The following is a 61,333-nucleotide window of genomic DNA, read 5'->3' as shown; positions in this document are numbered from 1 at the left end:
TTTGTGTTATATGGCACTGTGGGGGCATTTGTGTTATATGGCACTGTGGGGGCATTTGTGTTATATGGCACTGTGGGGGCATATGTGTTATATGGCACTGTGGGGGCATATGTGTTATATGGCACTGTGGGGGCATATGTGTTATATGGCACTGTGGGGGCATATGTGTTATATGGCACTGTGGGGGCATATGTGTTATATGGCACTGTGGGGGCATATGTGTTATATGGCACTGTGGGGGCATATGTGTTATATGGCACTGTGGGGGCATATGTGTTATATGGCACTGTGGGGGCATATGTGTTATATGGCACTGTGGGGGCATATGTGTTATATGGCACTGTGGGGGCATATGTGTTATATGGCACTGTGAGGGCATATGTGTTATATGGCACTGTGGGGGCATATGTGTTATCTGGCACTGTGGGGGCATTTGTGTTATCTGGCACTGTGGGGGCATTTGTGTTATATGGCACTGTGGGGGCATTTGTGTTATATGGCACTGTGGGGGCATATGTGTTATATGGCACTGTGGGGGCATATGTGTTATATGGCACTGTGGGGGCATATGTGTTATATGGCACTGTGGGGGCATATGTGTTATATGGCACTGTGGGGGCATATGTGTTATATGGCACTGTGGGGGCATATGTGTTATATGGCACTGTGGGGGCATATGTGTTATATGGCACTGTGGGGGCATATGTGTTATATGGCACTGTGGGGGCATATATGTTATATGGCACTGTGGGGGCATATATGTTATATGGCACTGTGGGGGCATATGTCTCATCTGGCACCCTGTGTCAGAATGTGGATTTCAGCTTATTTTCTGTGTCAAAATGTGAATTTCGGCTTATTCTCTGTGTCAGAAAGTGAATTTCGGCTTATTCTCTGTGTCAGAAAGTGAATTTCGGCTTATTCTCTGTGTCAGAAAGTGAATTTCGGCTTATTCTCTGTGTCAGAAAGTGAATTTCGGCTTATTCTCTGTGTCAGAATGTGAATTTGTACTCATTCCCTTTGTCACATTGTGAATTTTGGCTTATTCTCTGTGTCAGAATGTGAATTTCGGCTTATTCTCTGTGTCAGAAAGTGAATTTCGGCTTAATCTCTGTGTCAGAAAGTGAATTTCGGCTTATTCTCTGTGTCAGAATGTGAATTTGTACTCATTCCCTTTGTCACATTGTGAATTTTGGCTTATTCTCTGTGTCAGAATGTGAATTTCGGCTTATTCTCTGTGTCAGAATGTGAATTTCGGCTTATTCTCTGTGTCAGAATGTGAGAAACAATGTCAAACATCTCACTAACTTCATTTCCAAGTAAATTCAATCTGTTAACTATGTTTTCTATGTTTTTTTGGGATGATCAGGTATCGTTACTGTTATTTTATTTTATGTGCGGCCCAAACCAAATTTTCATCTTCTGATGTGGCCCAGGGAAGGAGAAAGGTTGGACACCCCTGCTCTAAAGCAACATGAAAAATGCAGAGTTAGAAATAGATCTTTAACAAAAACAGATAGTACTATGTGGGCTAGGGTACATTTTGTTTGGTTAATAACAAATTAGTCAGCACAGTTCAAATCAAGAGCTTTATTTAACCCTTGCGGGTTAAGGGTGTCTAGTTTGAAAATCCACAATGTTTCAGCCAAGCACAGCTTTCTAAAACGGTCGCCACCTCTCTTGGTGTTGGAGATATGTTCAATTGCCATGATGGTGAGCATGTGGGTCATCTCCATGGCATTGAGAGAAGTGGCGTGGAACACTGTGGTTTCAGAACTTTGTCAGGATGTTATTGCGGTGTTCTCTGAATCTGGTTTTAACACTTCGTATGGTTCTCCCAACATACTGTAGTTTGCAGGGACACTCGAGAACATAGACACAATAAGTTGTGTCACAGTTCATAAATTGTTTGAAAGGAAAAGAGTGTTTGGTATGAAAAGATGTAACTGTATGTTCCTTGTTAACCACCACTTATCGGTGTCTGATGGTGGCACTCCGAGTCCTCTGCAGCTGACCTTCTCCTGGCTGCGTCAGTAGTCTCTGTAGTGCAGAGATCTCTGAGTACCTGCACAGATACTTGGAGTGATGGGATTTTCCATTAGCAGCGTCCTGCTTAATTAGCGGATGGGGGTCTGCTGCAGCCCGTTATCCCCTCTTGGTAGCCGGGGTCTCTACGGAGGTAGAGATGGACACTTGCGGGTGCTGGTGGTGAGTAACAGGATCTCCTACTAGCTGTGTCTTGCTGGAAGAGCTGGTGGGATGTCTAGAGGTGCAATGCAAACACTGATGTGTGCTAGTAGTTGGTTGTAATGTGGTCTGATGCGTTTCTGGGTTCCACACACTTAATAGCTGATATAGCAATGAGTGCAGCTTCCACACACGATTTCTATATCCCATATTTCATGGACTTGGGACTGCACCATGGTGTAAATTTTATTATTTGCCTCGAAACCTGATATCACACTTCAGAGACTTTTTGATTTTTATTCTATATTATGGAATCTGAGGTTGGAGACTGCATGGTACAAATCGCTTCTTTGACAAAGCTATATCAAAGATATTATTTACTGACACATCCAATTACCATTTGATGTTGAAAGCCTTGCGGATGTATATGCTGATTTGCCAAAATTGAGAAAAAGGTTGGTCGAACTTGAGCTTCACGGTCTAATTTTGTCTCAGTATCATAAAGTCAATTAATCCTAAGGGGATTCTGGATTCACAATCAACCAACTGTTGGGCACAGTGACCCTGACAATTGTAGACAATGGTGTAAGATTTCAATGCAGCCTGGACCTTATGGTCTTAGTGGTCCAACAAGTGAATACAGAGATATCTGCTTTACAGAATGAAATAAAAAAATGTGAATCTGAAGGATTGGATGTTTCGAAGTCAGATGAGGGTGGTGATTGGTTGAACAAATTGACCGAAGTTGTTGATAACTTTAAAACTTAACTATTTTCATTAAAGAAATCCAAATATAGAAAAGTCAGAGAGGACAACAAAGAGTTAAGATTTTTATGTGATTTCTATGTGTTTCTTTTTCAAGCACCTTGTATATGATTCAATTGTGTACAGAACAAAAGCCATGTGTTCATGTTATATTGTGTACGTTACATTCAATAAACTATATTTAAAAAAAAAGGAAGAGTGTATCCGTGGCTTAATAAACAAAAGGTCAACCTTGGAGGCCAAGACAGGGTTCAAGGAGGAGATTTGATAGAAGGTTTACTGACGTCGAATCTCACACCTCACAGAGCGACTCTGACCAGTCAAGCAGCACAAGGAGACCTTTTACTCACGAGCGCGTGCACACACGCAGCAGGAACAAAATATCAGAAAACCGTTTAGGAGAGGGGGACGCAGATACAAGAAGGTAGGAAGGCAGGCCACAGCGACCCAATCGGAAATAGTGATTTTCAATTTATCCACATATTCATCTAAGGCTGATGAAATGGCTGTCTTGTCTAAAGATCTCACATTTGTGCAAACACAGACACAAAAACCTATTGACTTCGAAATTGAGCTCTATAAATTTCATAGACAGTTAAATATAATGGATTATTATATCAGAAAGGGTGAACTATACCACCACCTGTATTCAGACCTAAGAGCACTTTCGACCCACCTCTATTAATATTTTGGGGGTTATTCTGGTTTGTATATGAGAACGCCCAGCATTTCGTGGGCTTCTCAAGCTAATGAGGGCATGACACAGATGCGGGAGGCTGGCAGCTGACATCACTAGATGTCAGCTGCCTGCCCATTTCCTTCCCAGCATGCACGCATATGTTAGTGAATTGAGAGTCACTTTTATATGCATGCACCTTCCACATCTTTCGATGGTCGGCGACCCTTGCCCTGCAAATGGATGTTATCGTGTACATTCACAAGCCCATGCGAGCAAGTCGCCCGCAAGGCGCCAGCCAACCATTCGCAAGACGGTGTTTGGTGGACTCCCAAGGCTGCAAGGTCGCAGACTTGTGAATCAACCAGAATAACCCCCATTATGTAGAGTCATCAAACATGAGTTATTGCCTAAACTTAATGAAAAAAAAAATATTTTTTCTAATATGACTGTTACGATCCTAGGCACGGCGATTCCCCAGATACGCCAATCTGCGAATCCCTGCCAAGTGACATGGTTACTGGAGACCCAAGCGGGTGCCTGTTTCAACGTATAGACTGCCACCAACCACAGTACCTGTTCTGGACTTAGTCCATGGCAGCTTTGGTTCTGCCAACACACAAATTTATTAATTACACGGTAGCACTCTGGCAAATTCTTCAGAGGCTTGAGCTGGATATACAACATATACCAAAACTAAATTAAGATTCTTTCATTTAAGTTAAAACACTACAAAGCTTATTGCAAGAAAAAGGTTACAAGATATTTTGATACAAGTTAAAAGTCACAGGTTAAAACTATTTCAAAGAAAATAAAAATAGGGACGTAAAAACCTACCGATTCATTTAGGCTTAACAGGAGACAATAGGATGGAGTGGAATCTCCCCTGGTACTGGCAGGGCCATCTTAACAACATTATGGGCCCCCGGGCAAAGCAGTGCAGTGGGGCCCCTCAGTGGCAGCATTGTGGGAGGTGAGACCAGGTGACAAAATATAATTTGGGCCCCTGTCCTCCATCCCAAACCCAAAAGTTCACAATATGCATGCATATTCAGCATATAATACATTGTATATGAATCAGTGTGGGCACAGTCTTATGCTGGGTACACACCAGAACGATTTGGCCCTAAATTCCCCCAATTTCGATATTATCTCAACCGTTTGATATGTTTAAGATCAGGTCCGATGCGCGTCCCCGATGGACGTTTTGCAGATCCTACCTGTTGTAGTCAGGATTTGAAAATGATCCCTTCAACTGGGTACAGATCGGAATCATATCGGAATAGGATTGGATGCAGATCATGAGCTCCAGCACATCGTGCGACCATCAAATGGTCATCTCACGATCTCCTCACGATCATGATCGTTCTGGTGTATACTCTACATTACTCACATTACGCCACATGTGGTCCCCCACGCAGTAGTAATCTCAATTACAAAGTGAAATGACTGATTAAACTTTCAATGCAATATTTCTACTAATCACATCACAACAAAGAAAGCCATGGCATGGCTGGTAAGATGCACTTAAATGCCACGTCCTACTCCTGACCTGCAGATGCTGCATACAGAGAGAGTGGGAGCAGCATGGTGGGAATCAGTGGAACAAAAGCGCCACCACAGGCCAAGCCATGACAGGAGAGAGCTGCACCGTGGGGGTGCCAGGTCTCTGCATATTTCATGTAGATAGCATGGAATCTACAAAATGGCGTTCCTAAAATGGTTGCCGCCTTCTAGGAGACAAATGCTAGCGGTCCTTCTAAACCACTAGTGTGTGTCAGGGGAAGCAATACAGCAATACATGGAAATGCACTAGTGCGCTTTGTGTAACTCCGTTGCAACGAGTATGTAACCCCGTGGAAATGAGCAAGAAACCCCTCACAACAGGCAAGAAACCCCAAATGTGACGGTTCCGCGACAATCAGGACAGTTGGGAGGTATGATAAATGTTCTGGCCATGGGCTTAGTAGTGTGTGAATCATTATGCTGATTTCCAGGTGTTGCATGACTATACTCAGCGAATGGCTAGCAGTTACACTTCTGCACTATATGGTCATTGATGCAAACACTGCTGGTTGACAGACATTGTGTGCTACTTTCTAATGGTTGACAGCTTCTATAAAGCCCAGCAAATATACACACGTGGGATACGATAAATGCACATGTGTATATTTGCTGGGCTTTTTACACATGTGCGATACAATGAATGCATGCGCACAGTATAACCGTTGTTGGATAAACTATCATGTTTTGAAAGTAGCCATCGCATCAGTGAAAATGATGTCAAAAGCTGTGGCACCATTCAATGCCTTTTATAGGTCCCAATACCTAATCCAAGACAATTCCAATGAACTGAAAATGCAGGTACAGGTCGAGTATCCAGTATCCGAATATCCCTTATCCAAATTATTCCGAAAACCAGACATTCCAGAAAGTGAAAAACATTTTTTTTTTTTTGCTAAAAACTCACTGGGGACATTTGTAACAGCATCACTGGGGACATGATATGTAACTGGCACTATATATGTGCAAGACAATGATTGCTTGGCATTCAAATTCAGTGCTGAGATAGTACACACATTTTGTTTCACGTTTTGAAACCTTGTTTTTTGAACAAATAAAATATATTTGTGTGTATTTTATGTGGTAATAAACTATATTTGTGTGTATATTATGTGTTTATACAGCATAAATGCAAGATACTTCAAAATACATCATTGAAATATTAAAATATTCCGAAATACGGAATAATCCGTTATCCAAAATTCTCCTGGTCCCGAGCATTTTGGATAAAGGATACTCAACCTGTATTTTCATTTCCTGTAATGCAATTAGTTAACGCATCTGCTGAGCTCTCAGCATTGGCACTCGTGCTCCATTGTTAGGTCACAGACCATGTCCAAGTCACCCCTGCCCTATGTTCCAGAATACAACCTGGAATGACTCAGGTGTTTACATAGTATGAAATAAGCTTTGGAGAGAGATAAAGTGGAGCGCAATAAACTAGCCAGGGGCGAAACTACTGGCGGTGCAGACGGGCCCATGCCAGTTCATGAAGCCCTCTGCACCACTGTCGCTGTTTCTGTCCCTTTTGTTTTCTTTTTCACTTAAAGTTCGGTAGCCAGCATCAGTGCAGGTGCCTGCGGGGTGTGTGTGTTGGGCGGGATGCGGACAGTGGGGAATTGATGTTGCATAGAGGCGGTGGGGTGTGTGTGTGTGTGTGTGAGAAAGATCGGATCTCTACTGTGGACTGATTCTGCAGTCTGACGCTGCAGAATCAGTCCGGCTCTGACGGCTGCCTACTGAGCTCAGCTGTGCAATTGTGCAGCCTGCGGCGGGGGTGGCTGGCGCACAGAAAGGAGACCAAAGCCAGCCACCGGGGCCGCAGCTAACCTCGTCCGCCCAGCTCCCCATTGTGTTGGTAAATCAGTGGCCATTGGTTACCAGAAGGGGACCAACATGACAAAAATAAAGGAGGTCATGTGGGATGGGGAGGGGGGGGGGAAGGGGGGGGGGGAGAATGCAGAAATTTTAATTAGAGCTGAGGGGCTGTTAATATTAATAAAATTACAGGGTGGGGGCTGTTAATAATACTACAGGGAGGGGGCCAGGACCTGATACACAAGTAGGCTGATTGTGGCCCTGTGTGGTGTGTGTTCAGCTCCTTGGCTGCTGGGGGGCTCAGACCAGCACCGGTGGACATTTTAAATATGGCACCTGCCCACCAGCCTATCAGAGTTCATCGACCGGCAGCCTCAGTTAGTGATTGACTGCCGGACCGCGAGCTCCAGTTGGTTCACTAGCCTGCACCATATATGAAATGTCTGTCGGTGATGGTATGAGTCACTCAGCAAGCATAGAAGCTGAGCGCACACCACACAAGGCAGCGGTGGTGAGCTCTCTCCTCCCCTCTTATATGGCACTAATATGGGAATTATGTAAGGGGCACTAATATGGGCATTGTTTAAGGGGCACTACTGGGTGAATTATGTGTAAGGAACATTACTGGGGCCATAAGATGTAATGGGCATTATGGTGTGTCATAATGTGTAATGGGCAATACAGTGTGTAGCAATGTGTAATGAGCATTACAGTGTGCAGTAATGGGCATTACGGTGTTCATTGCAACAATATGTAATTACAGTGTGCGGCATAATGTGTAATGGGCGCTACAGGGTGCAGCATAATGTGTATTGGGTACTGCAGTGTGACAACGTGTAATTGGCATTAGTGTACAGTCTGACACTTTGTAATGGGCATTGGGGTGTGCATAATCCTGGCACAGTATGCCTAAACGGCTCTCTCAGATCGCTATCCCTGGTCGGACCTGGAATTTTGATCCCATGTCCGACCCTTTTACAGGGCAACCCTGGTTTAACCCTTCTTAAAACCTGGGTTGAAATGCCAGGTTGGTCGACCTGGTTTTTCAGTTCAGTGCTTTCACATAGCACCTTGACCCGGCAATAACCCGGGTTATAAATGCAATCTTTAAGGGGTATGAGGGGCTCTGCCAGGCGCAATGTGTACAAGTGGCACTACTATGTGGTGTAATGTGAATAACGGAAACTACTGCTGTGACACTATGCGAAGCATATTTGTTCCACCTCTGCATATTTGTTCCAACCTGCACCTATATGACATTTATCAAACCCAGTCCGTAACATGGCAGTCAGTAGCTGATTAGCTGTTACTTTAGCTCTTTCTCGCATTTTCCAAAGCTTAGTACATAGATAAACCATTATTTCAAGCTAAAGATGAGCAAAGCTAGTGGTCACGTGCCAGGTATGAGACCGAGGCTTGGAACGCACTCTGACTCCGGAGGCGGTCACATCACATGACGTGAGTTGAAGCTGCCGCTTGCGGTTGAGAGAGTATTGGATTGGAAGAGTCGGGTGGCAGGTGGCTAAAGGGGAGACGGCGGAGCGTTGTCGGGTGTGACGTGACCTACTTGTTATGGAGGATCACAGGAAATGTGTGGTAGTGACCGGTAAGTGAGACTGGCAGGTGGGCACTTCCCTATATTGGCATGTGGAGGAAGCACCCTACAACACTGCAGCTGCCGGCACTCCTAGCTCTCCTTTGTGCTTCATGCTGTACTCTCAGAATTTGTTATGCACTATCCGTGCACCGCGCCACTTGTTGATGCATAGGCGAGAGCCGCCACTTGTTGATGCATAGGGCGAGAGCTGAGCTGCGTGTGTTACACGCTGAGATGGCGTTTACACTGCTCGTGTCCTGCAGATGAATAATTCCGCTATGTATGTACAGCGTGTATATCTCCCGGTGACCAGTATCCTCGGCGCAGTCATCAGGTTTCCTGTGACATGCAGGTGGTTTGGAACCGCTCACAATGATGAATTTCTGTGACAGCTGAGCTAGCAGTGAGTCAGTTCATGCGGGGCTCTTTAGGTGTCTAACTTTGAGTACTTAAATCCACAAAAGTAGGATATTAACACATTGATTTTGTCAACACCCTCCTTTTTTATTTTTTTAATGGTCCCTTTTACATGGGTGCACATATAAGGAAGCCCTCTTGTCTTGGCAATCCACATAATAGACAGAACCTTCAATTAATTTTTAATTCTCGCACAAGTCCTTGTAAAAAGTTTAACATTAGTGGAATTTACTATGTTAATAAATCTGATAATGGATTAAAATGAAAACATTTAGCTTTTAAAGCTCAAAAACTTGTACAAATATTATTCATTACTGTATTTAATGTAGAGGTCGGGCTTCGTTTAAGCCGTTGACTCATTATGTCTAGGCATATCCATGGTTATGCAGCTAAGGCTACTATAATATCCATTTAATAATGAGTTTTACAGGCTACGGGGGCAATTCAATTGCCGGTGACTTGTTCAGCTGAATTCCCATTATTTCCACTGTACTTCTCAGCAGATGGATGGTGCTCAAAAGTGCTCATTGCCCCCAAGGGTGGGAAGTAGTTTTGAGTGAAAGTGGTGCAAATTTGGCAGCCATTGCCAGTTTTTAAATATCGCAGCATTTCGCCTCCAGTGTGTACGAGTAAAACCAGGCGAAATGCAGGGTACTTGTTTCCTATCTGGGCGCCCAGGTTTTCTACGTACGGCACCGTAATGAAATCGGATCGCATCGCATCGTACACATACACGATATTGAACGATGCGATGCGATCCAATTCGATTTCCTATAGGAAACAATGTGAAATGGCTCAATTTAGCCAAATTATCATAGGAACAATAGTAAATGGGCCAAAAACACCCCTGAACATTGAAATGTCCCCCCTAAAGTAGTTGACACCACCCCGCCATCAACGTGAACCCGAAGCGTGGCGAGCGGCGGCGGTACGCGTCCTCCGACCTTTTCATGCCCTACTATCCACTAGGGCGTGGAGTGAGAATAGAATAGTGTGGCGAGCGGACGCGGATACCTTCACAGTTATACGCGTCCCCTCGCGGGCTTCCCAGGTGTCCATGGCGTCGCGGACACCTGGGAAGCCCGCGAAGGGACGCGTTTACCTGTGAAGGTATCCGCGGGGCTCGCCACGCTTCGGGCTCGGTGGCTCGCTGCGCTCGCCACACTATTCTATTCTCACTCCACGCCCTAGTGGATAGTAGGGCATGAAAAGGTCGGAGGACGCGTACCGCCGCCCCTCGCGGGCTCGCTGCGCTAGCCACGCTTCTGGTTCACGTTGATGGCGGGGTGGCGTCAACTACTTTTGGGGGGACATTCCACTGCTCTGTGGGTTTTTTTGGGGTTTCTGGCCCATTTACCATTCTTCCCTATGCTGATTTGGGTAAATTGATCCATTTAACATTGTTTCCTATGGGAAATCGAATCGCATCGCATCGTTCAATATCGTGTATGTGTACGATGCGATGCGATCAGATTTCTCTACGGAGAATAGCATGGTGCGCAATTAACTTAGCGGGCGCCCAGATAGGAAACAAGGGTACTTGTGTATTTTGGCGGCGCCCCCGATGTCCGTCGTACGACGAACAGATCGCATCGCATCGCATGCCATGCACCCGATGGCATGCGATGCGATGCGACGCGATTTTGACCCCCTATACGACCAAAAATCGTATAAGCACCCTAAAGGGTGCTTTTGAGCACCCAAATGGGTGCTTACAATGTTAAATGCACCCCCACGCCACCCCCCACTATAAACGTGAACCCGAAGCGTGGCGAGCGCAGCGAGCCCGCGAGGGGCGGCGGTACGCGTCCTACGACCTTTTCATACCCCCACTATCCACGTCGGCGTGGAGTTGAGAATAGAATAGTGTGGCGAGCGCAGCGAGCCACCGAGCCCGAAGCGTGGCAAGCGCAGCGAGCCCCGCGAGGGGACGCGGATACCTTCACAGTTATACGCGTCCCCTCGCGGGCTTCACAGGTGTCCGTGGCGACGCGGACACCTGTGAAGCCCGCGAGGGGACGCGTTTACCTGTGAAGGTATCCGCGTCCCCTCGCGGGGCTCGCTGCGCTCGCCACGCTTCGGGCTCGGTGGCTCGCTGCGCTCGCCACACTATTCTATTCTCAACTCCACGCCGACGTGGATAGTGGGGGTATGAAAAGGTCGTAGGACGCGTACCGCCGCCCCTCGCGGGCTCGCTGCGCTCGCCACGCTTCGGGTTCACGTTTATAGTGGGGGGTGGCGTGGGGGTGCATTTAACATTGTAAGCACCCATTTGGGTGCTTAACATTGTATAAGCACCCATTAGGGTGCTTATACAATGTTTAATCGCATCGCATCGCATCGTATGGCATCGTATGCCATGTACAATGGCATACAATTTCAAAATTGTATGCCATCGTGCACTATCGTACGATATCGCGTCGCATCGCATACCATCGTATGTGTTATGGCATGCGATGCGATGGGCGCCGCCAAAATACACAAGTACCGAAACAAGTACCAAATGCAGCCTTGAGGTCATCCAGCCACAAAAATGGTGTAATTTATATGTGTCTATTGATTGGTGAGCTATAGCAATGTTGTAAACAATTCCCAAGGGTTTGCCATCAAATAGTTCACTGTCGATTTTGCCATCCAGTATTGAAGGTGCGTACACAAGTACAGATTTTCCGTCTGATCTATCTGGTGTGAACAAAAACCTGGAAATGTATGGGAGCATATAACAATCAAAATGTTCCACCCAAATGCAGGAAAAACTAAAAAATATATCCTCTGATAAATTTGTTATATCAGAAGGATTAAACAATTTGTCTGACTGATCACTGTCTGTTTTCAAGTGTTTGGGAACAATTGGTACTTGTTTCCTAGCACGGCCACAATCGCGGGCATCGTGTGCCTTAACTTTAAGGCACACGATGCCCGCGATTTCCTTTGAAAAAACCACAACTCTGGTACATCGCGTCGGTCGTGTGCCTTAAGAAGGCACACGACGCGACCGACGCGATGCCCACGATTTCCCCATAGGCTAAAATGTTAAAATATTTTAACATTGAAGCGTATGCGCGCCCGACGCGATGCCCCCGATTTCTCCATAGGCTTCAATGTTAAAATATTTAACATTGAAGCCTATGCGATGGACCCGATTTGTCCATAGGCTTCAATGTTAAAATATTTTAACATTGAAACTGAGTCCATTTAATATAGCAAAAAATGGGAAAAGGCCCAATATGGGCCATTTCTCATTGGGTATGGCCCCGTCACGATTGACGCGAACCCGAAGCGTGGCGAGCGCAGCGAGCCCGCGTGGGGCGGCGGTGCGCGTCCTCCGACCTTTTCATTCCCCTACTATCCACGTCGGCGTGGAGTTGAGAATAGATTAGTGTGGCGAGCGGATGCGGATACCTTCACAGGTATCCGCGTCCCCTCGCGGGCTTCACAGCTGTCCGCGTCCCCTCGCGGGCAATGTTCCCTCTAATTTTACGAAGGCTGTGTGCGACAAAAGATTTTGGCTGTGCAACTTTGGAAGGAAATTAAACATTTTGTGCGTCACTTATATATAACTGGAAAATTACATTCAGCATTTATGTTAACTTTACTTCAAAATGATATTAAACATTTAAATATTCAAAATACAGTACACAATGTAGTTAATGGATGAAACACACAATAATTGAGTCCACAACTGCAAAAAGGGATCACTGCTGCTTTGTGCGCACTGTTGTAATGTCTGTGCGCATGCTCGTCGAGTTGTGTGCGCGCGCACGCGCGCACAGCTTAGAGGGAACACTGCTCGCGGGGCGCGCTGCGCTCGCCACTCTTCGGGCTCGATGCGCTCGCCACACTAATCTATTCTCAACTCCACGCCGACGTGGATAGTAGGGGAATGAAAAGGTCGGAGGGCGCGCACCGCCGCCCCTCGTGGGCTCACTGCGCTCGCCACGCTTCGGGTTCGCGTCAATCGTGGGGGTGGCGGCCACAATGGGGGGCCATTATTTTTTACACACTTGACGGGGCCATACCCAATGAGAAATGGCCCATATTGGCCCTTTACCCATTTTTTACTATGTTAAATGGACTCAGTTTCAATGTTAAAATAATTTAACATTGAAGCCTATGGACACGATGGACCCGATTTCTCCATAGGCTTCAATGTTAAATTATTTTAACATTGAAGCCTATGGAGAAATCGGGTACATCGCGTCGGTCGCGTCGTGTGCGTTTTGGTATGCGACCGACACGATTTTTTCCGACGCGACCACCACGATAGAAATCGTTGTGGCCGTGCTAGGAAACAAGTACAGAACATTTTTTTGATTGTCGGTTGCTCCCATACATTTCCAGGTTTTTGTTCCCACCAGATAGATCAGACAGAAAATCTGTACATACCTTTAGATTTGGGTGGGGTTTTACTTCAAAGTGAGATCTATATTGCAGTGTAAAAATAAAGCATCAGTATTTTCCCTGCACAGAAACAAAATAACTCACCCAGATACTGTATTATTCTCTCTGCACATTTTACATCTGCCCCCCTGCAGTGCACATGGTTTTGTCCATCTAAGAAGGAATTTGCCAGAAGGAGTGAACCAGAATAAGGCCCAAAGTAGAAATGTACAGGCTCTGATTTAAGGTGCCCATACAAGTACTGATTACCAGTACTTTTTGTGCTAAAATAGCATTGTTGTGTATGCGATGCAATGCTATTTTAGCACAAAAAGTACCGGGTAATTGGTACGTGTATGGGCACCTTTACTCTGATTTCAAAGCAGGGTCTTATTGACTATCAACTGTCATGTGACTTAGGATAGCCAATAAGATCCTGCTTTGAAATCAGAGTAAAGGTGCCCATACACGGTCCGTTTAACGGATCCGTTCGGCACTTAATTAGCACGCATCGCATCGCATCGGATCGCATCCCTAGTGCATGCCTTGTGCATGCACTGTGATCCGATGCGATGTGTACCTAGTACAAAAAGTATGTGCAGCACATACTTTTTGTACCGCGCATCTCATAGTACAGAACGGACGGTCCGGGAACGGACCGTCTATGGGCACCTTTAATCAGAACCTGCACATCTCTAGCCCAAATTGCTTTAAGTTTGTTCAGAACCTGTTGCTGGGTGTTATGGATGCCACGTTCAGACAGTATTTTTGATATGTTGTAGTAAACTGTTGACACCTTGACCGTGCCATTCACTTGCTTCTTTATTTCCTCCTCCCCTCTCACAGCCAGCAGCGCCAGCACCACCTCATCCCTCTAGTGCACCAAGTCTTATCTCCTGCAGCATTAAATGGACGTTACATGTCACCTGAACTCATTCCCCAATTAGATTGCTTTTTTACGTCCTGTGTGAAAAACCCGGGTCCCTCCTGTTCACACTAGAGGACACCCGTGTAATTCCCAGGAATAACTCTGATAAAAAAAACCTGTGTGCAATTCCCGGGGTATTACACATGGAATTTTCGGATTCGGTATGGAATGCTGGCGGTCGGAATCCCGACCGTCGAAATCCCGACAAGGGGGACGTGGATCACACCCCCCCTTGCGGGATCGCTGCGCTCGCCATGCAGCGGGCCCAGTGCATTGCTATGCTCGGCACAATAATTGATTCTCCCTCTATGGGTGTCGTGGACACCCACGGAGGGAGAAAGTGTCTGGATTTCGGCGGTCGGGGTTCCGGCGTCGGGATTTTGAACGCCGGGAAACTGACCGCATCCCGAATTGTATAAAAGGTGACTTCTATGGGTACAATGTAGAAATGTTCAACACAATTCCCAATAGTGCACGTAATCTCTAGATCTTTTTTTATTTATTTTTTTGTAACCTGTTTTATTGAAAAACCAGCACGGATGGTGTAATGCAGGCCTGTCCAAACTATGGCACTCCAGCTGATGTGAAACTACACATCCCAGCATGCCCTGCCATAGTTTTAGCATTCCCTAATAGAAAAACTGTGGCAAGGCATGATGGGACTTGTAGCTTTACAACAGCTGGAGGGCCATAGTTTGGAGATGCCTGGTGTAATGGTTAGCATTACTGCCTCACAGCACTGAGGTCATGGGTTCAATTCCCACCATGGCCCTAACTTTGCGGAGTTTGTATATTCTCCCCGTGTTTGCGTGTAAACTCCACTGGGGCAGGTACTGATGTGAATGTTTATATATTCTCTGTAAAGCGCTGCAGAATATGTGCGCTATATAAGAAACTGTTAATAAATAATAATAAATAATGAATAGAGCCATGACGTCTGAAATAGAAGCTTGTGACAAGAATACTCAAAATATGATACACAATTTATATTCATATAATGATATAACGACCCCCCCCCCCCCCCTGCAGATAAGAGGGGTGCGATAGTTATACAGTTATACATCACTGGGGCAGGGACTGATGTGAATGTTTATATATTCTCTGTAAAGCGCTGCAAAATATGTATGCGCTATATAAGAAACTGTTAATGAATAATAAATAAATATTACGTCTAATTTACAGTGAACTTTATTCATGGACTAAAGTTCAAAAGTAGGATCTCGATTATTATGTTAAATAAAAAGTTACTAAGGAAAGAAGACGTTTATGTAAAGTTCTGCATTAAGTAGTAATTCTATTTCTTGTTTGCAAACTGAAAAACACTTTACCTTTTGCAGTCTTATTCACCACGTTTGTAGTCATACAAGTACACTATATCTATACATACTCCATAGGTTTTTGGAAGCCACAAGATATTGCGATTATCGTTTGCTTTTGTCTTTTGTAGGATTTGGGCCATTTGGTGAGCATGCTGTTAATGCAAGTTGGGTAGCAGTACAGGTAAGTAATTTCTGTGCCCTAAAATGACCTATTAACTAATCCAGAATCTGAAAATTAGCTGAAGAATACACTTGTATGAAGGTTTATGGCAGAAAAGGTGTTTTATCGGTACTTATGTAGTTTCACGGCGACACTTCCCAGCGGATCGCATGCGATATTTGCATACGATTCGATCTACGATTTAGCACAACCCCACTATCCACTTCAGCCCGAAGCGTGGCGAGCGCACTACGTGTCCTCCCGACCTGTTCATACCCCCACTATCCACGTCGGCGTGGAGTTGATTTTATAAAGCGTGGCGAGCGGCCGCCTAAAATGAGCCTGTGAGGGGACGCAGAATACACGTCCAGTAATCTGTGTCCCTTCGCGGGGCTCGCTGCGCTCACCACACTTCAGGATCGTTTTCAGTGTCCCCTTGTGGGGCTCGCCACGCTTTGGGCTCGGTGGCTCATTGTGCTCGCCACACTTTATAAATTCAACTCCACGCATATGTGGATAGTGGGGGTATGAACAGGTCGCAAGGACGCGTAACGCTATGCTCACCACACTTAGGGGTGACATGGATATTGGGGGTGTGCTGAATAGCGTCACGTATCGAATTGCTTGCAATATTTGCATGTGATTTGCATACAAATGATCCACAGGTGGAGCTAATTACTTCACTTATGATTCTGTGAGGAGACCTGGAAAACGTTTACTGTTGGTAGCTCTCGAGGACTGGAGTTGGCTACCCCTGCTATATATGAACACCTCCGTGTGTTTTCTTCTTAATTTTCTTAATTGTTGCTTCAGTAAACAATTTATTTATTTTACTTAATCCAACAGCCTGAAGATAGCATTGAAATGATATCACCCAATGGACCTCCTCTTTCTTGGCCTGTTTGAATGTGTATACATCCAAAGTTTAAGATAGGTACACGTCAGATTGATGTGTTCCTGGCTGATATGCGGACGAATGGGATGACTTATTGTAACATGTACATGCAGGTCATTTTCTGTATTCACAAGTTTGTATAGTTAAAAGGTTAACATTTTTGTTTGTGTAAAGTTCTGATACAGGTAATTTTACTTACCACATTTTTTTCTGGCTTAATTGGTGTCTGCATTTACATACCCATCCATGCAAGAAGCATTTTGTATACTGCCCAACTAATAGTATAGGTCACTACATGTTCTATTTTGGGAGCCCACATACATAGCGTGCAGTTCTACAAATGGTCCTCCAGGCACACAAACAGTGCAGGATTAAATGTAATCCAGGGTTCAAGACAGATGGTTAAATCAAAATAACTCAGGTGCTAATTAGGTCACCTGTGCTCAAGTCAAACTCTCTTTAGAGGTGCGTACACACGGGGGGAGATATATTGCTGAGCAATATATTGCTCAGTGTCTCCTTTTCATCAAGCGACCAGAGATGGTCGCTGATGAAAAGGAACCTCTGCTGGGGGAGCCGCAGAGGTAATTAGCTGGTCGCAGGAGTAAGCTCCTGCGACCAGCGATTACAATGGGGCAGAAAACAGGAGCGCGCACCCGGCGATTTATCGCTGGTGCGCACTCCAATCACTGGCAATATGGTCGCCTGCGACCATATTCCCAGCGATCGCCCCCGTGTGTACACCGCATAAGACCCCACACAGTTCACGTTTGCTAGGTCACCAGCAGGTGCACAGATGCACTCATTGACACATTTTAAGAGCCACAACTGGAGCTAATTATTTTACTTGTGATTCTGTGAGGAGACCTGTACTATTCCTGTATGATGTATATTATGTGTCTGTATCTGGTTGTCATGCTGTTGTGATCAATATTCGGCCCTTAAGGAGCCCATACACGCTTCGTTCTGTACTATGCGATGCGCTCTCCCGCGCATCACATAGTACGGTACAAAAAGTATGTGCTGCACATACTTTTTGTACTAGCTACACATCGTATCTGATCGCAGTGAATGCACAAGGCATGTTATCCGATACGATGTGTACTTTAAAAGTACATAACAGAGCCGCAAAACGGAGCGTGTATGGGATCCTTTATGAGTATCTGTAGTGGGAACATGTAGTTTTCGTTCCTTCACTGTTAATGTCACCCAAGAGGGTGCTGCATGTACTGCACTGCTACCAATCTGTATAGGAGGCCACTTTTGTTCTGTTTTAAAAGTCATGAGTCCTGCCAGGTACTAATATCAGTTGGTTCTTGCTCCTCTTTCTCTGAGATAACATTTACATCTTCTTTTTTTTTTTATTTTTAGCTTATTTGTCTAGCCTTTAGCTGTTTTTGCTTTATTTTCATACCCATCCATAAATTGGCAAATCAGTGTGAGCGCCAAGCCCACAGTGCAGTTCGGCAAGGGCGCTTAGACAGAAGACCTGATTATGCACAGGGCACAAACATCGGTCCCCCATGCAAACTTGCGGGGGACCGTATGAATCAGAATCCAGGCCTAGGTGCCTTTTCCAGTCCCTCCAAGAGATTCACTCTTGCAGCTGCCAGCTAGGATCACCTTTGGTGTGGTTACAGCTATTCCTTCATCAAGGAATGGCTACTTCTGCCACCCTTTGAGTGATCTGAGGACGGGATAGGGTCGTATTGTCGATCCAACTTAGGTCGACAGTCATTAGGTTGACACCGTTGGGTCGAAAGGGAACAAGGTCGACATGGTTCTAGGTCGACATGGGACAGTGTCGCCATGGTATTAGGTCGACATGGTTAGGTTGCGAGGTCGACATGGGTTTTTCATTGTTTTTTGAGCCGACGTGCCAACAGGCGGTATTTCATGCCCTACCATCTACTAGGGCGTGGTGGGAGAATAAAATAGTGTGCCGAGCAAAGCAGTTGACTTCCAACTGTGTCCATGTGGACTGTGTTGACATTAGGGTAATAAAAAAGTGAAAAACCCATTTGTCGACCTAGAACCCTGTCGACCTAGTTGCCTGTTGACCCAATGTTGTCGACCTAATGACTGTCGTCCTAAGTCGGGTCGACAATATGATCCACACCTGTGAGGACCTGGGAACAGGATCTTGAGCAACTGTTTACCCATGAAGGTCTCCAGATCTGCTTAGACTAGCAGCGATGTAAGGTGAATATTTGTATATTATACATGATTATAAATACATTTTGTACTTCTATGTTTGTAGCATTTGGGATTCAGTTGTCATGGCACTGCTGCTTGCAATATAACTCTCCCAGCTTCAGTGCTATAAAATATTTTCATGGTGCATTATAATATATTTTATTAAAATATTCTCTAAAGTACACAGTTGAGAGTACATCCAAGTACTTCTCCAATAAACACAAGGGTGACGCTGTTAAATGTTCAATCAGTCAGCTCCTAGCTGACTGGGTACTTGTGTTTTAGCACGGCGCCCACTATGCTATTTGCTTAGTGGGATATTCTGCGTAGTGAAATCGCATTTTCGTGCTGTGCCATGCGATCTCACTAGTTCATTTATTCACTGCACCCTGACCGCCGATCGCATCACATTCAAAATTGCATGTGATTTTTAGTGCGTTGCGATTTAGCACAACACCCCCAGTGTACATGTCTGTGATGCAATGGGATTTAGCACACCACCACGTCACCCCGAAGCGTGGCGAGCGCATGCGTAACGCGTCCTCCCGACCTTTTCATACCCCCTCTATCCACGTCGGCGTGGAGTTGGTTTTATGGCATGTGATGTGATGCTGTCCACAGGCAGGGGGTTCACTAAAAATTAACTAAGGGAAATCTCATCGCGTTGCACAGCATGTGATGCAATTTTACTACGGTGCCGTACGTATGTAAATTGGGCGCCCTGCAAATACACAAGTATTGCCGACTAGTTATAGGACATTTTAAAAATGGCAGCTAGGAGATGATTGGACTTTTATCACTTTATCGCCCTTGCGTTAATCTATATTTTTTATTAAGGCTTAATACATACTGTCCTATTGTGTTTAAAAATACACCCCTGGTGCACTCCCTGCAATACATCAGAGCCCCTTTTTGACAGGAACACAAGCAGAGAGTAAAATATTCTTTCTTTTAGAACATGAATGTTATTTTGGGATGGTGAGCACAAATCTAAACTCCACTAGGGAAGTCACATATAGGGGGAAATTTACTAAAGGAAATTTGTAAAAATAAATAGGTGTATTTGTATCCAGAAATACACTTATTTTTGACATTTACTATCCCGAAAATACGGCAATTCGTATTTGTATTGATGTACTATCAATACGAAATGCCGTATTTTCGGGATAGTAAATGTCAAAAATAAGTGTATTTCTGGATACAAAAACACCTACTTTTTACAAATTTCCTTTAGTAAATTTCCCCCATACTGTCATGTGACAAGTGTCCTTTGCTCCCACAAGGGTGCTGCATATTAATAGTTTGGAGACACGTACAATGAGATCAAAGTATCAGTTAACTTACAAGCTGTCCTGTTACAGCTTTTCTATTATATTATAGTCCTATCAACTGGGGAGAGTTTGAATGTCAGTGTGAAGGCTGTGTGCACCCAGTTATTATAATTGATAATATTGCTTTGTTCCTTTTTGAAGTCCTTTTGTAAACTTCTGACTAATGTAGGTGGTCAATGAAAATGTGTGTTTTTGAGGTACATAAATATATATGCACAGTGCAAACTGTTAATTGAGTTCACAAAATGTGGAAGGTTGGCTGTTCCCTTAATATGAATACTTGCTGTATAAACCAGCAGACAGCCAGGAACAATGAAGCAGCATAGGTTTCCCTAAAACCTTTCTATTTCTTTCAGGAACTAAAAAAACTAGGGCTTGGAGATGGGGTTGATCTACATGTTTATGAAATTCCAGTTGAATATCAAACTGTGCAAAGGTTAATCCCAGATCTATGGATAAAGCACAGGCCTCAGGTAAATTTGTGGAATTATTCACAAAGTTGGTTGTTCATTTATCTTTTTTTCTGTTACTGAAAACTGGGTAAACTATACTACTGGTATTTAATTTTTATTGAAAAGAAAATAGATTGCAAACAAAAATACTTTGATAATTTGTATTTAGTCATTTACATTAAACCCCGTGTACTTTTATACGGAACGGCATCTACAGGCACTATACATGTTTAAATTAAGGATTTGTCTAGATAATGAATTCTATGGGTATATTTAATTGGAAGCACAGCATGGTTTATTATTTACAGAGGTGCAGATATTTTTTATTTCTTGTAGTGCTCACGATTTTTGTTTTTTGAGCAAGTCCAATTTTTCCTAAAATCAACCCTTTAAACACCTCCCTAATGACTAAGCATTTGCATTAGCCCATATTTAATCACCAGCAGCTCTGTCCTCCTCCCTCCTCTGCTTCCTGATGTTATCTCCTCTCTACACCCCATACCCCGCACCCCCTCTTGACTGCACTACACTACGGTTACCTTACACCCCCTCCCCAAACACTATGAACACTACTGCACTGCGCTACCTCTAGGCCTGCACCCCTTAACCCTTTGAGGTCCGCACCAAAAAAAAGTTAAACATAAATGGATTTCTCAACCGTTTGGTAGAGGCCTATATCTCAAACTGTGGGGTCTCATTTTAAAAAACTATTGATTGTTGTTTGTTGTTGTTAATATTATCCTCAGTGAATAAAAAATGCAAAGACCTTTATTTTCCTTTGCTTCTTTTGTGGTGCGGACCTCCAAAGGGTTAATGCACATTTTACACTACTATTCACCCGGCACCCCTTACCTGCTTACACTTCCTTACACTATGGTTCATTCTGCACACATTACACTACCGCTTAACCTGTCCTACATTACCACAAACCCTGCAAGAAAGATTAATTTTTTTTTAACAAATTGGGATTAATAAATTTGCAGCACTTGACAGATGTAATTGTCCAGACTATTATACAAGAAGGTCATATGCATCACACATCTCCCTTATCTTTTTCATGCTTTAATATACCCGTTTCACACTGCCGTCAACATCACGGGTTATTGCACATTTGTTGTGTGAAAGCACCCAGTTGAAATAACCCACATCAAACGAGCTGGCATTTCAACTGTGGTGGCGTGTGAATGGGTAAGCTGGGTGGATGGGACCCAGCACCCATTCACACCATAGGAAGAGCCAGTGTTTTGAGGTGATCTCTCCAAGTGTCTACAGTGACATCACATACCTGCCAATAGGCCTGGTAATGCCACCAGTCTGAAAAGGGGTCTTGGTTGGGTCACACGTAGGATTTACCAGTGTTCAAAATCATAGCATAGCAGTGTGAAAAGGCTATTAGTCGTCTTTAATAACATGTAGCATGCATAAATGTATTGTGGCACAAATAATTTCATTTAGTTGTAAAGAGCTTAATTTTTTATATTACTGGAAGTGAACCCCTCATTGCTTTTTGTTATAGCACACTTATACCCGTTTTACACCAAAACGCCGGGTCGCACCCGGGTTTTTGGCCCAAGCTTCAACCTGCGTCCGACGCTGCGTTTGTTACCTTTTACACCGGCAGCTGCCACAGCAAATTTCACCTGCACCCCCCCCCTTGCGGAAGCGGTTCCTGAGCCGGCGCTTGGAGATTACATAATCTCCAAGCACCGGGATCGTTGGGTCCCGGACCGCCGTGCTGGGGGCAAGCCCGGCACCAAGGTGAGCTGCCTGTCTGCCACCGTGCACCCAGCCCCCGTCCTCTAAGTGAATGGATGCTGCGCACAGGCATTCAATCACGTCCTCCCTGTATACTCTGCTCTCTGCAGAGTACAGAAGACAGCAGTGGAGGCTATGTGTGGCCCCCCCTTCCCCCGTCCTAGGTTGGGATTCCCTTATTGATGTAAACGGGAGCCGTGTCAGATGACCTGGTGTACCCGTTTACACTGCCCTCTACCCAGGTCCTGCCCGTGTTCTCCCCTGGTCAGGATGATCTGGGTATAAGTCCTGTGTAAAGGGACACGGGTTAACCCCTTTTACACCGGCGGCGGTGTAAAAGAGGTATTAATGATGCTAATGGTCTAAAATGTGGGTTTACAGTATGGGGCATACAATTGCCTCATTTGATTAATATCCTGTTTTTAACCAAGTCAATCTTCCTAAAATAGTTTGTTTAATGTTTAAAATCCTCCATACCATGAACTATAATACAGTTTGCCACTGCTTCAAAAATGTAAACATGATAAAAAACCAGGTCATTGTAACTATAACCCACATTATGCTTTGCAAATGTGCTGCTATCTACATGTGTGTATTTGTATAATCTATATTTATTTGCTTTCTAGTTGATAGTTCATGTTGGAGTGTCTGGCATGGCTACAATGATAACACTAGAGAAATGTGGCCACAACAAAGGTTACCAAGGTCTAGACAACTGCCGGTTCTGCCCAGGGACACAGTGCTGTGTAGAAGGAGGCCCAGAATGCTTGCAGTCTGCTATAGACATGGATGTGGTGTGCAAAAGAGCAGCAGCTGTTGAACCAGATATTCAGTTTACAGTGTCTACGGATGCGGGCAGGTACGTTACACATAACTTTATGAAGTTGCTGCTCTTCTTTTTTTTTTTGACATAACTTTCGTTTAGGTAAGACATCCAATCACCTGATGTCTTCTAATTATCTCCGTAAGCCAGCACTTAACAGGGTTTGTGCTTCACGTGCCTCAGGCATGCAATGCTAAATCCCCGATAAGCAGCCCCAGGAGACTTGTTTTCTTGGGAATTTAGTTAATGGTTTGTCATTCAAAGGCTCCACACTACAATCTATCAGACACCAGGTCGACATCCTCAGTCTGGTGCTTTGCCTGGCTTAAGCTGTCCGATTGCTCTGGTTACCTCCTCCTCTGTGACATCAGCCAGCAGTGAATTGGTTTGGTCTGCCCCAAGGGTAGGGAGTGTGATCGTGGACCAAAAAGGTGGTTTTGTGTGTTTGGTCTACAGGCGCAGGTGAATAGAGTTTTGAGTAAAATTTATGGAGCACAGTTGATATGTCTTGCCCTTTATGGAAAAGAGTGCCATTATCATCCCTCAAGGAGGTAATCATAGTGGGGGTGTAAGCCTTGTAAATAAATTTGTCATTAATCTGTTAGATTTTCCCCTGAATCTAATAATTGCTCTGTGTTTGGAAGGATAGCTTAGTTTCCAGTTTGGTCAGGAGCGTGTCAAATACTGTTTTTCGCCTGGTTAAATGCTTTTTTATTTGTGGTTGTAGGTGCCATTAATGTGGACTGAGCTTCCAAATAGTGCATAGTTCGTTCCCTACATATGTGTGAGTTATAGGAGATTATTGCACCACGTAGCACCAGTGCCAATATATAAGTGGTGAGTCTGTTTCCGTGGCCACGTTGTTGTGTTTATATTCCATTCAAGGGGATTCTAGTAGGGATTTGAATTTAGTAGAACTAGCTAGGTGGCTGGGGAATCTCCAGGTTATGTATGAACTCCTGTCCTGAGGGGTATATAAGTTTATCCAGCAAGCAGCGTGGTCTGAGATGATATAGTTTCGATCCCTGCGTTCTGTACTAGGGGAAAGGGCCATGTGGAAAGCAGAACATAATCTATGCGGGAAAGGGTGTTGTGGGCTGGCGTAAGACATGAGAATTCTCGCTCAACTGGGTTACAGGCCTGCCAGACATCTGTTAAGTGAAGGCTTGACATCAAGTAATGGATACCATGTCTTGGGGGGATCGTCTAGTGGTGGCTTTGGACTCTCTGTCTAACAAATTGGAAGCTACAACATTAAAGTCTGCTGCTAATACAATTGAGGTAGGCCGTCAATAGGGTAACAAGATTTCTAAAGAACAATTTAGAAAAGAACTTAGGGGCGTATACATTGCATCCCACACAACAGATACAGTAGTAAACAAACAAGTAGACTTCCGGGGGGGGGGGAGAGCAACTCTCTGCACATAAACTAACAGACTCGCCCCAGCCATAAATTATGCTATCCGAGACCCAAGATGGGTACAGGAGTTAAATCCACTCTCTGTCACTACAGTGGGTGAGTGAATGATTGTAACGCGCGCATTTATTTATTTACAGTTTCTTGTATAGCGCAGCAGATTCCGTTGCGCTTTACAATAGTAGACCGTGATAAAACAAAGTGGGTAACAACAGACAGACCTGGAGGTAGGAGGGCCCTGCTATGGTATAAGCAGGGTGAGTAGAGTAGGCCCTCTCCAGCTCATTGATACACATAAGAATTGAAAAACAGAGTAAGCAAGTTATTATCCACAACATAGGACAATAGGGGTACCAATGAATCTGCACTGCATCGCTCAGGGTGAGCATGCTGCGAAGGGCTATGAATATGTGAAGTCAGGTGAACATCCCTCTTCAGTATAAGCCCTTACCGTCTCTGGTAGAAAAGTAGATGCGAGTGGGAGACGTCCCCTCAGCCATTACATCCAGAGGAGACCTCCATCGGGACACAAAGTTTACTAGTAGAACGCTCCTGGGTAAAGATGTGTCCTACGGCAGGCAGAACGTTTAAAGGGCGTTGGGAAATTGTAGGCAAAGTCTGAGCTCAAAGGTGTCAGTCAGGAATCATAGGTCCTGGTCATCCTGAGCCGTGTCCGGGCCTGCTGGTGAAAAAGTAGCTTGCGCTTGTTCCAGCAAGTAAGCTAAAGGAGGTTCCTGAGAATATAAGCAGTTTAGCGGGGTAGAACAGGGCAAACTTAGTGTGATTCTTCACCAATCTGCTCACAATGGGGAGAACTCTTTCCTCGCACCTCGTGACCTCTGCGGAGAAGTCTTGGAAAATGAGCAGTTGGTTGACATTCCATTCTAGTTGCTGCATCTTTGCAGAAGGGTGACCATAGCCTGGACATGGAACACATCTAACTGGCTTAAAGGGAACATGCATCAGTAGGAAAGATCTTCCAAAGTGCCCTTGACTGTGTTCCTGGAATGCAGATTCTGAATGTATAGTCTACGTAGCCAGAATAGTTGTAGATGAAACTCTGTGACACCTGGGCGGCGCATTGCACCACCACCTTGCCTACACCAGAGTTGTTCCACTAAATCCATCAAGTAGTTTTTAGATGAATCAGCCTGAAGCCCAAAAAATGATTCCACCAAATGAGCAAAATACACTGCCTTTTATGGGTTGCAGAGGGAAGGCTCTTCTGTTTAAAGTTTATTGATTTTTTTTTATTTAAGTGCCAGCTCCTGTAGCCCCCCAATTTTGCAGTGTAGATGATTGCCACTTTAAAAAAAAACTTGATTTCTTCCAAATCTCTCAATTTCTGTATCTCTCATCCTATTAAATTTCCCCCTAAAGATCTTTTGGTTAAAAAAAAAAAAAAACACTGAAGAGATTTGCTCTTGAAATTTACTGTAAAAGTCAGAGTGCTTAGGCATTTCCCAACACTGTTGTAATGGTCCTTAAGGCATGTTTAACCATGCAAACATTATAACTTAAAACATGCCGGTGAGCAAAATGTTACGTTAAACTGGTTGCACTCTGGAGAGACTACCAGTATTTCTAACTTTACGATATTCATTGAGACCAGAATAAGTTGAGCGTATACACACAGCATTCTAACATCCAAAAGATATATATTCCATCATTTGGTTGCATGCAATTTATCGTTACTCCTGTACTCACTAGAACTGGGGTAGCCAACTCCAGTCCTCGAGAGCTACCAACAGTTAATGTTTTCCAGATATCCTCACAGAATCACAAATGAAGAAATTAGCTCCACCTGTGGATCTTTTAAAATGTGTTAGTGAGTAATGAGTGCACCTGTGCAGCAGCTAGGTTGTCTGGAAAATGTGAACTGTTGGTAGCTCTCGAGGACTGGAGTTCGCTACCACTTAACTAGAACAACCTTTGTGCTACTACATGTGGAATGAAGGTGATGTCAAATTGCTTGTCATAAGGTGTGCCGTACACACTGAACAATAGGGACCAAATCGCTAGCTCTAAAGCTAGGTTTGATATGCAGCACATTAAACCTGACAACTTTGCATGCGACTTCAGGCGTTCGCATCTGGCAGGTACATATGGTGTGATGTAGGTTTCTTGTCATTACGAAATGGCATATTGTCCCTCCAGCTGTTTATGAACAACACATCCCAGTATGCCTTGCCTTACTTTTGCTATTTGGCCATGCTAAAACGGATACAAGGCATGATGGAATGTGTACTTTATCAATTATTGCCCACCCTTGCTTCAGTGTGTATCTAACTTTAAGTATATGTAAAATTGTGTCTGGATTACTATTTTGGAGATATGTATGTACTGTATAGAGCAGCTACTACTTACTTGTCTACTTGGAACCAAAGTCCTATACTGCATATTACAGGTGGCGTAACAACAACTACTTGGTCTTGGCAATGCCTGTGTAGATATAGTTAATCTGTTTACGCCTTAACTCCAGAGTCTGATTTTTGTTCGCGGCCCAGTAGGTCTGTGAACAAATATGTGAGTTGTGGTGTCGGCAATGTTGTGGAAATGCTGTTGTAAGGATAACGCTCACCCTTTGCTAATTATTGTCAACCACTAGGTTTTTCAATGGGGTGAAATAAGCATGTCACTAGCCTTACTGGCAAGCAGAATAGTTGCATTGCATTTCTAACTGGCTATTTCTTTCAGGTACCTGTGTGACTTCACTTACTACACCTCTTTGTACAAGAGCCATGGCAAGTCTGTGTTCATCCATGTGCCTCCTTTAGGTAAGCCGTACTCATCAGAACAGCTGGGGCAAGCTGTGCATGCCATTCTAAAAGTGATCCTGGACATGCTGGAGCAATCTGAAGATCAGATCAACTGTGATCACAAACATTGACGAGCAAAACGTTTCTTCTTCTTTGCGAAAACTAATCTTTGTATGTAAAAAATGCATCGAGAACACTGATGAAAGCACACTTCTTCTTTTCAGACCACAGAATATTTGATCGCCTGTTCCAGTTACTTTATCATGTTTGGCAATTTTTTGGGGGTATTGTCACCCCCCTCTTCCTTGTCAAATCTGCTTATTGCTGCCTATAGTGTGGAAGGAATGGTGGGCCTATGGCAGTAGATCGTACTTCTAAAAATGGAATGCTTATCATATATTTTTTTTAATCATGGGGCAATATTTCGATTGGTGAACTTTAGTCTAGATTTGTTCTTTTAATTGTGGGGAACAGTGGCTTTATACAATCTGAAAGGTTGGTGCATCACCCTTGTCTAGTCAGGACCGGCCCTGGCCAATTTTACTGACCTGGGCTAGATTTTAGCCGGTTCCGCTCCGGAAATACATGCCACTTCAAAGTAGTGTCACGCCAACATCTTGCTCTTTGTAAAAGGGAGGCCCTTCAAATGAAGACATTACCAGGTATCAATATAATATATGAATGATTATAAATAATGGACTTTAGTAGAGTTGCAAAGTATATCAAGTGCATTTTATCCATTTTCCTTATCTTTTTATGCTATTTGTAGCTTACCTGCCCCTTTATAATGCCAGCATCATATTATTCCCAGACATATAAAAGTGATCACAACATGTCAGAGCTCAACCTCTGTACCCTCCCTGTTAGCTTATGTTGTATAACTGTAGTACTGGCACAATGACAGTAAGCCAATCTGTGGTCTCAGTCTCAATTTGATTCTTGAAACTATGCGGCAGACCAATTCTTCAGGCTTTAAGCAACATCATGGATCTTTTTCAGTCCCAATGCAGATTTTCCATCACATCCCGCCCCTTCCTCCTTACTGGCTGGCTAACGCTTGCAGCCACCTCACTCCCCCTGGCCATCTCTCATGGATCTTCCATAATCCAGGACTAGTGAATTCTCCACAGCCAGCCACTTTGGTGTGTGTGATGAATAATCATCATGCCTGGTGCCTAATGCGACATGGTGGTGGGCAGCAGACAGAACAGATGAGGAAGGTGAACACATTCACAATCAGAAGATAGTGTAGCAGCCTTTGTCCCCTAGGTCCCCTTTACGGTCTGGTCCTGGCTGCCATGATACCGGGTTTCCCCTCACGTGTGCCCAAGTCATTAAAAGTCACTGGGCACAAAACATTTGGGAACTATTTGGTAAATAACATTCATTATTTCTCATTCTGTAGTAAAACTTGTAAAATGAATCCTAAAAGCAAGGTAGATTATGACCAGGTATGTATATGTTCAGATTAATGTTGTGGGGATGGGATAATTTATTGTTTGGGGTTTTATTGTTCTGCAGTTAAGGCTTCATTGAATGTTTAAATATCGAAGTATACTATGAGTATGATATGTGCCATTTGTTTGTATATGTGAAATCCTTCTGCACAGAGAGTCATTATCGACAAATGAGGACAAAAGACATTTTTGTTATGCACAGGTAAACAGTGTGGTGTATGCATATTCCCTGGCTTTGTCTTCAGTCTGGTCACACTGGGGGTTATTCTAGTCCATTCTTTCTGACAAAATCCTTCTTAGATGGACAAAACCATGTGCACTGCGGGTGGGGCAGATGTTACTTGTGCAGAGAGAATTAGATTTGGGTGGGGTTTTTCTTCAAAGTGAGATCTATATTGAAGTGTAAAATAAAGCAGTCAATATTTTCCCTGCACAGAAATAAAATAACTCACCCAAATCTAATTCTCTCTGCACATGTTACATCTGCCCCCCTGCAGTCCACATGGTTTTGTCCATCTAAGAAGGATTTTGTCAGAAAGAATAAACCCCATTGTGATCTCCACTTTTTCCCAGGTCTCCTTTTGTATTTGACAGTTCCTTCACTTTCCAAAGCATGTGCCAAGCTATCCAGTGTCCAAAGCACCCACAATGCTAACCTGTTTTGGATTTAACTGTATTCATACTTAATCAAGGTATTACAACCGATTTGCACATTTGAGAACATATTGCTTAGCCATTTCATCATTTGCAATGTGTCTATTTTTACAACCTACAGCTACAAAAGTTTATACGCAAGACAATCAATTTAGAGGACAAACATTGTTTGTATCCCAGGGATTGTAAAAATACAACTAGAAAGCACAAATTCCATTAAATATTCTTCATGTTAACAATTTTGCATCTTTTATTACATACAAATCTAGGCACATTTTTGTTAAGCAAGTAGGATATTCCACATGCTAAGGTCTACGCCTCTATGCTTGAAGTTTCTTTAGAATGTATCGCCACTTTTGATCATACAATCCTATCAAATCTTAGAGTGTAGAAAATGCAGAACATATTATTGCATGACATGTCTGTTGTAAAGGATCTTTTCAAGCGTAGTGTGCACACTGCAATCCAGTACTTGGTGAAGTAATTGATGTGATGCATCCCACCACAGTAAACCAAGTAGGAGGTTGGTCTAAATGAAACCGTTTGTATCAGGACAAAAGTGATTAAAGTGATAGAGCGATTTATTTCTGTCACTTTTAGGACTGGTCTGGCCCTTTTTAAAATTGATACTTCTTTAAATTGGCTCCATGTATCCATGGTATAATATGTAATGGATTTAGGGTGCCCACACACTAGAAAGATCTACGATCTTAAGATGTGCGCATAAATTATAGCCTTAATCTTTTGTCTGTGCTGGACAAAAGATTTCAGGCAAGCGCACATCTTTACCAAAGATTTTTCTTAAGATCCCCTGTGCGTTCCTATGGATCTTTAGTTAAATCTTCTAATCTTTCATGTAGCACGTAAGATCAGAAGATTTAGCAAAAGATCCACTGGAGCGCGCATCGGACCAATATCGATCGATTTTCGGCCAACATCGGACGATATATATCAGCCGATTTATTGGAAATCAGCAAAAACATTGTTCTAGTGTGTGGGCATCATTAGACCACAGAGTTCTGTAAAGGGCGAACCTAGTTTACCCCAGTGTTCTTTAAAAAGAAAAAGGGCTAGATTTAGCAGGTTCTAAATAATGCCACTTGGTGGTTTGTTTTTCTGATTTGGGTGGTGCGGTCATGAGGATAGTTGTGCCTTATTAAAGCACTCTCCTTAAAGCATATCCCTAGATATATTGCATTTGTCAGGCCTGCAGCATTGCTACAGAACTGTACCAAAAATTGTAATTGGTTAGTCACAATCTTCATTTTTAATTGTGTATTTAAAATGACTGACTTGAGGTAAAAAGGGATCTGGTAAATTCAACGTTGTGATTGGCAACTTTTTGTAACCTATGTACTGTTGTTGCCGTTAGTAATTTTTAAATGTATGTCTGAACTTGACTACCTCCGCAGCTAGAATCTTCTTGCTCTGCCAAAGCCCTACACAGTTTTGCAAATCTTTATGAAAGCAACAAGGCTGCATATAATTATACTTACTGCCTTTTCTTTATAAAATGGTTGTAAAAATATTGTGTACTATAGATTTTGGCCATTTTCAATGTTTATAATATGTGGCATAGGCTAATTCTACATGTACTTACAGAAACGGACATGACTGAGATTCTACCTCTCCTCCTATCGGTCACACCTGTTGTCGGCTATGATCAGGTTAATAATGTTGTGCTACATCCGCTTACTTACTAGATGCCCTGCTCAGCCAGCATATTTAGCTATGTTCCTTCATATATGAAGTGGATATGGTTTGCATTGCACATTACTTAAGTTCTCATAGTTATTAACTAGCTGGACTAAAAACATAATTCATTTGTTTTAATTGCTATGTATCTGGTACAAACTAAATACCTTGTGATCAGTGTCAAATGTGTAATAAAGTGCTCATTCATACAATTTTTAATCATGCGTAGACTGTATTACGTAGCTTTAATGTGTTGTATTTTATCATTTGCAAGCTATGTTAAGATTGTCATTACTGCTGGCCAGATTGCCCATCATTGAAATCTTACATTGGATCGTACCTGCCATCAATACTGTTTAGAAAACCAGTGCGTGCATTTCAGATCATGCTCCCTTATTGCCCTCCTGGTCGTTCACCATGCTCCTCTTAGCTTCCAGATCTGGTCTGTTAGCAAGTATGCACACGTGACTCCCATTAATAGCTTTGTATGTATTCTTTCTGTTATATGCAGGGCTATTTTTCAGCAGGCTCCAGCTGGAACTGAGGCCCTTATTCTAGTTCACTCTTTCTGGCAAAATATTTCTAAGATGGACAAAACCATGTGCACTGCAGGTGAGGCAGGTGTTACTTGTACAGAGAGAATTAGATTTGGGTGGGGTTTTACACCTGCCTCACCTGCAGTGCACATAGTTGTGTCCATCTAAGAAATATTTTGTCAGAAAGAGTGAACTAGAATAAGGGCCTCAGTTCCCGCTGGAGCCTGCTGAAAAATAGCCCTGGTTATATGGAAGTGCTTTACAGGGTTACTTTATTAGTTAGAAAAGTTGTCAAGTACTTGTGTCCTAAATAAAAAATGTCTCTATTCTATGTAAAAAGGCATGGAAGAACTTTTAATTTAGGAATTGTGTTCATGGCATTGAATGAACATTACTATGATTCATGTAGGCTACAAGTACGAAGCGAACGGGAATTAATCAGGCACACAGTGTGTTGGCTGACATCTTAGTAAGCCAGTCAAATTTAACTCATTCACTACTACACTCTTTGGCCCTAAAAGCGCCCCCTTTTTTCATACATAAGATTGATCACTCAGATGCAGATACTGGCTTTTAGTACTTTCTCTGTTATCCAGACATGTAAACCTCTTATCTGTAAGCAGTGGCAGCTATTTTGGGTGAGGACCCAGTATTCATACTATGGCCCTTATTCTGATTGAGTCGGACGGCTGCGTGTGCGGTCGGACGGCCGATGTTTGGTGTTTGCGATTTGTGCAGAGGCGTTTCTGCGCATGTGCGAACACGGAGTGAGTTCCATGCAGAAAACGATTGGTCAGAACCATCTGAGCAGGGGGTGGAGAGGGGCGTGAAGGGATGTTTGGGCTCAATACATAGTTACATAGGAGGTAAGGCTGAAAAAAGACTTGCGTCCATCTAGTTCAACCTGGTATAGATATCCATTGCTGATTTGGTAGGTTCTGATATTTTACAGACAGATTATATTTCTTATTTGTACCCATGGGTGTTTTTATCCAGTAAATGTTTGTCCAACTTTGCCTTGAACGCATTTAATATGCCAGCTGTTACCACCTCTCTGGGAAGAGAGTTCCAGAGTTTGACTGTTCTGACCGTAAAGAAATTCTTTCTACTAGCTGAATGAAATCTTTTTTCGGTACTCTTTACTTAGTTGGGCGCCCGTCGCGGTCATCGCGGGTACATTTATGTCTGGCCGCGACGCGACCGACGCGATGCCCGCGATTTCCCATTGAAACCCATGTTAAACATGGAAATCGTGTCGGTCGCGTCGCGGCCGGCCATAAATGTACCCGCGATGCCCGCGACGCGATGCTCCCGATTTACCATAGGAATCAATGTTAAAAGGCCCGATGGACCCGATTTTACTGTTAAATGGCTCAATGGACCCGATTTGGCCATAGGAATCAATGTTAAATGGGCCACAGAGCCCATTAACCCTTAAATGTCCGAAGCGTGGCGAGTGCAGCGGTACGCGTCCTCCGACCTTTTCATGCCCTACTATCCACTAGGGCGTGGAGTGAGAATATAATAGTGTGGCGAGCGCAGCGAGCCACCGAGCCCGAAGCGTGGCGAGCGCAGCGGATACCTTCACAGTTATACGCGTCCCCTCGCGGGCTTCACAGGTGTCCGTGGCGACGCCGACACCTGTGAAGCCCGCGAGGGGACGCGTCTACCTGTGAAGGTATCCGCGTCCCCTCGCGGGGCTCGCTGCGCTCGCCACGCTTCGGGCTCGGTGGCTCGCTGCGCTCGCCACACTATTCTATTCTCACTCCACGCCCTAGTGGATAGTAGGGCATGAAAAGGTCGGAGGACGCGTACCGCCACCCCTCGCGGGCTCGCTGCGCTCGCCACGCTTCGGGTTGGCGTGGATCGTGGGGTGGCGTTAAAAATTGGGGGGGACATTTAAGGGTTAATTGTGCCTATTTGGGCTCTGTGGCCCATTTAACATTGATTCCTATGGCCAAATCGGGTCCATTGAGGCATTTAACAGTAAAATCGCGGTCAATCAGCCTTTTTAACATTGTTCCCTATGGGAAAATCGCGGTCATCGCGGGCATCCCGATTTACCCGCGATGACCGCGATTTTTACCCCCGACGCCCGCGATTTCAATCGCTGGCGCCCATCTAGGTAAAGAGTACCCTTTTTTCTTCTAATCTATACTCATGTCCTCGTGTCCTAGATTCCTTTCTAGTAGAAAAGAGGGTATGTGACCGTTCCTTATATTGTCCTTTGATATACTTGTACATGTTGAGCATGTCCCCCCTTAAACGTCTCTTTTCCATTGTAAATAGTCCCAAATTGCTTAAATTCTCCATTCCCCTAATAAGCTTTTGGACTTTTTCTAATTCTATGATGTCCTTTTTATAGTGTGGGGCCCAGAACTGCACTCCGTACTCGAGGTGAGGTCTCACCAATGCTTTATATAGTGGCATAATTACCCTTGATTACCTAGTTTCCATTCCCCTCTTAATACATGCCAGAATTTTGTTGGCCTTTTTTGTAGCTACATTACAATGGACACTACAACCCAGTTTGCTGTCTATTTGGACTCCTAGATCCTTTTCAAGTATGGAATTGCCCAGTTCCTCCCCGCTAAGGTTGTAACTTGCACACTGCTTGTGTCTCCCAAGGTGCATAACCTTACATTTATCTACATTGAACCTCATCTTCCATTTTTTTGCCCACTCATCTAGAATTGCAAGATCATTTTGAAGCATGGTGACATCTTCTGATGATTTGATGACTTTGCTAAGTTTTGTATCGTCCGCAAAGATGGATACATTGCTGAGTAACCCTATCCCAATATCATTAATAAAAATGTTAAACAGAATGGGCCCCAAAACCAAACCCTGGGGCACTCCACTTAGTACCGGTATCGTATCTGATACGGCACTATTCACAACCACTTTTTGTTCTCTATTACATAGCCAATTCCCTACCCATCTGCAGATATTTTTGCCCAATCCTAGGCTCTCAATTTTATTAATCAACCTCTTGTGTGGGACAGTATCAAATGCTTTAGCGAAATCTAGGAAAATCACATCTACAGCATTTCCATTATCAAGGTTTTTGCTAACCTCTTCATAGAACCCTAGTAGATTAGTTTGGCATGAACGATTTTTCACGAACCCATGTTGGTTAGTACTGAGTAGACTGTGATGGTCTGAATATTCCTGGATACCATCCCTTAAATATGCAATACAATATGCGTACGCCCTGCTTTTCATGGGTGTTCCCATGAAAACGCTGGGCGTACGTATGGTAATCCGGCCGTGACGCACGTATGGGGGGCGGACATCTGACATAGCCGGATGTCAGCTGCCCACCCATATCCCTGCTTTCATATGGAAAAATGTCCGAGTGGTCTAGAGCACTAGGGGCTGCCTGACCGCTAAGTCCATCTTTTGATGGTCGGCGACCATCGGAGAATGCGGGAGGTTCCCACAGATGGGGGAGGTGTTCGCATGAAACATCCACTCACGGTCCATTCGCTCAGCGTCTTACCGCATTTGGAGGGTGTGAGCGATCAGTATGGTAGGCGGGGCTAAGAATACTCGGTGCCAGTCCGAAATACGCATCCGTCCGATTCAACTAGAATAAGGGCCTATGTGACATTCTTTAAAACCTTGGAGAGTAAATTCCAATCAATCAATCAATCTGCTTCTATCTGCCATGTTACAGACTGTGTATGTATATTAGAAACAAAATATATATCCTTGAAAGCTTGGTATACAAACATTTAGTCTAACCACAGTAGCTGATTTTTTTTTTTTTTTTTTTAATAAATGAAATAAAATTGGATGTTTCTTGATTCTGCCATAATGTAAGATTTTCATGTTGCAGATTATATATTGACACTGATTTTAGAGTGCCCACACACGGTGCTATTTTACCTTGCGATGCGTGCTCCCATGTACATCATATCATAAGGTTCAAAAAGTGAAGTATGTGTAACATGTACATTTTGGACTAGATTGCTTCACATCTAGTTCAAACGAACACTGCTTTAGCATATCGGATGCATGAGCGTCACACAGTGTATGGTCGGCTTTCCTGCAAACTAGGAATGGAGTAATGCAACCTGACCCACTTCATCAGGTCGATGTAATTTGCTCTTCTATGGTATGGCCTTTTTATAATTTAAAATTGGGTTCATTTATCAGGTGTAAAACTAGGCTTTTATATTAATGAAGCTGAGAGTTATACAGTTAGTGTAAAATAGCTTCCAGTTCAGTTGGATCTGGTTAAGATCTGTCTGTACCGGCAAAATGTCATACAGTTGTGAAGAAATACACTGCCATGCATGCTCTGCAAGGGAGCATGACCACATTCTGATAGGTGTCCATGAAAAGTAAATTTAAAGAAAATAGTTTCTTTTGATTGTACTTAATTTCCAGAAAAAATTACTTCACCTGGAAAATTCCAGAAAGACCTGTTTTTTCCTTAATGGAAAGAGATATTATAAACCCCAATAGTAGCATTCATTATATTTAAAATTCTCTAGCAATGAAAAATTTTTTTTTTCAAAATATATTTTGAACTGACATTTTGATCAGTATGGCACTATCTGGAGGTAATTGGGAGACATTCCTAATACAGACCCAGTACTGGTCTTATAGTTGTTTAAGGTGTCAACGCCAGTGCTTAAATCCAATTCTCAGGACAGATTTTTTCCATTATGGACTTATGGTGATGGTTCCTATTTCACGTGTGCTTCTGTGAAGAGACCTGGAAAACATGCACTGTTGGCATGTACTGAGAAATAAATTTAAGAAGCACTGTGTTGGACACAATGGTACGGTACTTTGTTTGCCATATGGGGTGTACTGTGTCCCTTACATTTTTAGTAACTATTGTTTTTATAGCTATTATGGTTATCCCATTTTGAATGTTACTGCTACTTTTGTGGCCTACTTTATGTCAAAATAGGTTAAACTGTTTATTCATTTTTTTTTCCATTACACTGGTTTGCTCTGACCAAATGATGCATCTTTACAAACCTGCAGCATTTGCCTGTTTGTTCTGTGAGTGGGAAGGTTTTGAAATCTCAGGTATTCATATACATTACATTTGTAAACATTTACACAAACTATTTGCTTGCAGTGCCTTGTATTGCCAAATGTTTACCATAACTTAAGGGCTGTAATTCATTTTTGTTATTTTTTGTGTTAACAGTTCTACAATTTAATTAAAATCTATCATTTAAAAAGATGTCTGTTTATTTTGTTATACATTTCAATGTTTTATATATTATAATATGTACAATATTTATTTTGATCAATGTAAATAGTAAGTGTAAAATGTTTACACTTATTCAAGGTAAATTTCAATTAATAAGTGCAAAACAGTTTGGTGTCTTATGGTAGCTACACGAGTGTGGATTTTCTACACTCACACTTTTTTTTTTTTTTTAAATGCATCAATGGCAAATCTGACATCCATCCATTGTAATCCTAGAAAAGTCAAGTGGACAGAATGAGAAATCTGATTTGCTCTTGACACGATACAATATCAAATGTAGGCTTAAACATTGGGTTGTGTATTGTTGCCTCACATACATCTACTCCACACCTCTGAGGCGTAGTACCGACATTGACCAATAGAGGCCACTAGATGGACTAAATTACTCCTTTGTAAAGCTCAAGTAAATATGGTCACAGCTCAAAGTGAAAGTATACTGCAGCAGCTGTCATTTTGACAGACTTTCTATTAGTACACTATACAAAAAAGGTAATACCAAGTGAATATACAAGGTAAATATGCAGCCGCATAAGGATCTATGTGGGATTAAAGATACATCTATGTTATCTATAGTGGTTTGTGTTTTCAAATTCGTAATTATTTTAAGTAGGTTGGAATATTTTTTTTTTTTTTTTTTTTTTAAATAACAGGCACTAGTGCTATAGTCTACAATTAGAGTACGGTATCCCACTGCAAGGAACAACCAGGGCAAGGCTGTCAGACTGGTGTGTTCACACTAACAATGTGGGGGAGGTCATAGTAAAGTATGGGCAGCATAGGGCAGAATTTTCAAGGTAATTTGTGTCTTTGAAAACCTTACTCCTTCTTTTGGATGATCCAGCTCTGTGCTGAAGGAACACTGGGACTTTTTCATACACCCTTTTGACTGCAGGTGGCAGAGTAAGTGCATAGTTTAAGAAAGATAAAGGGCCTTATTCTGGTTCACTCCTTCTGGCAAATTCCTTCTTAGATGGACAAAACCATGTGCACTGCAGGGGGGCAGATGTAAAATGTGCAGATAATTAGATTTGGGTGAGTTATTTTGTTTTTTTGTGCAGGGAAAATATTGACTGCTTTATTTTTACACTGCAATATAGACCTCACTTTAAAGTAAAGCCCCACCCAAATCTAATTCTCTCTGCACAAGTATCATCTACCCCCACCTGCAGTGCACATGGTTTTGGCCATCTAAAGCCCCGTACACAAGGGGGGAGATATATTGCTCAGCAATATATTGCCCAGTGTCTCCTTTGCATCAGCGACCAGATATGGTCGCTGATGAAAAGGAACCTCTGCTGGCGGTGCCGCAGAGGTAATTAGCTGGTCGCAGGAGCAAGCTCCTGCGACCAGCGATCACCACAGGGGCAAAAACGGTAGCGCGCACCCGGCGATATATCGCCGGTGCACACTCCCATTTCGGGCAATATGGTCACTCAGCGACCATATTTCCCGCGATTTTGCACTAAATCGCCCCTGTGTGTACACACCTTAAGAAGGAATGTGCCAGAAGGAGTGAACCAGAATGCATTACATAGTTACATAGTAGGTGAGGCTGAATAAAGACTAGTTCAACCTATGTTTATAGTAGCTTATCCCTTGTTGTATAGTATGTTCTGATATATTACAGTATGTTACTTATTCGGGAACTTGTTTAGTTTCACGGCGGCAGCATGGCCGGCCGCTACTTCCGGGTTCGGCGCTTGGAAAACGATCTAAAATAAAGTCCATGCCAACGTGAATTGGTTCATACCCCCACTATCCACGTTGGCATGGAGTTGATTTTTAGATAGCGTAGCGAGTCACCGAGCCCGTAGCGTGGGCGAACGAAGCGAGCACCGCAAGGGGACACAGACGCTGCTGCGACTGAGACGCTGCCGTCGTGAAACTAAACAAGTACCCTTATTCGTACCCATGGATGTTTTTAAACAATAAATGTTTATCCAACCTTATTTTAAACTTATTTATAGTGTCTGTCGACACCACTTCTCCAGGAAGAGCGTTCCGAAGTTTGACTGCTCTGATACATTAAGCTACTTTCTTTTTAATCCACTAGGGAGCACAAGAATTCACGCTGGGGTATGAGAGGTGAGGTAGCAGAGCGTGCACCAAAGGGTTACAAAAATGTATCCAGCATGCTCCCTGCCTCCCTTCTCCACCATACCCCACCCCCTGACCCTGGATCACCTGTTTTTTCTTTGGTTCCAAGGAGAGAGTAGACGCCATTAACAGTCGTTAGAACAGCCTTGGGTTACAGAACTGCTGCGGCGGGTGCTCTTTTAGTGAGTCACCGGCAGCGCAGCTCCATCACCCGGTGGTGGCAATGGCAGCGCCGGTGACTGGGCTGGGGACTTCTCTTGAAGTGGGGGGGGTCAGGCAGTGTGGGTCTGGCTGGTCCACCCTTCCACTAGACCACCAGGGACAGTTTATCAGGCTAAGTCCCGGGGGTTGGTGCCTGAGGGGGGAGTGATGGATGGCCTGAGGTCCCTCCCCCACCCCTGGGGACGTGCTGGGAGCTTGCTCTCTGATCGCCCCAGGTGTCCTAGCTCCTCCTTATATACCTAATCCGCAGCCATTCTGGCACATGCTGGTACAGAGACGGAGGCTGCTAGGATTTCTCCCCCACACCTTGCTCCTGGAGCCTGGTTTATGGTAGTTTTCTCCTCTCCTGCTGCTGGCTGGATTGTTGAGCTCTGCTACTTTCTCCTTTCCTGTGTGTGGAAAGTTGAGCTGTCACTGTACATGGTATATACTTATGCATATACTTTGTCTCCGTTTCAGCTTGCTGAATTGTTGAGTGTATTTGCCCTAACCAAATTGCTTTGCTAAGCTTTGTGTGTAAGGCTGCAAGTGTATTAGTGGCCCTGGCCTTTCCTATATAGGAACACTTGCTTCTTTTGTGTCAAGGCTGTAACTGCTGTTTTTTTAATCTTTTTTTTCACGGTCAGTATGCCTAACGCGAAACCTGACAAGGAGGCTCCATTTCCAATGAGGTTTACCTGTAGGGTATGTGTGGACATACTCTCTCTGCAGGAGGAGGAGATCTGTTCCAGGTGTTCGGCGCTGGAAGCAAATCATCCGTCGTTGCCTCCTCCCCAGCAGGAACTGGCCTGGGCTTCGACGCCGACACAGGTAATGACGCAGCTTGTTGACCGCTTGTCAGCACCCCCTGCAACCCTGCCCCCTATTGCAGTGGCCAGCGCCAGTGTTGGGGCAGCTTCTTATGTAGAGCTCCCTTGGATGCAATCCTTTGCGCAGTCTGTGCAGGGGTTGACAGCTACTCTGGCAGGCAGGGATTCCAGGAGGCAGCCTAGGCAATGCTTCTGCGGATGATTCCGATTCCATCTCCGGGAATTCTGGCTCTTCGGGTGCGGAATCCGCAGTTGCCGACGACACTTTGTCTTCGGTGGAGGTAGTTGCTGGTGCGGGAGGTTAAAGCAGTCCTTCAGATGGAGAATGAGGCTCCTGCCCCTAGAAGTAAGGCCCCGCTTTTTAAGCGTCTTAAGAAGGTATCGGCCCAGTTCCCTCCTTCTGTCCCTATGGAGGCTTTATTGAGACTGCATGGTCTCAGCCGTCTAGACGGTTCCAGCTTTCCAAGCGCCTTACTATGTTTTATCCTGTTCCTCCCACGGAGAGGGCTAAGTGGGAAAATCCTCCCTCTGTGGATGCTCATGTCGCGTGACTAGTTAGCACCTCATTACTGCCCGTTCCGGATTCTTCATCTTTGAAGGACCCCTCTGATACGAAGTTGGAGAATTTTCTCAAGACTGCTTATTCACATTTGCGGGCCATAACGCATCCTACTCTTGCCGCGGCATGGGTTGCCAAAGCAGTGTCCGAGTGGGCGGGCAAACTGGAGAGGGGTTTGTCCGACGGCACTAGTCGTAGCTCGCTGCTAGCTCACATTTAGAACATACAAAAGGCTAATTTATATTTGGGGGAGGCTGCTCTGGATTCTGGAGTTCTTGCCTATAAGGCCTCAGCTGCCTTGGTTGTTCTGTGGCTATGATCCTGGGGCGCAGATAACAATTCTAAGAAAGCGTTAGAGGCTCTCCCTTTTCATGGGGATACTCTCTATGGTCCCGAGTTGGACAAGATTGTGATTACATTGGCGGCGTCTAAGTCTGCGTTCTTGCCCTCTGCAGCACCCCCGCGACAGAAGACCTCATTTCGGTCCTTTCGGCCCCAGGGCAAAGCCAGAGGTCAGCCTACCTCTAGATTTCCCTTGGCCACTAAGGAAACCAAGCCCCGCACCAAGCAGCCCTGGGCTACCAGATGTCCAGCGGCTAAGCAGAATGACAAGCCTGCAGCCTGACAGGGCGAGCCCCCACCCGGGGGATCCCAGGGTGGGAGGCTGTCTTCTGTCCTTTGCGCGGGGGTGGTGGGACACCACGACGGATGCTTAGGTCAGGGAGACCTGAAGTTCCAGTTCCCCCCTCCTCAGGTTTTTTTTTCGCACGGGTCTCCCAAAGGATCCAGTGAAACAACAAGCGCTAAAGCTTTCTATCTGCTCTCTTTTGGACTCGAACGTCATTGTTCCAGTTCATCAGGAACAGAGGTGTCAGGGGTTCTACACCACCCTATTCCTGATCGACAAGCCGGATGATTCTCACCGCCCTATCCTAAATCTGAAATCGCTCAATGTTTTTCTGCGAGTGCCGAAGTTTCATATGGAGTCTCTTCGTTCGATCATTCTCTCACTGGAACCAGGGGACTTCATGGCCTTGCTGGATATACAGGATGTTTACCTGCACATCCCCATCAGACAGGACCATCAGCGCTTTCTGAGGTTTGCCCTTCAGGACGAGCTCTTCCAGTTCAGGGCGCTGTCCTTTGGACTATCCACTGCTCCCATGGTGTTCACCAAAGTGGTGGCAGTCATGGCTGCACATTTGCACCGGCTGGGGGTTCGGATGATTCCATACCTGGACAACCTCCTGATTTTGGCAAAATCCCCAGACCAGCTTCAGAGTCATTTGCAGTTGTTGGTTATGCTTCCATTATCTCACGGCTGGAAGATAAACTGGAGGAAGTCGTTTCTTACTCCTGCCCAAAGGATGCTTCACTTGGGAGCTCTGCTGGACACTCTGTTGCAGAGAGTGTATCTTCCAGAGGACAGGATCCACTCCCTCCAGAGAAAGATTCACTCCCTTCTAGGTCACAGAAGGGTGTTTGTACACAAGTGTATGGTGGTGTTGGCTCTATGGTGGCTTCCTTCGACACGGTAGAGTATGCGCAGTTCCACTTGCGCCAGCTTCAGCTTCACACTCTCAGTGGAAAGGAGATCATACTTGTCTAAGGAGTCAACTGATCAAGCTATCCCCGGAGGTTCGCCTGTCTCTCACATGGTGGTTAAAGGCAACCAACTTGTCTTGTTTTCCCATTTTGGATTCCAACCTGGGTCTTGATTACCACGGATGCCTGCCTAAGGGACTGGGGAGCGGTCTGCAACTCTCAATCCTTTCAGGGTCGCTGGACTACTCAGGAGAGTTGCCTTCCGATCAATGTCCTGGAATTGAGAGCAATCCTTTTGGCTCTTCAGAGTGTGGGCACCCTCATCCGAGGGTGCCAAGCAGTGTTCCCTCTAAGCTGTGCGCGCACACACACCTTGACGAGCATGCGCACAGACATTACAACTGAGCGCACAAAGCAGCAGTGGTCCCTTTTTGCAGTTGTGGACTCAATTAATGTGTTTCACCCATTAACTACATTGTGTACTGTATTTTGAATGTTTAAATGTTTAATATCATTTTGAAGTAAAGTTAACACAAATGCTGAACGTCATTTTCCAGTTAAGTGACACACAAAAATGTAAGTTTCATTCCAAAGTTGCACAGCCAAAATCTTTAGCCGCACACAGCCTTCGTAAAATTAGAGGGAACATTGGTGCCAAGTAAAGATCCATTCCGAGAACGCCACAGCCGTGGCTTACATCAACAGGCAGGGCGGGACACGGAGCGATGAAGGAGGTCTCCAAAATGTTCAGGTGGGTGGAGAAGCATATTCTGTCGATTTCTGCAGTCTTCATCACAGGGGTGCACAATTGGGAGGCAGACTTTTTAAGTCATCAGGACATGGGAGCTTCATCCAGATGTGTTAGAGTGGCTGACGTCCCAATGGGGGGGGGGGGGTGCCGGACAAGGGACCCCGGAGCTTTTCTAGTAGAGACTCTCACTGCGCCTTGGCCGTTCCATCTCGTTTATGCATTCCCCCCATTTCAGCTTCTACTTCGCCTTCTGCGGAAGGTCAAAAAGGAGGGAGGAATGATGATCCTAGTGGCCCTCGATTTGCCCCGTCGAGGTTGGTACGCAGATCTAAGGAACCTGTCAGTGGCATCTGCTCTGAGACTGTCTCTACATCCAGATCTCATTTCTCAGGGTCCGTTCCTACACCCTGACCTGAGCCGCCTGGCTGTTGAAATATCCCCCCTCGCCAGAGGTTATCCATACTATGTTATCCATACTATGTGCTAGGAAGCCTTTTTCAGCACAAATTTACTATAGAGTCTAGAAGACTTATTTCTTTTGATGTTCGTCTAGAGGTCTCCGACCTAGATTCTTTCGAAATTCTCGGCTGTTGGTGTTTCTTCAGGCGGGCCTTGAGCTAGGTTTGCGCCTGTTAAAGGTACAGGTGTCAGTCTTGTCGATCCTGTTTCAAAGGAAGTTGGCTTTCATTCCAGATGTAAGGACTTTTTTCCAGGCGGTTCTTCATGTCCAGCCTCCAGTGATCCCACTAATAGCTCCGTGGGATCTCTCTTTGGTTCTCAGGGCCCTTCAATCACCTCCTTTTGAGCCTCTGGAGGAGGTGGATCTGAAGTGGCTCTTCTGGAAGGTGATCTTCCTCTTGGCTATTTATTCTGCACTAAGGGTATCCGACCTAAGTGCATTCTCATGGAGACCGCCTTCTCTGGTATTCCACCCTGACAGGGCGGTTCTTCGTACCAAACTGGATTTTCTTCCAAAGGTGGTGTATAAATTTCACCTTAACCAGGAGATTGTAGTGCCGCCTTTTCCAGGATCTTCGGAAGCTGAGGCATTGCAAATTTATCTTCGCAGGACTAAGGCGACTCGTAAATCGGATTCACTGTTTGTTCTTTATGAGGCCAATAAGCGGGGCTGGCCCGCTTCCAAACAGTCCTTGGCGAAATGGCTCAGATCAGTGGTTCGTCAAGCGTATCTTTCTGTGTAGATTACTCCCCTGGAGGGGGTTACTGCACATTCTACCAGGTCTGTGGGTACATCCTGGGCCGCTAGTCGAGGTGCCTCGGCGGAACAGCTCTGTAAGGCGGCTACTTGGTCCTCCTCCCAGACCTTTATCAAGTTTTATGCTTTTGATACCTTTGCATCGGCTGATGCTCAGTTTGGTAGACCTGTTCTTTCCGCAGTCCAGGAGCGTCCCCCACCCGTGAGGGGACAGCTTTAGGACATCCCATCGTGAATTCCTGTGCCCCCTAGTGGATAAAAAAGAATATAGGATTTATGGTCTTACCTTGATAAATCCCTTTCTTCGAGTCCATAGGGGGCACAGGACGCCCTCCCAGATGCACCTGGTAGTGGGGCTTCCTATCTAGGGAAGTTCCATGGCTCTAATGTGCGTGTGTGTGTGTGTGTGTGTGTGTGTGTGTGCGCGCTTGCTCTTGCTTCTCTGGCTTTGCTCCTACCTTGGGCTTGCTAACAAAGCTGGTGACCCAGGGTCAGGGAGTGGGGTATGGGGGAGAAGGGAGGCAGGAGCGAGCATGCTGGGTACATTTTTGTAACCCTTTGGTGCACGCTCTGCTACCTCACCTCTCATACCCCAGCATGAATTCCTGTGCCCCCTATGGACTCAAAGAAAGGGATTTATCAATGTAAGACCATAAATCCTATTTTCACACACAACAAATTGCAACACGAGTAATAGTTTTGTTGTGTGTCTGGGTGAAGTTAAACCAGAAGACTGTGCATGGCTACAAGGTCAACACATGGCTGATATGTGTGCTGTATGAAATCATCCATATAGTGATGTAATGTACTAAGGGCCTGATTCAGTCCTGTTCGCAGCCTAGTGAACAGGTAACCACGGACCGAACATTCACCCGTGAATCCCCACATTTGCATGTGAGGGGATGTGTATGCTTACACATCCCCTTGCATGGTCACTGACCATCAAATTTATTTTTCTTCCCGTTCTCAAATAAGTCAGTCTAGACGCTCTCCACACTATATAAAATCAACACGCCGACGTGGATAGTGGGGGAATGAAAAGGTCAGGAGGACGCGTTACGCGTCCGCCCGCCCCGCTTCGGGATTTCGTGGATAGTGGGGGTGTTTTTGGGACACATTCACACCTTCAATATCATTCATCATGACAACATGTTTTAACGATTAACGTAAAATTTTGTGATACAAAAATTAACAATGAGCATAATGAAAGAAAGGACAATACGGTACTTGTGAGTTATCCGGGCTGCCGATTTTGTCCTTAAGTTTGGTTAACTTAAGGACACCCGACCGACGCGATGCCCACGATTTAGCTCCAAATCGGGGGCATCGCGTCGGTCGTGGTCGTTATAAGGGGCCGCGACGCGATGCCCCCGATTTCCCATAGACAGTAATGTTAAAAGACACGATATCGGGGGCATCGCGTCGGTCGTGGCCGTTATAAGGGGCCGCGACGCGATGCCCACGATTTCCCATAGACAGTAATGTTAAAAGACACGATGGACCCGATTTCCCATAGACAGTAATGTTAAAAGACGCGATGGACCCGATTTCCCATAGACAGCAATGTTAAAATAAAATTACAATATGAAATTGGGCAATATGTTTTTAAAAAAAATGTTTCATGGCCCCCCACCACCGTTAACGCCACCCCGCAGCGTGGCGAGCGCAGCGGTACGCGTCCTCCGACCTTTTCATGCCCTACTATCCACTAGGGCGTGGAGTGAGAATAGAATAGTGTGGCGAGCGCAGCGAGCCACCGAGCCCGAAGCGTGGCGAGGGGACGCGGACACCTGTGAAGCCTGCAAGGGCACGCGGATACCTGTGAAGGTGTCCGCGTCCCCTCGCGGGGCTCGCTGCGCTCGCCACGCTTCGGGCTCGGTGGCTCGCTGCGCTCGCCACACTATTCTATTCTCACTCCACGCCCTAGTGGATAGTAGGGCATGAAAAGGTCGGAGGACGCGTATCGCCGCCCCTCGCGGGCTCGCCACGCTTCGGGTTGGCGTCAATAGCGGGGTGGCGTTAACGGTGGTGGGGGGCCATGAAACATTTTTTTTAAAAACATATTGGCCAATTTCACATTGTAATTTTATTTTAACATTGCTGTCTATGGGAAATCGGGTCCATCGCGTCTTTTAACATTACTGTCTATGGGAAATCGTGTCGGAAATCGGGTCCATCGTGTCTTTTAACATTACTGTCTATGGGAAATCGTGGGCATCGCGTCGCGGCTCCTTATAACGGCCACGACCGACGCGATGCCCACGATTTCGGGCGCGATGAAAAAATCGGCAGCCCGGATAACTCACAAGTACCGACAATACTAACAACAAATATTTACAATGATTAAAAATTAGTTAAGAATAAGAACAATAGCAATTATAAACTTGAAAAAAGATATTAATGAAAAAAAAAACTGCAGTGTCCGTGCATGCAGGATATGTTCAAATGGCTTCTCTCCTGCTAAACACTTCCGCCACAGGAACTCCTCCAAGTAAGACTGCAAATGGTGCTGTGCAGTCCCCTGTTGACGCTTGTTCCGTCATTTGCAGGCGCCCCAAAGGCGTTCGATTGTCTGAGTTTGGACACTTGTATCGGGGTCTATGAAGTGGTATCGATGATTTACGGGGGCGTGTGTATACCCTGCCTGCTCCAATTGTTGAGAACTGTATCCTCGCCAACAATTCGAGTATATTGTTGTGCCCGGCTCTATATTATCATTAATGACAGACATCAACTTATTGGCATCACATGTTGGCACTTGGACAAGGGAAACAGAGGCCAGTGTCTCTGGAGATCCCTCCAAAAACCCATTGCTGGGTCAAAACACGCCCAACATTATATTTCCTTTAACATAAAGGGTCTTGTCGACCTCATCCAGGTCCACCAATGCGACGCTGCGGCTGGGCCATGAGGTCTGCGGTACAGGCCTCCCGCATCCATCCATTGTACTGCACAACGTTCACAAAAATGTATAGATGTGAGCTCTTGTGCCCAGGAATAGATGAATCTCACCACAGTGAGGAATGGGAGACTGCAGCCAGAAAAAAAGATCGCCTCTCTTAGGCTCACCTTATTTCTGCACGCTTTAATATGGTACCGCCACATAGATTCTTTCAGTGCCAAATGCATGGGGTGCCCATTTTTGCAGTTCCGCGTCTGTGGCAGAAGACGATGCTCCTGAAGGAACCGGACAGCCTCCTCCTCCTCCGTGTTAGGGAGGGTGAACATATTAGGCACAGGTGATTCAGCCATCATTTAATAATTATCTCCTGGAGCTCTGAGTGATGCTGCTATCCTCTCACAGATTTACCTCCGAGTGATTCTGACAGGGAGCAGGAGCGGGAATACTGACTACGCAAATAACGTATCTCTGACTGACCACGGTAATTCTGAAACCCGTTACGCATAGAACACTACAGAAACCGTATTAAGTACTGCGATTAATGCGATTTCATTACGGTGCTGTACGTATGTTAAGTGGGTGCCGTGATAGTACACAAATACTGTTATTTATACTATATGGTATATTTATATTACACAGCTACTCTCTATCTTCATCTGTCTCACCCCAATTGGATGCAGTCTCCCTGTATAGTTTTATTTGTGATACACTAATGGCACAATGTATTGTTTTATATAAATCATGATTTAGTCACTAAAACTTTCATTTTATTTCACTTCTTTATATCTACCCAGTGAGCTGGTGAGTCTATTGAGAACTGGACTGGATGCTAGGAACCCCACGCAGTGACATCACTCGGAAGACACATGGCGGTAGTGTGCACCCGAGTTCCAACTCCTTTGGCTCCTGGACACACACGGTGGCGAGCTAGCTTCATCTTTATAAGTAGCGATGTGCAGGTTCTGATTTACTCTGATTTTAAAGCAGGATCTTATTGGCTATCCCAAATCACATGACAGTAGTTGACAGTTGATAATCAATAAGATCCTGCTTTGAAATCAGAGTAAATCAGAGCCTGCACATCTCTATTTATAAGGTGGCTAATCTTGGTTTTGCTGCAGTGCCCCCATCTGATCGTAGGACGCTGACATTTTGCACAGCAATGCTCAGGTCTGAAAAGGTATATAGATAAAAAGATAGATAGATCGACAGACAGTTAAATAGATAGATTACAACTGTAAAGCGCTACAGAATCTGCTGCACCATCTAAGAAACTGTAAATAGATAGTAGAAAGCTAGACATTAGACACATTTTCCACACCACTAGGTGGCATCAATGTGCTGTAGTTTTATTTTGAAATTCACAACCAGATAGTTTTAATGGATAGCAGGGTACAAAGTACTCACAAATTCACATGATCATAGTTTTAAAGCATCTGTTTCCCTTTCATATTGATAGAACATATTCATAAGCACAGTTTTTAATTATAGAAATTGCTGTATTTAAGGGGAGAAAAAAATCTTTCATAATTTTTACTATGGTGGATGAGAGTCTTTTCCTGTACAGTTAACACTGATATCTCAGTATTTCTTTGAGAAAAATGTGCTAAGCAGTTTATTTTTAACATATTTAAAATGTATTTGGCATTTTCAGTTACCATAGCTACATAAGGTACAAATACAACCAAAATATGAGTGACAATTCCAAATTAGGCTGCCACATTCTCAATATAATCACAAAGGATGGCATGTAGCAAGCAGAACACTTTGCTTGCGATGTAGCCCACCACTCTCTGCATGCATATTGACATTTACTAATGCTGTGTTGCTGGAATCCAGCAAGAAACCCCTAACAACTTTCATGCAACTCCTGGCCTGTAGGTAAGCTGCGTAGTAAACTGCATAGTGGCATAATATGTAATAGGCATTATGGTGATTGGCATAAGATGTAATCTTGACGCAGTGTGTCTAAAGATCTTTACCTGATGCAGTGTAGATAATAAACACTACTGTGTGGTGTAAAGTGAATTGGTACGGCCATGCCCCTTCCCCACAAAGCCATTTTTGTCATGTTGTTTTGCCGGTTCCAGTCAGGTCAACCCCCCTTTTAACATAGAAAAGCAAATGATCGGGTCAAGCATTTCTATATAAGAAATTGTTAATAGATAAATATGATGACCACTTGCGGACTCAAATTGATAATGTGCATATGCAGGGACGTTGCGTGGTATATAAGCACTCTAGGCAAGTCTTCTGCCACGCCCCCCCCCCCTTCAGCATGGCTGTGGGATCCCTCTCTTCCCCAGCGCTTCAAAGCACAGGGACAGCCGCAGGAGCTCTCCCTCGCACGCCGCTCAGCGTGGCTGTGGGAGCGCTCTCTCCCCGGCGCTTCACAGCACAGGAACAGCCACAGGAGCCCTCTCTCCTGCTCAGCGTGGCTGTGGGAGTCCTCTTTCCCCCCTCCCCCCGGGGCTTCACAGCACAAGGACAGCCGCAGGAGCCCTCACCCCCTCCACACGCCGCTGAGTGTGGCTGGGGGAGCTCTCTCTCCCCTGGCGCTTCACACCATAGGGACCGCCGCAGGAGCCCTCACTCCCTCCCATCAAATGAGGATATATGTGAACAGGTCTTTATTTGGGGGGAGAATATTATATGAAAACTAAAATAAATTAGCTGAAATCCCTGAGGTGGATGCGTGGTTGGAGATAAGGTGGAGCGTTGTGACTCCCGTATCTGGCTATCCCGGTGCTGCAGACCGGCACTGCGGTTAGGGATGTCACGGACCGGACTCCACCCAGACATCTCCCTATGGGTGATTAAATCAATAACCAATAATGACTATTGATAAAAAACGTTATATTTCCGTATTGAATAAATAAAAAATGAATAAATATAAAAAATGGTTTATTTAATGAGTGAATAAAGGTTGTATGAATATATAAAAATGAATGAATTAAATTACAAAGAATGGATTATATAGGTCCGATAATAGAGAAGCACTTTGTTGTATGTATGTGTGTGTGTGTGTATATATATATATATATATATTTCTTTGGCTGTTTTAGCAATGATCACTTATGATTAAGTATAAAAAAAACTCAATAGAATGTGTCAAGCCCTGTGGGGAAGGAGAATGGAACTGTATCCACTATGGAAGAGGGCCCAGATTCAAGTCCATCTAGAGACCCATAGAAATATGCGTATATATTTTTCCTGTTTGTGTAGAGTTTAATAATACTTTTTAATTGTATAAAGCAGTGGTTCCCCAACTGTGTGCCTAGGCACCCTGAGGTGCCTCAGGACACTTGCAGGGGTGCCTTGGGTTGGTGGACCAAGATCAATTCATATTATTAATGGTCAATGTAACAGGGAAAACCAGTGCTTGTGGCTGCCAATCATAATATACTGTATGTGGACAAACAGAAGCAAATCCTGTCCCTCACCAGATAACTGTGACATATAAACACAATCACTATCACCTATCTATTTATTTATTTGGTATGTATGGATTTGTATTGTATTTTTTATTTTTTTATTTGAGTTAGAAATATATCGGTACGATTAATAATATCCTCTTGCATAATGGATATTCTAATACATTTATGTGTACACACATACCTTTGGATACAATATAAATGCGACTGTGACAACTATATAACCTTTAGAACACTCACTCCAGAAGGAGTTAAATTTGGAGTACACCTGTTCCATCATTTTCAGTCCAATGAAAACAAAGGATCAATTAATATCTGGGTATATTAAGTCATCAAAGACAAACGGTAAATACTCTTTGAAAAAGCCATCTGTTAGGGTGAAACGTGTTAGTGGTGCATCCAGCAAGTGGCACCCTGGATATCCAGCACAGAAACTTGCAGCATTCACATACACTCCAGGCAAACAGGTGAACTCACTGACTGTAAACCCACCTGACACCACAGAGCCGGAGTGTAATCAGCAGCGTCTAGAGTACTCCGGAGAAAGAGCCGTCAAGCCTCGGCGTCGGTGAGAGAGGCGCAAGCCGCTGTGTTTCAACATCAGGAGGGGTACGAGCATGGACCAGCCAGATCATCATAAGTCCGATCCCCACCTGCCTGTAAACCGGAGGGACACTCTAGTTTCTACCAACAGCTGCACTACGAGCGCACGGAGGCGCAGGTGAGAGGTGCGCTGACCACGCGCTAACAAACATTACCACATACTATATTGTATCAAACGGTGAAACATTACCACTCATTCATGGAGATTGCCATTGACATTGATTATATGACTGAGATAATCAAATTGCTTGTGGCAAAATTGAACTGCATTTAGAATATACTAGTTTCCGGACCGGGTGCACTTTAAATTTCAAAGTGGAACACAGAATATATCCATTTTTTACTTTTGTACTATACTGATTTATTGTATCCCTTGTTATATATATTTTTAGGTGGCCGCCTAGAATTTGTTTTATATTATTTTATATATAAAATAAATGTGATGATATACCATTGAGTATTATTAAAATTACTTGTGTGAGTGTATTTATCCATGGTGCCTTTATTTTTAATTTAATATTAGAGCAGGAACTCAATTCTTTTTGGTCCGGTGCTTCACTGCACAGGGAGACAGCTGCAGGAGCCCACACTCCCTCCCCCCCCGCATGCCATTCAGCGTGGCTGCGGGAGCTCTCTCTCCCCCGGCGCTTCACAGCACAGGGACAGCCGCCGGAGAACTCACTTCCTCCCCCTGCACACCACTCAGCATGACTGTGGGAGCCTCTCTGCCCCATACTTCACTGGACAGCCACAGGAGCCCGCAACCTCCCCCCCCCCCCCACATGCCGCTCAGCGTGGCAGCGGGAGCGCTCTCCCCCTGGCACTTCACAGCACAGGGACAGCCGCAGGAGACCTCACTCCCTCCCTCTGCACACCACTCAGCGTGGCTGTGGGAGCCCTCTATCCCCCGGCCCTTCACAGCACAGGGACAGCTGCAGGAGCTCTCACTCTCCCCAGTGACAGCCGCAGGATACTTCACTCTCCTCTTTCAATCAGTGCCGCCCTTGAAATGTTGCCGCCCCGGTAGCTCTGGCCCTGTGTCCTTGAAATGTTGCTGCACCAATCTGTGATTCTAAAAGCACAACAATAATTATTATTTTTTTTACTAAAAGTAAAACAATGATTTTTCTTCATCCAAGTACAGATGGAGCCAGGCTTGTCTTTGCAGGGGATGGCGATGGCGACGCCAGCCGCCATCCCCTGCCACCCGCCATCTGTATCTGCGAAAGGGGACGCGCGTGCACCTCCCCTTCCAACGGCTTCTCCCTGGTCCCCGCCGGCTTGTCGGCGGTCACCCGGGGTCCCCACCGCCTCCCCGCACCCCCCCCCATACCACCCCATACCCTGTCCGTCTCCCTGAAGAGGAGACGGACAGGTTCCCGTCGCCTGGCCGCACGGAAACTGAGACGCACGCGCGGCTCAGTCAGATGGAGAGCCGGGCTGCTGGCGGATTGCCAGCGGTGACAGTCTGGCGATTCGCCAGCAAGAGGGAGCCCGGCTCCATCTGTAAATAGGAAATATCATTGTCACACCTCCTAGATCTTTGTACCTCTTGTGTGGAAACAATCCTTTTCCTTTATTTCAAATGAAGGGCAATGGTAACTTTAATCTCCAAAGGGATCTTTTCATCTTGATCCTCACAGCATAATTAAATGTAATGTAAATTTAAAACCTAGAGAAGCATATCGCTACATATGGTTAAAGTCACATGGTGTGCCCTTTAAGGGGTTTATTTACTAAGATGGGAGTTCTATTGAATATGGGATGTTGCTGTGGGAAACCAATCAGATGAAATCAGCTATATTCTAGAAGATGCTAAATAAATTAGAAGTAGATTCTGATTGGTTGCTATGGGGAACATCTGGAGTCTGTGATGTCAGTATCTGATTACAGGATTGGCTGTGAGTAATCATGTTACTGCATCCAAGATGGCCATGCCCATACCAGGGGAATGGAGGAAACTCTGGTTTGAATAAGGAATGGTTGTGGTTTGCAACAATGCTGGTGAAATATACTGTGGAACACAAATTGAGGATGACGATGTAGGAAGGAGTGCTACAGTACTGGAGTGAGTGCTATAGTACAGAGTATAGACCCACCATCGAAATAAAATAATAGTCGCCCACAAATTGGCCAGAGGTTAGTCCGTAAATAAATGGATCATTTGGTTTTCCACTTTTGAAATACCCGATGTTTGGGGAATCGATGGATTAGAAATTTTAGCCTTGTTTGTAATCCACTTTTTTGTAATCCACTAGTATAGGGATATTACCTCCAAATATCGATTTGTATGTCCTCATCCACGAGTTTGAATCAGACTTTTTAGGAGGTGGCTTGCCTCCAGATAGATGGTTTGCCTCACAGTGGAGATGGAGGTGGCAAGGTATCCTTTAGGAGTTCACTCCAGATGGTAGGGAGGTGGTGCCCAAACAAAGGCAAAAAAGTGGGATTCCTGTTTCATATATGGGTTGGGCAGTCCTCTGGTGGGGTGCAGGTATTTAAAGGATGTCTGAATAGCGGGCTTAACAGGTGTTTAGAATGGTGGGGATGGCAACAGCCCGGCAGCCGTCCCTTCCAGTGGTGGGATCCGTGGCCGTCCCGTGTGTATGGACACAATTGTGTTCATTATTAGCTATGGTGTGCGGCACGGCTTTTCGCCGTGCGGGGTTTCACCGCCCGGCAGGGGCCGGAGCGGGTGAAATAGCTCTTTGGAGATCAAATTGTAAACATGTTTATATCAATACCATGCATTTGACAAATAACTTTATACTTCAGCCATACAACCATTAATAACAAGAGCAACATGTTTTTTTAAACCTATAAATTTCATGGTACCCCCATAGTTTATTATTTAGCGAGTCTGACAAAAATATAAATTTAGGTTCACCACAATTTGCATATTACATTGTTCATAAATAACTTGCATTGGTAATGGAGCACCAATCCAGGGCACCACTGCAAGTTCCCCAAGGCACCCCAGGCTGCCAGGGCACAGACTTTGAGAAACCCTGCTATACACACACACACACCTACCCATGTGATAATTTTGCCTACACATGTATGTTAATACAGACAAGCAGATCGGAGGAGAAAGAAATCTGAGTTTGGTCTCTAGATTTTGCCCCTGCAATCCACTGGGTTGTGCACTAGACCTTTGATCTTTCCTGGCCGCAGCTTCTCAATCAGAGAGAATCCCGGGAACCCACGAGATTAAAATTGATCTGGGTAGAAAGATGAAGAGAAGCGCTTCATAGTGCAAATATTGCTTTTTATTCAAAAGACATTCAGTCACTTTAAAAATCAATATAAAACAATACACTGCGTACCCTGATTTTCAGCAGCGTGGGCTTAAATACCACGTGATTTTGACATATATCAATGTTACCGCGTCCACAGTCAGAATCTCCTTAGGGCGAATATGGGGACGACTGCCGCATGTAGCGTCTGGCTAATAACCAAGGCTTGCTGGCGCACTTTTCTTCTTACTGCTCTCCTGATCTGTGTCGGGTACAATGGATTTGCGTCTGGTAGGACACGCCCAGACGCGTTTCGTCGATGACTTCGTCAGCCCACTGACGAAGTCATCGACGAAACGCGTCTCGGCGTGTCCTAGCAGACGCAAATCCATTGTACCCGACACAGATCAGGAGAGCAGTAAGGAGAAAAGTGCGCCAGCAAGCCTTGGTTATCAGCCAGACGCTACATGCGGCAGCTGTCCCCATATTCGCCCTAAGGAGATTCTGACTGTGGACGCGGTAACATTGATATATGTCAAAATCACGTGGTATTTAAGCCCACGCTGCTGAAAAGCAGGGTACGCAGTGTATTGTTTTATATTGATTTTTAAAGTGACTGAATGTCTTTTGAATAAAAAGCAATATTTGCACTATGAAGCGCTTCTCTTCATCTTTCTACCCAGAACATGTATGTTAATGTATGCATCTGATACACACACCAAAATGTCACTTTAATCAAAATATGCATGACCTTAAACCATTGTATGTTACCGCCGCGGAGGCTCGGCGGCTGGTGCCCGGAGGGCGCACACGACACTTCCGCCCGGCACCGCCGAGAGTCCACGCGTCTCTTCCGCGCCGGCGGGGTGAAGTCACATCCACCCGGGGGGAGGACGCGTCTCAATGCGCCCGGTGTTCCCCTGCAGCCGCTCAGCGGTTGCTTAGCAACAGGGGACGCCAGAGAGATGCACGCTCGGCCACCTGAAAGTTGTCTTTAATCAGGGGGCTGTGTCGGCAGCGATGCCGTGGATTGGGCTGGCTCTCCCTTTTAAGGGATGAGCACCCATAACATGGCGCCGGTTATAGCTTTCACTCAGCTGTCTCTGGTCCCAGTCTCTGGTCCCTTGGTCCTGCTCCTGGTCAGTCTTCCCAGGCATTCCAGGTTCAGCTCCCTGTGCTTGGATCTTTCCCAAGATCACACCACCTGTCTTGGTTCACGTAAGTGCTCCAGTGGAGCCTCGTTTATTCTTTATCGTTTGCCCGGCGGCCTTGCCGGTTCTTTTATTTATTCAGCTGCTCAGTCGGCCTCTTCAGTTTTGGACTTGCTGGCAGCCTCTCCGTGGGCTCAGTCAGTCCTATTCACTGGTGGGGAACCAGTGTATTCCCTTGTTGTTTCCCTGCTCCTGGTTTCAGCTATCCCGGTTAGGTAGGGTCACCCCACATTCCTTACGGCCTTGTATTGGGGATTTGTTCCTGTATCTCTGTTATTTCTTTTTTGGAGACTCCCCATATCCTACCTGTTGTACTTGCGTCAGGGTCGCATTCCCGTCATTGGCCAGGTGCCGGTAGGTAGGGGTCATTTTCAGTTTAGGCCCCTGTAGTTAGAGTATTTCTTTTGAGTCTACTTCTGACTATTGCAAATGCTTTGTCATCCCGTAAGACCTGGCTGCATCAGGGTAGGAGCGGGCTTAACTCGCAGTAATCCGTGTCCCCTCGCGGGGAGTCAAAATTCACCTTATGCCACAATTAAGCAAAATTAACATTTCGCCACATGGATTATGCCAAAATTTATGCCAAAATACACATACCAAACAGAGTCGAAATTCACAATATGCTTCACAAACAGGGACATTGCGCACTAAAGGCACGCATTTAAAATTTATACCATAATGCCCATTACATGTTAAGCCACTCACCATAATTTCCATTAGGTATTATGCCAATAAAAAATTATGCTACATAAGTGCTGCTTATCTACATGCTAATTGCCAGTGGTTCCATGCTCGTTACCATGTGGCATTACATGCTCATTGCCAAGGGGGAATACATGCTCGCGGTAACTGGGGGACAGCCGCCGCCGGGCAGAAGTGACAGCCGGGCAGAGAGCGGGGGGGCTGCCTGGCTGTATTGAGAGCACTGCAGGTCCCGGCTATTATACCCCTTTCACACCAGAAAACGCAAGGACTTACCCAGGAATATGGTCCCAGGATTGTGCAGGGACATTCCTGGACCATTTTACACCAGCCTAATCCCTGCATTTTCTGATGTGAAGGGGAGAGAAAACCACCCCCCCCTTTAACCGGCTGTATTGTTTAACCGATAACCTATATCTTTGGAACCAACTGACTCATTTACATGAGACCAGTATCAAATTGAATAACTTTTAAGTGGGCTTCGAATGATTTTGGTCCCATGAAACTGTGCCATTTGGTTAGAAATCTGCCCTCAAAGAACATGAACAGCTATGAAATTATTGGTTTATCCACAATATCTCTGGAACCAATTAACCCATATAAACCAGCCTGGTTGAAGGCCCAGCGATTTGGGTTAAAATGAGATCAAACAAGCTTCTGTGATGCCAGGGGGACAGCCGTCGGAAATGGGTGGGGGTCGGAATTAGTGGGTCCCATGTTATCCTATGGGGAAAACGTTCCAGCTTTCCCGGTGGTATCTCCAGTTCCTGGGAGGCTAGCGATGCGGGGCGGGGCTCGTTGAAAAGCCCCAGTCCTCATCTACAAAATTGGCCTATTTGGAGAGTGGGCCTGGAGCTATAGCTCCATCAGGCCCATTGTTAATCCGGCCCTGGTGGTACTGCCGTTAAAGTCCAATGATACTGTTGTTAAAGTCCAGATCCTACAGTGCTATGACTACTGCTGCCACTGCTGTTGTTGCTGCTGGGAGTTATACATCATACCAGAGGGGAAGTCAGAACACCATTACTTCTTTCACTAAGCAATTGACTGTCCAACAGTCATTTGTGATGAGGATGAAGTACGACAGTAGTCATCCTATGGAAAAGTGGATAACTTAGGCCATGACAGCTATGGTGGTGTTAGACATGCATCTGGTATCCACCATTAGTGGAGTGTGATTTAGATGATTGTTGGAGGTATTCTGTCCCCAGTGCCAAATCCCGTGTAATTTCCACCTCACTAGGCAGGCTATATCCAGAGACATCCAAAAAAGTGTCCTCGGTGCCCTGGAAAATGCGGTTGTACCCCCTGTCCACTTAATCATGCACATGTGGACAAGTAGTACAGGGCAAATTAATGACTATACTGTACGACTGTGATGGCCCACTGGGTAGATGCATCACCTTCCGCAGCAACACAAGCATCTCTGAAACGCCAGCTCATTCCAAGGCAGGCTACGCTATGTATCACCGGTTTCACAAAGAGGCACAATTTTGACAACCTCTTGGAGAGACTGAAGGAAATTATCGTGCAGTGGCTTAATTTAGACTCTCCAGGGGATTTGTGGTATCAGACAATGCCAGTAACATTATGCGGGCATTACAAATAGGCAAATTCTGACATATGCCTGACAGGGGCATGCAGAAGATGCGTGTGGTGGCCCGCAATATTGCGGGACACTTTTGCCATTCTGCCACTGCCTGCCGAAGGCTGGAGTGCCATCAAACCCTCCTGAACCTGCCCTGCAATCACCTCAAACAAGAGGGATGGGAACTCCACTCTCTGTATGCTGCAGAGGATGGAGGAGCAGCAAAAGGCCATTCAAGACTACACAGCTACCTATTACATAGGCAACTGAGGGGGGATTCACCTGACTCAAGTGCAATGGAGACTGCGTGTTGTGAATTGTTCTCCAGCCTTTTGAATTTGCCACACATGATGTCTGTTCCGACATTGCCAGCTTGAGTCAGGTCATTCCCTTGATCAGGCTGTTGCAGAAGCAGCTAGAGAAAGTGAAGCAGGAGCTAAAGCATGGGGATTCCGCAAAGCATGTAGGTCTTGTGGATGAAGCCTTCATATGCTTTACCAGAATACAAGGGTCACGTGTTTGTGCCACCTACTTGTGTCACTTAGCATAGTCATCCAGCTACTTCGGTGCCTAAAAACAACATTGTAAGGTGTTATAGACTGGAAATAAGTGGAAATTGATGTTATTGAGGTTCATGATAGCATAGGAGCAAATAACCCAAATTATGCGATTTTAGATTTTTTTTTCATGTTTTAAAATAATAAAAAACTACAGACCCATAACACAGAACACCAAAAGTGGCCGTTGCTCAACCCTAATTCATTATATCACTTCTGTAACATGAACACAAGTGAAAATAACCACTGTAATGACTACTAATTGTGAATTCCTAGCATTCTTCTGCTGTGCTCAGTTTTGCTATTTTAAAAACCTATTTATTAGTTGCATTGCTTTTTTTTATCTTACAGATGCTTGGAATTTAGATAATCTGACTTCATTGTTTATGCTACTGGTACACAACTCATTATACACTGTTTATATACTGTACAAAATATATTTTTAGTTGTGTAACTTGTTGATCATTTACTTTGAGATTGAATTTCTGAAATTACAAAAGGTTGAAAACACAAACGTAAGTGTGAATGAATGTTCTTTTGCTTATGTTTCATCTATATACAATCAAAGTCAAGTGCACTGTCCCTGGCTGGCTTTCAAAATAAAAGGTACTACACAGAGCCAATAACATATGTGCCAATTTTACCAATTGGAAATTTGCCATGAAAAAACCCCACACTCAATTCTTCTTAAATGCTTCCCAATTTATCCAAATTATGGCTAGGTTAGATGCACACAAATCACACACTCCTCATAACAGTCCCCATATCCTGCATGCTACAACTCTCCTGGATTTAGAAAATTAAGATTAAGATTATGGGGCAGATTTATTAAGCTTGGAGAAGAGATAAACTGGAGATAAAGCGGAGAAAAGGTAAAAGGAGATAAAGCACCAGCCAATCAGCTGTGTTTGAAAAAGACAGTTGGGAGTTGATTGGCTGGTGCTTTATCTCCTTTTACCTTTTCTCCGCTTTATCTCCAGTTTATCTCTTCTCCAAGCTTAATAAATCTGCCCCTAAGTCTGGAAAATAGGCACTATTGGCAGGTATATAAGGACACTATTGGCAGGTATATAAGGATTATCTAAAGTCACATATGGCCTTCAATAAGTGAATTTTCATCTATACTTGGTTGAAAGCATGCATACAAGTGAGGTCTCTGAGTCCGGATTAATGTGACCTTTAGCAGAGGATCTGAGTGCTCAGTAATTGTATCATCTAGTATGCGTCAGATATATAAAGTGATGAAGCTCCAGTTGTCAGTGTTGACCACACACTACTACCTGCTTCAGGACCGCTCATTGGATCGAAATCGGAGACAAAACACATACAATTTGCCCCTTTTCATCTGATTTCTTGGCCCTATCCATCGGAATCTGAAGAAAAAAGGCCAAATCGCAGTAGTGTATAGCTCGCTTGTCTTTTCCTCTCCATGGTTTCCATTTAGCTACAAATTACATGTGTTTTTTTTAAATGCAGTCTTTTGAATGTGTAATGCTACCTTACAAAAAAATGTAAATAGATGGAACTTTTATTGACTGTAAAGTCATAATTGTAATATATATTTCCTCTGGAAAACCATGCTTATAAGGTTTAACTTCAGTATTCATTAGGAAGACATTTGAGGAGTAAAGGTGCCCATACACGTACCCATTACCCGGTACTTTTTGTGCTAAAATAGCATCGTTGTGCATGCATTGTGCATGCGATGCAATGCTATGTTAGCACAAAAAGTACCGGGTAATTGGTACGTGTATGGGCACCTTTATATCTTTATTAAGATTATAATTGTACTTAATATCATAGACTGCAATTGTTCAATAACATTTAAAATAAATATATCCTTCCATGTGATGATAATTTCACTTATATTGTTGTAGATCACAACCAGGGCAGCCATTAGGGGGGACTGCGGGGACTCCAGTCTCGGGTCCAGACAGAAAGGGGGCCATGGACTGGAGTTTATAAAGTATAATTTCTCATAAACAAGGTCACATTTCCCTTGTAGCAATGTAGAGATTAAGCAGTGCGAAAAGTGCTGCAGACACCGGAGGTCTCATCAGGCGTTCCAGGTTTTCAAGAAAAGGAAGGGGGCCCTGCGTGTTTTGTCAGCCCCGGACCCCGCAATGTCTGATGGTAGCCCTGATCACAACCATGTATTTCACAATAAAAATGTGTTTAAATATATAAGTTTCAGTATGGATTTTGTATGAAATTCTTCTGTTCCTAGATTCAGCTGATTAAAATGTTCTTATCAGTTATTTCCTAAACATCTTGATAAATATTTGATACATGTGAGCCAAATTTACCTCAATTCAAGCACTGACTAGTGCAATGAAGCTAGACATTTGAATTCCTACATGACGCATCCTAAAAGAATCGCTGTTATTTTTTGTTTTCTTTATAATATACTGTAATTTAAGCAAACATGGAACAGTCCACATCTATTCATAGATGTGGTGAAAGATTTAACATGTCAGCCAACTTAAGTGCTATTGGTGTCCTAAACTGTGGGAGTCCCTGGGCACTTCAGTGCATGTCTATTACACAAACTGTACCACAGCTACTGTATACAGCTGCAATACAAGGTGAGGCAGGACGTATTTAAGGATTGAATCATGAGCGCTCCATGGGTTTATTCTTAATTAACCTAATAAAACATTATACTAACTTAACCAAATTTACCCTTTAACCATCATTAAATTAATGACCACACAACTTGTAAATACGGTAGTTTCCCAAGTAATTTTACCATCCTGGGTATAACTCTATTAATTGAAATAACGACATGGACACAAAAAAAAAGTCACATAGTTTTATTCAATTATAATTAACCTCTGAGGAAAAAGATGGCCAGAAAATGCTGCAATCTCAGGTTTAGCCAT

The 61,333-nt window shown here is 44.5% G+C and overlaps 1 protein-coding gene across 2 annotated transcripts; it reads left to right on the top strand.

Moving 5' to 3' along the window:
- Positions 1 to 8,403: 8,403 nt before the first annotated feature.
- On the top strand, positions 8,404 to 31,463 carry PGPEP1 (pyroglutamyl-peptidase I). 2 transcript variants are annotated; one of them, XM_083179466.1, is made up of 6 exons: positions 8,404 to 8,615; positions 15,779 to 15,831; positions 16,657 to 16,744; positions 20,589 to 20,705; positions 23,066 to 23,298; positions 27,377 to 31,463. In XM_083179466.1, the coding sequence occupies exons 5-6, from the start codon at positions 23,093 to 23,095 to the stop codon at positions 27,567 to 27,569; spliced, it is 399 nt and encodes a 132-aa protein (XP_083035592.1). In that variant the 5' UTR covers positions 8,404 to 8,615; positions 15,779 to 15,831; positions 16,657 to 16,744; positions 20,589 to 20,705; positions 23,066 to 23,092; the 3' UTR covers positions 27,570 to 31,463. The 2 variants fall into 2 exon arrangements, with proteins under 2 accessions (XP_083035592.1, XP_083035591.1); XM_083179465.1 differs by lacking the exon at positions 16,657 to 16,744.
- Positions 31,464 to 61,333: the final 29,870 nt, after the last annotated feature.

The sequence above is a fragment of the Crinia signifera genome, chromosome 1, assembly GCF_055691185.1.
Source record: "Crinia signifera chromosome 1, ASM5569118v1, whole genome shotgun sequence".
Lineage (NCBI taxonomy): Eukaryota > Metazoa > Chordata > Amphibia > Anura > Myobatrachidae > Crinia > Crinia signifera.
This window is presented reverse-complemented; position numbering and strand designations above follow the sequence as displayed.

Bases quoted from the DNA above. Each gene is read 5' to 3' on its own strand.
- PGPEP1 (XM_083179465.1), top strand. From the start codon at position 8,582: ATGGAGGATCACAGGAAATGTGTGGTAGTGACCG. The intron at 8,616-15,778 runs GTAAGTGAGACT...TGTCTTTTGTAG, and splicing joins GAAATGTGTGGTAGTGACCG to GATTTGGGCCATTTGGTGAG. The intron at 15,832-20,588 runs GTAAGTAATTTC...TATTTCTTTCAG, and splicing joins CAAGTTGGGTAGCAGTACAG to GAACTAAAAAAACTAGGGCT.